Genomic DNA, 72,089 nt, shown 5'->3' with positions numbered 1-72,089 from the left:
AGAATCTTGTTCGAATGTACCAACAATATGGCTGAGTATGAAGCATGTATCTTTGGGATCGAGGAAGCAATTGACATGAGAATCAAACACCTCGACATCTATGGAGATTCCGCGCTCGTCATCAATCAGATAAAGGGTGAATGGGAGACACATCATGCTAAATTGATTCCTTATCGTGATTATGCGAGGCGTTTGCTGACATATTTTACAAAGGTTGAGCTGCACCATATTCCTCGTGATGAGAACCAAATGGCTGATGCTCTTGCTACTCTATCTTCCATGTTTCGAGTAAACCATTGGAATGATATGCCAATAATCAAAGTGCAACGCCTTGAAAGACCTTCGCATGTGTTTGCTATTGGGGATGTGATCGATCAGGCTGGTGAAAATGTGGTTGACTATAGACCCTGGTACTACGACATCAAACAGTTCTTGCTAAGCCGTGAGTATCCGCCGGGTGCTTCCAAACAAGACAAGAAGACCTTGAGAAGATTGGCCAGTAGATTCCTGTTAGATGGAGATATTCTGTACAAGAGAAACTATGACATGGTATTGTTAAGATGTGTTGATGAACACGAAGCAGAGCAGTTAATGCATGATGTACATGACGGTACCTTCGGGACCCATGCTACAGGGCATACTATGTCAAGGAAGTTGTTACGAGCAGGTTACTACTGGATGGCCATGGAGCATGATTGCTACCAGTACGCCAGAAAATGCCACAAATGTCAAATCTATGCTGATAAGATTCATGTGCCTCCGCACGCTCTCAATGTTATGTCATCCCCATGGCCGTTCTCAATGTGGGGCATCGACATGATTGGAAGAATTGAACCGAAGGCTTCAAATGGTCATCGTTTCATCTTAGTGGCAATTGACTACTTCACCAAGTGGGTTGAAGCAGCATCTTATACCAATGTGACCAAGCAAGTGGTAGCTAAGTTCATCAAGAACAACATCATCTGTCGATATGGTGTTCCCAGCAAGATTATTACCGACAATGGTACCAACCTGAACAACAATGTGGTGCAAGCTCTTTGTGAAGAATTCAAAATTGAGCATCATAACTCTTCTCCTTATAGACCTCAGATGAATGGTGCAGTTGAGGCCGCCAACAAGAATATCAAGAGAATTGTCCAGAAGATGGTAACCACTTACAAGGACTGGCACGAGATGTTACCCTATGCTCTGCATGGTTACCGTACTACAGTGCGCAGTTCAACCGGGGCAACCCCTTTCTCTCTTGTATATGGTATGGAAGCAGTTCTCCCTTTGGAAGTGGAGATCCCATCCCTCCGTGTGATCATGGAAGCAAAGTTATCTGAGGCTGAATGGTGCCAAAGCCGGTATGATCAGTTGAATTTGATTGAGGAAAAACGTATGGATGCCATGGCTCGCGGACAGTCATATCAAGCAAGAATGAAGACTGCTTTTGACAAGAAAGTCCATCCTCGAGAATTCAAGGTAGGGGAACTTGTATTGAAAAGGAGGATAAGCCAGCAACCCGACCCAAGGGGCAAGTGGACGCCTAACTATGAAGGTCCTTATGTTGTCAAGAAGGCCTTCTCCGGTGGTGCTTTAATCCTTACACACATGGATGGTGTGGAACTTCCAAATCCAGTGAATGCCGATATAGTCAAGAAATACTTCGCCTAGAAATGTGAAAAGAACAGCGTGGTAGGTCGAAAACCCGAAAGGGCGGCCTAGGCAAAAATGCGCTTCCCGGTGGATCGAAAACCCGAAAGGGCGGTCCAGGCAAAAATAAGGGACAAAAAAAACAAATATGAAAAGCTCGCTGAGATTGTACGCAACTCAGGCAAGAATGAGCGTCTCGATGAGCCGAAAACCCGGAAGGGCGGTTCATGCAAAAATGAGATTGAAACAAAAGGCAAGTAACTATATCTGGCCAACCACCGTTCCCCTTGAGGCATCTGCAGCTGTTAATGACCATCTTCATCTGAATCTTCTGTACTTGTGAATTCAAAGTTTTTTGGGAAATGTAATGATTACTGTGTTCAATGTACCACCAACCAATAAAATTACCATTTTCCAAGCTTTGTGAATCCGTGGAGTCACGCCTTCGGCTGACCACCACTCTTATACATCAAATTGAGCCTGTGCTTTCGTTTAAGACTCTATTTTTCTTCTACTTTCAAAGCTATATACAAAACATTTTCTTCCTATTTTGATAATGACAATGCTTGAAACAAACATTTTGAAAATTGAAAACTTTTTGTCTATTTTGAAAAGCAAACCTGAGCAACAGGGTACATTCAAATGAAACATGCATGAGTGAGAGTATGTTGATGTCTATTTCAATATGTGTTACAAGCAGGTTCTCCTCCAGGATAGTCTGTGGTCAATGGCAAGAATGAAAAAACAGAATGAAAATGCATGAAAATGAAAAGGCTCGCTAAGTCGAAAACCCGAAAGGGCGGCTTAGGCAAAAATGAGCACCCCGCTGGATTGACAACCCGAAAGGGCAGTTCAGGCAAAAATGGGGCATTGAAAAGAACTTATTTCCCCGGTGGATCGAAAACCCGAAAGGGCGATCCAGGCAAAAATGGGATGCAAAAAATAATGAATGAAAATTGAGAAAATAACATGCAAAAAGCATTGACCACAGATGCGATGTTTACAACTTACCCAGTACTGAAATGCCCAGCACAACGGCGTTTTCCCCAGTGGAGCCTCTCAAGATTCTATCTCCAGCAAGTTGCATATCTACCTGCCTTCAGCTATGGTTCCGACACGTCTCCCAACGACGTCATCTCCAAAGAGGATTTCCAAGAATGTGTAATATAGCACGAGCCACTACGTGCCCAATACTCTAAATGTCTTGTCTTCCCCGTAAAGTCGTGCCTACAAACTGCCAACAGTCATGCGTTACAAGCATTCATACATGCATAATCATGCATATTGCGTACCCATGCATTTAATGAAACTGTTATATCATCCATGCATATCGCATTTCCAATATCAATATCAGTCTCAATTCAAAACTCATGACAGGTCCTTTGTCAAAACCTTGTGAGCCAATAATATCGGTCAATTTCTACCTTTCAAATCAAATCGACGTCAAGTCAATCTCAATCTATATTTTGTCAAACAAACTAATCCCCAGTGAATATGTTTCTGTTTGGTCAAGTGGCTAGTTCAAGTCCAAGAACAGCTTGTACCTATCAATCTGCTTATGTTATCGGTCGAGTGCCCAGCTCAATCCAAGAGCAGCTTGTACCTGTCAGTATGTTTCCATTTGGTCAAGTGACTAGCTCAATCCAAGAGCAGCTTGTACCTATCTATCTGTTTGTCTCCGGTGGAGTAACCAGTTCGCATCCAAGAACAAGCTCGCACCTGTCTATTTACCATGTTTTCAGTCGGGTGACCAGTTCGAATCCATAAGAACAACTCGCACTTTCCAATATCCCCAAGTGAGTTACCAGTTCGAATCCATAAGAACAACTCATGTTTGTCCAGTAACCTCTATCCCCTGTGAGGTGACCAGTTCGAATCCATAAGAACAACTCGCATTTGTCTGTTTGTTTCATCCCCGGTCAAGTGGCTAGTTCGAATCCGAGAACAGCTTGTACCTGTCCAACTTGTTTCTAGTTTCCCGTTGCTCTGCTATTCACTATCTTTGTCAATGTCTACCAATCCCGCAATGGATACGACGTATTTTGTTAATTCCAATCCCCATGGGGTCTTGCATTCATAATCCAAATGATGCATGGCATGCATATCATTTGAAAATGGGTAGGCGTATTTTTACGTCCAAACACAGTGCAAATGCTAATATTTAAGTGTCTTCGTCCTGTCAAGCCAAAGACTCCGTCTCTTGACTCTCCAGACAAAGAAACTTAAATAGGGGCAGCTGTTATACCCTGTTTTTGGACCTAAAAATACTAGGGCCCAATTTCATTTCAAACTTTGTCAATTATCAAATTTCAACTGCACAGTTCAAATTGTCTCTGCCTCGCAGTATTTTCAATCATAATTTTACCTATGTTTTTCTTGCATAAAACCTTTTAAAATGTCTTTACTTGTCTTGTAAGTCATTTAAAAGTGTCTCTGAATCATTACATTGCTTTTTTCTACAGTTTATTTCAAAATTTGCAAAAAGTCATACAGAAGGGTATTTTGGTCATTTCCTGCAGTGGGACCCATTTTCATCCTTGTGACTGTCTCTGAGTCTTTTTCAAATTCATTTTTAACTTTCCATCAGTAAACCTTGCTAATTTCATTTCAAACTTGCATCTGAGTCAGTGTCGAGTCAATTTGGCTCTGTTTAGGTCATTTTTAGCCCTAGGGGCATTTTGGTCATTTCACATAAAATTTTGGCATGGGGAGGTTACTTTGAAGTACCTCATTTAAGCCATTGGTTCGTTTTAGTCCGTTTTGTCAGTTTTATTTTTTTGTTTCACTTTACGTTTGGTCAAATTTTGTTTTTTATTCAAATTTTATTTTTAATTGCATTTTGGTCCCTCAATTGAGGTCCCAAAATTGCATTTTTTGTCCAAAACTGTTGTTATTTATTTCATTTCGAGTTTTTTAATTTTGCAGTCCAGTCCTTGTCATTTTCACAATTTGCAGATTGGTCCTTAAAATAGCAAGCAGCGCCCAAGTGAGCAAATCCAGATGTCACAATTCTATTGGCTCAAGTGTACACATGTCAGCTATAAAAGCATTGAGTCAGAATCAGAAGCAATAACAACACGCCAACTCATAAACACATTCCCAATTTTCTCTTTCTCAAGTAGCTAGATCAAAACAGAAAAATTTCTCAGATTCATCAAGAACACCAAGAACAAAACCCTAACCGTTTTTCCAGAATCACTGAATCATCAACAAATTCATCAAATTCTCTGCAATTCTCAGAGATTCAATACTGAATCTTCATCATTGAATCACCTCCTTCACAATACGAGTGCGAGTCCATTACTGTTAGCAACGGACTCAAGCACGATCACGAAGAAGACGGTGAGAAGAAGAGGGAAAGAAAACGAAGAATCTGGACCGGTGAAGAAAAGGAAGAATCACTGATTTATTTTCAGTTTCAAAGCCGGAAATCAACACAGAAAGTACAGAATCTCCATCAAAAAATTTCAGGTAAAAACTCAGAACCTCTTTACAAAATAAAATCATAGTTTAAACCTGCAAAATCACGCAAGCAGCAAACTAAACAATTTTCCAGAATCGCCAAAAGAACCGTAACCGTAACCGTAACCATAAACGCGTGAATCTCGTTTTTCTCTTTTCAAAAAGCATCAACGCAAGCGAATCGTTACAGATCAAGAAGGATAAAAGAGGATTTGATCCAAGAAAGTTTCAAAGAAAAAAAAAAGAGTTTCAAAACCGTGACATAAAACCTCAGATCTACAACGATTCAGACCTTGCATGCAAAATCTAACGCCATATTCTTGTTTAGGACGAAAAAGGATGTCTTAATCTGTAAAAAATTTTGAAAACGGTGGAATTTCTCGCCTCCGGTGCGGCGGCGCCGCCCTGTTGGGCCGGCAAGCCACCACACCGGAGCGGTGAAGCTCACCGGAGAAGACAACCGGAGGAGAGGAGAGAGGCGAGAGCTTCTCTCACTAGGTTTAGGGTTAGAGAGAGAGAGGAGAAGGAAAAATGGACTGGACCGGTCCTGTAGTCCTTTTATAAGCAGCTGAACCGGACCGGTCCAGCTTTGGTTCGTTTCCCTCAATCTAGACCGTTGGATCTAGGGTTCCATCTCCTGGATCAATCCAACGGTCCCTGCGTTTTCCTGTGTTTTGGCTTTGGGCTTTGGGTTTGGGCTTAGTCTGTTTTCACGTTTTTTGTTTTTTTGCTACTTGCACCATACTTGCCTGCTGTTTGCACCCGTTGTTCATGCTAATTTTTACCAATAAATTCCAAGAAAATTACCATGTCATTTTGCTATTTTTCTTGATAATTTTCAGTGGTATTTTACTTGGAAAAGTTGGTAAAATTTTGGTGTTGATTTGTCAAGAGTTTTTACTATTTTAAGTCACTTTTCTCGCATTTTTACCCGTTACTTCGTGTGCATAATGTACGTATTCGTCATGTTTGATTTGCATACTATTTCATATGAATTTTGCTACTGTTTGCTATGCATATGTCACTGTTTTGATGTGTTGGGTTTTATTCTTGCATCATGCGCATTATTCACCACACGTTTCCGGCTTATTTTCATCGTCACTCTACCGTCTTATGCCATACTTTCTTCTATCGCTTTATGCCATATCCTTCTTTTACCATTTCCTACTAACATTTCCTTCCATGTTGATCACTTCATAGCACTTCATTATCTTCACTATTGCCTTCTTTAGTTTAGTTTTCTCTTTTACAAATTGTAATTCATTCGGTGATGTAATATTTTTCCATTGGTTTGTAGCTTGGCAAAGAGGCCATAGAATGTATTTAGGAAATATTGTAATATGGACTATGGACACTATGGAGCACCGACACGCACACACTCACCTTAGATGCATGCATAGGATTGTATGGTTAGATAAGCGCTTAGGTTTTAAACACTTAGAGAAAATCCATCTTTTCTTTCAAAAAAACAATTGAACTTCACTTCAAAAATTTTCGTAATAAGTATGAAGTCAACACTTCATTTTTTCCCTTTCTTTTTTCTTAAGAAAAATTCAATTCATCTTAATCATTTAGACTTTCTTTTTAAATCACTAATCAAACCTCACTTTTTTGCTAAATCTAATGCCCTTGAGGCCTCTCATCTCTATTCTTCCAAATCTTTTTTCAAAACTTAAAATCAAACAATTAAAACAAAAAACAAGTTTTTCTAGCAAGAACTACGAACGGTTTTGATCCCTTAAAAGGGTACGTAGGCAATGAGTCAAAACTCATCCAAGCCGAAATAAAATTAAATTCTACTTCTTCTCTCCCCCCATTCTTAACTAAATAAACCTCCCATTTTCAAAAGTAAGTAAAAATAAGCGTGAATATAGACTTAGGAAAACGGCTCCTATAGAGGACTATAGTTACTCCGGGTGCCTAACACCTTCCCGTAGTAAAACCGACCCCCGAACTTAGAATCTAAGGGTTTTTTCTCAATTTTTCCCTTCCCAAGAAAAAAGAGAGATATCAACGGTCAAAAGGTTCAAGTCCAATTAATGGCTTGGCACCCAAAAACCATGATAACATTTATCCTTCACTTGAATCAAATATTAGCTAGCATGTAATTTTTTTTTCAAACATAAACCTTTTGAATATGAACTTAACACATCGTGTGCCACAATTCAACATCCAATCTATTTTAATGGCATTTTTTTTTAAAACTAAAAATTCATGAGGTTAATGAGATTAACATCTCTAACAATGTCAAATGATAGAAACATGGTGTTAAACGGAACAACGAGGAAGAAGAAAAAAAAGTGGCTGGAAACAAGATGGTTTAGAGAAGAATGTGAATGAGATTGTTGAGAGAGAAGATAATAAATAGACTTAAAAGTAAGATATGGAATAATGAATGTGTATATTATGATTTCATTGAATAAATTCTAGCCTTTAGATTAAGAATAGTGAACGCTTGAGATTTGGTGTCAACGAATCCGTTGACACGTGTCAACTGATCCTGATTCATATATAAACTCTTGTAAGAATGACACTTACCAAACATATCTTTTTTAATCATACGAGCATATAATCTATAAGCTATAAATCATAAACTCAATTTTATGTCTTTTCAAACAGGTGCATGATCTTTTAGGACTCCATCATAAACACTATAACTTCCCCTTAAAAAAAAACACTATACCTTCCTCAGTTTCATTCCGCCTCATATAACTAACATATACATCCAAAAACAAAAGGGAAACAAACTTAAATAATTTGTCTTTTTAGGGATAAATTCGCCACATCATCCTAATTAGATTCAAGAATTCTAAAACCACAATTTGTTTAAACTGACTTTAAATTATCACAACGTTTAAAGTAAGAAACAATTTTCAAATTCATAATTTTAATTTGCTGATATCTAAAATACTTCATAAAATTTATTTATCTTTAAAAATTCTTTAAAATTATCATCCAAACAGTAAAATTTACATAGAAGAATTTAAATTACATAAAAAAATTTCTCATTCAAACACACTCCAATTAGTCAAAAAAGAGCATGCATGCACGCATTGAACAAATGACCACCGTTCACAAATAGAACTTCAAAGAAATAATTGAAATCAAACTTGCACTAGTAGGGCAGGAAATGGAAGAGGTGAGATCATTAAAGTTAATTTACCTCTATGATGGTATAAATAGGCCTTATCTCCACAAGAAAAACTGATAAGGTACATGCACTTGAAATCAAAAGTTTAGTGTTTGATTACACAAAATGTAAAAAATTCTTAATTTCGGAGCGAGTGCATCGTTTTATAAAATGTCTTGCACTTAGATGAACAAAGTTTTGGCTTAATGAACAAAGGTTTTATAGAAGACTAGTAGGTAACATATTGTTGATTCTTGGAGGTGGTATGCATGTGCATATGTTTTGGAAGAGATGTGTGCATATATTAGCAAAGAGAAATGGTTGGTTTAGGGTGAAAAACGCACTGGCTTACCCTAGATTCCAATGAATCGTCTATTTTGTACTTCCTATTAGGATTTAGGAGTTAGGGGTGCGATGTAATTGGTCATTCGATGCATTGATGGTGATTTTGTGGGGGTCAAATATGCATTCTTGATGTAGACTGCTTTGTAAAGCATATCTAAATGTTGGAGTTGTAAGATTGAACTGATTCCAAGTTTATTAATATGGATTAAATATCATCCAAGAATTAGGTGATAGTGGTTGGGTGGTAACAAAGAGTAAAAATCATGGTTTTTTCCATCTTCTTTATTAAATGCTTTTTTATCCATCCATACAAATAATGTGGTGATGTATAAGGTCAGATTCATAGATCAAACCAAACGGGGGAACTCCTCTAAAATAAAACGGGGGAACAGTTTTTTTTTTAATTTTTTTTAAATAATAAATATGATGACTCGATTAGCATAAAACACATTTGTGGGGAACCTAAGAGCGATTAGATGACATGACATGAGTCTCTTCTAGTTTAACCAAGGTTCTGAGTTCGAATTCAGCTTTACGCATGCAGCATTGATAAAACACTTAGGGAGAGTGCCGTCCATTTGGATCCTAGAAGACTCGAGAGATTAGTCTCTGCAGTTGCATACACGGAGGATACCCGATTTATAAACAAAAATTGTTAGGAGGGGGATAAAAAACTATAAGTTAAGTGTCTTCGTAAGCATATCTCAGTTTACAGGAACATGCATTATTATATGCAGGGGATGAGATTCGAACCCCAGACACCCCACTTATTCACCTTGAAAAAGGTGAATTCTATCCACTAAACTACTTGAAAAAAAAAACTATAAGTTAAGAAGCATCCAAGCGAAGACTAGTACCATAATCGGTCCAAAAGATTTAAGTTTGTGGGTATAACAATGGTTTACTATAATCTTTAACTGAGAAGGTGGTAGACCTAGTTGGTGATATTCATTGTGGATTCCGTGCAGTTGAAGTCCTACATAACATGACTGTTGATGATCATCATATGATCTGTTATCAACTTTTAAAAGAGCTTAACAATGAAGAATGTTAAGGTTATCACTGATTGATTGGGTCGAACAGTCTCTTTAACCAGGTTTTACACGCTCTCACTAGTGATGCTAATGGTTTTGCTCCACCGAATAAATGGATGATCATGTCAAATATGAGTTTCCTCACTGCACAGAGATACAAGCATGTGGTGGTTCTATTGTACATCAAACAAGGGTAATCATAAACCTTTTTCCCTATATGTGGTGCACCTTTGCTTATAAACTGAATGATGTGTTTACGACATGTGAGGACTACAATTTTATGATTGTATATATGAATGATGATTGTCCAATTCCTCCCAATTTCATGCTATGGAGACTTCATTGGAGAGAAGATGCAAAAAATTGGGGTGAATGATATGTCGGTAGGATGATTGCCTATAATGAACTAAGTCTGACATCAGGTTATGAGGTAGTAGAAGATGATGGATTGTACTTTGTTGAAAACCTTGATCCTGAAGAGAAGGTTGATGCTGACAAGAAGGTTGGAGATGGAGTCAAGATTGAAAAAGATGAAAACCTTGGACTTGATGATTGTAGCATAGACCTTTGGGCAAATTAGTTGAAATGTATATCATTAACAACTATATAATTACTTTTTTGATAAATTTATATTATGATTGCCTTTTATGTTATTTTAATTATATAAAAGAAAATTTGTTGAATCTATAGAGACATGAATCATTTCAAGCAGTTTTTTGAACTCTAAGAGAGTTCGGATTATATAATCTGAAACATGGTTCGAATTATATAATCCTAGCAAATGATATTTTAAAAGAAAAAAAATAGGGCGCGTGAGTAACCAATAGGGTGGAAAAGGTAGTAGCCATTTTGTAAAAACAAAAATTAGAACTTAAAAACATTACATGAAAGTGATGATATCCCAACTATATTAATGACACCAAATTATTTGACCATGATAAATATATTAAAAAAATATATAAAAGTATATTTTGAATGGACTAAACCGAAATAAACACATGAGTTTACACTAACCTACAAACTAAATGAAATTTTCGGACCAAATGAAATTTTATCTTCAATTTATCAAGAATGTAGTGATTGTTGCTTGGAATAAAGTTTGTACATGTCTAAAAATAATAGCTTATTTACTAAACAAATTAAGAAAAGCCTATAAATTTCTGAGTTTCTTTGGTGTCATTTAATAAATTATATTAAAAAAATCAGCACATTTAAATGTAATGCTATAAAATTATTTGTGGAACCTTTTAGCCATTTTTAAAAAATACTGTATTGGATGAATTGAGTTTTTTTTTTTTTTTTTTTTTTTTTCCTTTTTAGTTTTGGGATGAATTGAGTGTTTATTAGATATTATATCAACATTAAAACTCATATAAAAACAAAAAAGATATGTACATGTTCGGTTCCGTAAAGAGATTATCTTGAGGAAGATAGAGAACCTCACATTGATGACGGGTTGATGATGAAATTTCCTCCTTTGTGAAGAACTCGCCAGAATTCACGGAAGATGCCTCGTTGTCGATAATACGAAGGGAGTTGTACCTGCACACGCACTCCAACACCCAAGTCAGATGGGAAACAAGGAGGTTGAGAGGTTTGATGGATAGAATGAACTTACTTGAAATTGTAGTGGAGTCCCTTGTTATATGCATAAGGGAGAGTGTTGGGCTTGGAGCCTTCTTTGACCTTATCATGTAATTGAACCTTTGCTAATTGAAAATTGCTCTTCTCCCATCAATTTTGCTCATCCCATACAAAACGACTAAAATACCCCCAACGTGGCTTAAGTCATTCATGTGTTAAATGCAACGTGACTTGACTCACGTTGATTCTGTGTCCACAACCAGAACAGTTGTTTTGACATTTTTACCAAATTTCAATCATTCATTCATACTTCCATACATCCATTCATTCATTCATTTTTGTTCATGTTTTCATCCTTCATTCAATCATACATACATACATTCATTCAAAATTTAAATACACAAAATAAACCGTGAATTTACCAAAATGTCATAAAATAACGCAAACACGCAAATGTAAACATATTACATCCATATCCGCCAAAGTGTCATAAAAACATCTAAATATATACAAATGTCAGGAAAACACAAAAAAAGAACCTTAATCCTCATGCGGACTATGACTCATAATCCTCCTCCGCAGAACCGACACCTCCTGCAGAATGCTATACTTGGACCGGATGCCCTCTATAATGTCAGCAACGACAATATTTGAAAACACATCAGGATGCCCCCATTGCAGTCTCCATTATGGCTCTGATGTTACTGATGATTTGGAATGAGTTGGGAGGTTGTCTGGCCCACTGCTGCTCAACAATAACCTCTTTGTAGGGAGGGACATGAGCTGTGTAGTCAGCAACTGGCGCATGGACGATCATAATAGGATGAGATACATGGTAGAATCATTTGATGTACCCCACCTCATGCTTCCACATCTTGTCCTTCGGGACCGGATCGCCCCTCTCATGCTGGCTAAGGGCATGGACAGCAAAATCAATGATTTTTTTTTTCGTACGGACATTGTGTCTTTTCTAACTATTCAACAACAACAGTTAAATTTCGGCAGTGTCTTTCAATACGTAAACTACCACACTGCAGTCAAACATACTATATTCAACATTAACAAACCAATTTTTAACTAATTTCATCGTTAATAATTCAAAAAACAAATAAATTTTCATTGAGACATTTTATCAAACATCTAAAGTTCAACACAATTTCTAACAATTCCTAAACTCTAATCTAACTCTAACCTACGGTATTTCAATCAAACCTACTCTAATCAACTTCTAAACAACAATTTATAGCTTAATTCATAAAAACAAACTTACATACAAACCAAATTTATAAAAACTTAAAATTGAAAATTTCTCCAAAAATACCAAAATTTAAACAAAAAAAAGGAGATGCAAATATTTACTTGATCTTGTGGGAGAAATTGAGTTTGAATGGCGCAAGAATGATGAAAATCGCACTTGAAGAGGAAAAATCACATTTGGAAATTTTTTTAGATACTATGAGATAGAATGGTTATGTTTCTGACTTGTGTTGTGTTATAACAGCTCGTAGCGTGACTTAGTCACGCTGAGTTTATAACCTACGTGAGTTAACTCACGCTGAAAGTACCTAGTGTGACTTAAGTTACACAGAAGTACTTTCGTCAATTTAGATGGAAGTGTGTGTTTTTTGTTATGAGAAGAGCAATTTTCTTGCTAAATAGATTTGGTCTTTTAGCCGGTTTGGAAGAGTACATATGATACCAAGTTAAAGTAGGAAGCTATATTATGGAAGCTGTAAATATCGAATTAATGATGAAGGGATAATTAAGTGAATAATTGTAAAGTTAAAGACTGCATGCCTTTATTAAAGGGTTAAACAAAGTTAGCTAAGTACTATAAAACAAAAGAAGCCGATCGAGCCTAGCTTGTTTGATTAGATTTAGGAGGCTGTCAATAAACTAAAAAGTAGGCTAATTGAATGAAACGGAGGTGTTGGTATTGACTTCTAACTACTCAGACGCCTCCTTCCAACCACAAAATACAACTATCTCTTAACCTTTCCATTACGTGTGACACCAAATTGTCTCTCATTCTTTCATCATATCATATATATTTTTATTTAAATTTCATTCTAATTGTTATTGATGTTAGATAGATTGTATAGGTGGTTTTATCAACATATACAATATTAACCAAGAAAAATAGCAACAACCAAGTCTTTTTTTTTTTTTTTTTTTTTTTTTTTTTTTTATCAAGTAATTTAGCGGTTAGAGAAATTCATCTTAAAGGTGAATAAGTAGGGTGTCCCTTATCAAGGGAGCTAAGGATTGACTATATGGATCTAATAATATCATAATATTTTTAATCAACTTATATAGAAAATATACATGAATGAGATAAGTTTTTACATAATAATTATGGGTTAGATATGTTATTTATCCATATGAATTTTATTTTTTTTATTTCTAATCTCTATAAAAAAATTCCTCAAAATAAGTCGAGGCCTTATCGAAATGTTATCAAACTTTGTAAATATGGTATATTATGATAGAAACCTCTATGAAAAATGAACTTAAAAATAAATTTCTAAATCTATATTTTTGTTATTTTAATTTCTTGATGATTTGACTATGCTTAAAAAATTTATATTTAATTCATCGATTATTAAAAGAAATATATTTTTTAAAAAAGATGTTTGTATTGTTAGAAACATGTATTTTAAAAAATTATTTGAAAATTTAAAAAATATACCTGGGTTGACTTGAAATTAAAGACTAGAATTGCTAACGAAAATTATCGTGGGATGATAACGTTCATCCGAGACACTTTCGGTTAATCAAAATAATTTTTCTGTTGAACACGGCGAAGAACAGGATGATGATGATGACGTTGATTTTTTTTATTGATGAAGATGGTACTGCGACAGCTGCGCCCAAGAATACTACTACTTCCATCCCTCTAGTTTTGGCAGCAGTCCAAGTACCTGATCCTTTGGTGGCTGCCTCGACGATTGGCTCTCAGGATGATAACGCTTTATCCATTGCCGTCTCAGAGAAACACAAAAACGATAGAGTTCAACATGATATGGAACTTTGTGAAAAAGAGTATGATATGCAAGTTGAAGCTCTTTCTGGGTCACGCCCTTCCTTGGGGTCACCGGTTGTTGTAGAGAGGTCTCTTGAAGCTAGCGCTAGCATGACAATACCAGAAGTTCAAGAGGTTGTAGTTTTACAACAACAACATGTACATCCCAGCAAGAACATTCAACACTGCCTAGATCTATGGGACAGAGTTCGTGAATATGATGCAAGGTCAGCTACAGAAGACTTCACACCGGTCCTTACAAGGAAGCAGAAACAGAAAATTAAAGTGCAACAAGTCTTAGCTAAGAAGCCCCCTAAAACCCGTGCCTGGGGTGATAATCATCAGACTGATCAATGAATTTCCTCCATTGGAATGTTAGAGGTATCGGTAATTATGATACTCGGATTGCTTTAAAAATTTATATATGTCTCAAAAACCTGTTCTGATTTTTATTGAGGACCTAGCATGGGTCACTCAGTGCAAGGATTGGTTTGACTATCTTCTCTCCCTAATGAGTGATTTCTTTAGGGATAGATGTGGTTTACCCAACTACAGATTTCCATAATTTGTTTTTTGGTGTTTTTTGTTGTTTCCTTTATTCTTGCTTTATGTTTTTTCTTTGGAGGGTTTTGCTCTAGTCCCCCCTCCTTTGTATTTATTTTCCCCCTTTTTTTAATAAATTTTTTAGAGTTTGGCGGCATAGAATGAAGATTTCTCGGGCTACCAACCTAGTTGGGATGTCGATGTTGCCTCTTGATATCTGTCCATTCTCCTTGCTTATAAAAAAAATAAAAATAAATATTATGTGGGAATAAATGAATATTTTTTTTTCAAGAGGCTAAAGAATATTTAACCTATAATTATGTCAAAATATCACTAAATAATTAATGATGGTTTCTATATAAAGAGAACATTCATCTACCATATCATACAATACATTGTGATTGCTGTCCACACAATAAAACAAATGAACATGGAAAAATTAAAAACAAGCATGAATTTTAAGATATTTATGGACATTTTTGGTGAAGAATCAACAACTAAAACATTCAAAGGTACATATTGTATCTAAGTTTTGTTCTTTATTTAGTGTGAGATGATTAATATAAGTTTTGTTTTATAGTTTTATTAATTCACCCAAAAGAAATCAATTTAATATAAGATGAATTTGTTTTATATGTTTTCACTGCCTGTTCCTAGTCTTGTAATTAATATATGTTCTTAAAAGGAAATCCTACATATATTTTATATAAATATAGTTTTTAATATATATATATATTAAGGGTTAATTTTTTTTTGTGTGCAGAAATTTGTAGAAAATTATACAATGTATCCCCAAAAAAAGATTGTTTTAACAATTTGAAGAAAATTATACAATCTCCCAAAAAAAATAGATTGTTTTAACAAAACATGAATTAAATATGAATTAAAAAAAAACATAAAAATTTATGTTTAATTTACGTTTTACTAAAAAAAACTAATTTTCTACTTAAGAGAGGTTCTTAGAATATTATTAACACTCATTCAAATTTTCATAAAAAAATATGAAGTATACATATTAGTAGACTTAAAATGATGAATCAAAAATGGTGATGAAATTTTTTTAAAAGACTAAAAGTCAAAGGAAAGTTTTAATCAGACAAAAACGAAAGATTGATATTATTTATAGATATTAAAAGCATATCTATCCCTAAAATTAAAATTAATGACTATCAAGAATAATACAATCTACGAATAAAACGTAGCGTGTCGAACACAATTGACAGAAGAATTTATTAATAAACAGACATTTGAATATCGTAGGCCATGAATCGTACTATACATTTATTTATAGTTTACACTATACTATATTTATGTAGCACGTACCAGCTATCATTTTTATTCCAGAAAATTATTGCTTGCAACTATTCTTAATTTCTTCAACTGTATTCCATTTTCTAAAAGAAATTCATCAATGGATGTAGTGTATGTTTATTTGTTATTTTACCTTTATTAACAATGAATGAATTAGTGTAAGTAGTAAGAGATTTGAATCCCTTAAACAAGTGATCATCGATTTAATCTCTAACTCTTACGTAACGAAAATATTGGTCTGGAGAAGAAAATATATTGCGTCCTACAGATTTATATATGGTAGATGTTGGATAGCTCGACTGATTTAAATCAAATATTAAAAAGAGAAGAATAATACATTTGTCTAAAAAAAATTGAAGTTCAAGGCTTGCTTGGTATTTGATAATTTTAAAAAATTTGGGATTAATTTTTTTTTTTGAAGCTTATAGTCATGGTTTAAGGAACATATGGTGTGGTTTCCCACACCCTACCCCTCCTCCCCTATTTATTATAACTCATGCACAACAATTGGTCAACAACATCACCATTTTTCTCCCCCAACTCCTTTTAAAAACCCCTCCTTCTCCTTTTCTCCTCATAACACATTTCTAACCATTCTAAATACCTCATTCACTACACACCCATCTTCTCAACCTCACTCTACATTTCCTTATGGTCATGGGAGCATTTCACCATTTCAAACCAATTTCAAAGTACAACAATTCACAAGATAGATCAAACCAAACCATTGCATCTGACTTAGATGGCACACTTCTTGTATCTAGAGATGCTTTCCCTTACTACATGCTTATGGCTACCGAAGCCGGTAGTTTCTTAAGAGGAATCATCCTCTTAATCTCCGTTCCTTTCGTCTATTTTACGTACCTTTTTGTCTCAGAAACCATCGCCATCAAAATGTTGATCTTCATAACCTTCGCAGGTCTGAAGATCAATGACGTGGAGATGGTTTCTAGGTCAGTGTTGTCGAAATTCTACGCTGAGGATGTGCGTCCTGAGACGTGGAATGTGTTCAATTCTTTTGGAAAGCGTTACGTTGTCACGGCTAGTCCAAGGTTGATGGTGGAGCCATTTGTTAAGAATTTGTTGGGAGGTGATAGAGTGATTGGGACTGAACTTGAGGTGACCAAATCAGGAAGGGTAACTGGGTTTGTTAAGGAACCTGGTGTTCTTGTTGGGGAGCTCAAGAAAGATGCTGTTGTCAAAGAGTTTCAGTCTAATTTGCCTGATTTGGGACTGGGAGATAGTGAAAGTGATCATGACTTTATGTCACTTTGCAAGGTTAGTATTTATTTCAAAAAAAAAATTATTCTCCTATATATGTTTCTAACTTTTCTTCAAACATATTTAAGCATAGATTAATTTATGCTTGTGTTATTAGTGAGTGTAGATTACTCTTAATTACTGTCCAATATTTTCTTTAAGGGTTTTTAGGGTCCATCGAAGTTGTTGTATATGAGAAAGTCTTACATGATCATGACTAGTTAATCACACCATTTATGCACATATATTTGAAAAAAATAGAAAGAGAAAAGAATTTAAAAAATGTGTATTTTTAAAATAATTAAATGATATGTGTTTTATATGAAATATGTGTTTAACATAGTGTGTAAAGACCATATTTCTTAAAAAAAAAAAAAAAGAAGCTTAAGACCATATAAGTAGTTTCCCTTATATTTATACACATATAACTAAACATTTCAAAAGTCATTAATACATTTTGTCAAAAAAAAAAAAGTCATTAATACATAATAGACAAAAAATTTATGCTATATAAAATTATGTAATTTTAAATTTTGGTTGTGATAACAATATTCCTTAATACTTTAGGATATCACAAGCAAGTTATATAATTAGAATTAGAATTATGATTTAAATCTGACTGTAAAAACTTGTAAAATCTTAACGTAGTACGGTTGTGGACCATGGTTTTTAAGACCACAACGAATAATATAAATGGACATCATTATTCTATGATTAATAATATTGTTTTCAAATCTGTTCAACTTAATTTCTATTTTCGGAAGAAGGTGCCAATTATGACTCATGAGCATTTAGTGGACTGGTTCTTAACTCAATCCACCTATATTAGTTAATTTTCTTAAAAAAATATGAAAAGTTAGTATAGTTATTTTCTAAATTTAAATTGATGTTTGGTGAGAATATTAATGACTATGACATGTTGCTATTGGCCATAATGAGCCTCTCTTCCCCTTCCATATTTTGTTTCTATTCTCTCACGGCATATATATGTATACCCCTCTATTGTATTATTCTTTTTCAAATATTTATCACCATGCATGTGGTCCATCCATATTCTATACTCTTATTTATGGATACATTTTAATTTGAGCCTTTTATGTGCCACTCTGTATTTTAGTTGAGTAGTTAGTTCCTCTCTTTCTTATAAGTCATAACCCTTAACTACTTTCAAACACTAATTATTGTGACTTATATAAGTCATGCATGAACCAAATTTAATTTCCAAATTTAGGGTGGTATAGATCACACGAACTTTTCATGTCTAACCCACTTTGAACATAAAATCCAAGCCTTGTACTTTGTTGCTCATGTGAAAGATAGAAGGTGTAAAATTACAATCATTCTATGTTAAAAGTCTCGTGTTGAATGAGATTAAGTAGGACAATCTTTGTCTTATAAATTTGTTTTTGTAAGGATTGAATCTGACTCATGTAAGAGATATGTTGAGTTATAAAATTACAATCCCCACCATAGCTTATCATCGTATAACTTAATTGAAAGTCGTTTAATTGAAAGACCGTACAAATTTAAAGCTCAATAAATCAATGAATAAATCCAAACTATTGTAAACCATTGATCAAAATGAATGGTTGAGATCTTCCTATACTCAACCTAGGGGATCCATGTCCCAACTTATTCTATACAATTTTATAAATAGTTTTTATTTTTTGAGAGAATTTTATAAATAGATGTGCATGCTGTATTTTTATTTTCTAGTAAGAGAAACATTCATATGACTAATTTATTTTTTGGTACAATTCATATGACTAATTTTAGGAAAAGCTACTAATGAAATATTGTAATTAAAACAGAAAATATGCCAATAAGAAACTAGCTCAATTTTTTTCTTTTGAAGGATAGTAACTAGCTCAATTAACCATCATATTTTTCGAAGTTGAACCAACATTTATAAATTTAATTAAGGGTTACAACATTTAATTATGGTCAATAGTTATGAAATACTAATATAAAAATTAATATTGACACTTAAACGTAGACAACGATAATAATTTAATAAAAAACGTGATTGAATATAAAAATATAAGTCAATGTCGTGTCAATATCGAATATCGATATATGCATACATCTGACCAAGTCATTAACGTAAAATTAAAGGTTAAATGCATGAATTTGATGAAAAATGTCATTCATGATTACTATCCACATATGCATACATCTGACCAAGTCATTAACTACAATATTTTCCTCTGCAGGAAGGGTATATGGTTCCAAGAATTAAATGTGATCCACTACCAAGAACTAAACTTCTAAGTCCAATAATTTTTCATGAGGGTAGATTTGTTCAACGACCAACACCTATTGTTGCCTTATTATCATTCCTATGGCTACCAATTGGCATAATACTTTCCATCTTAAGGGTATACCTAAACATTCCCTTACCAGAAAAAATTGCTTGGTACAATTATAAACTATTAGGAATCAAAGTAATTGTTAAGGGTACCCCTCCACCAGCACCAAAAAAAGGTCAAAAAGGTGTACTATTTGTGTGTAACCATCGCACAATTTTAGACCCTGTGGTTACAGCAGTTGCATTAGGAAGAAAAATTAGTTGTGTCACATATAGTATTAGTAAATTCAGTGAAATAATTTCACCAATTAAAGCAGTGGCACTTTCAAGAGAAAGGGAAAAAGATGCAGCAAATATAAGGAAATTACTTGAAGAAGGTGACCTAGTGATTTGTCCGGAAGGAACGACTTGTAGGGAACCATTTCTTCTACGATTCAGCGCGCTTTTCGCTGAATTAACCGATAGGATTGTACCGGTTGCAATTAACACGAAACAAAGTGTGTTTTATGGTACAACGGTCCGTGGACACAAAGTATTGGACCCTTATTTTGTGTTCATGAATCCGGTGCCTACTTATGAGATCACATTCTTGAATCAACTTCCTAAAGAGCTTACAGTTAGTGGAGGGAAATCTGCTATTGAAGTTGCAAATTATATTCAAAGGGTTCTTGCTGGAACACTTGGATTTGAGTGTACTAATTTAACAAGGAAAGATAAGTATGCTATGCTTGCTGGTACAGATGGTAGGGTTCCATCTAAGAAGGAAAAAGCTTGAAGTAGAAAAGGGACAATGGTTTGATCCTTTTTGAATTCTATATAGTTACCAAATTAAATGTGTTTTTCTAATGTTTAGATTTTTATGATAGTAATAAATATTTATTGTGATGATGCTCATGAAATGGAACATTTTATGTATATTTTGATATTATGATTTATATACAAATTATTTTAGTTTCTATTGTTGTGTCAATTCATGAAATGCAGTACATTTTTTTGTACCTTAATAACCCATGCCATGACACAATATGACCAAGCATTTTCTTGTCAAAACACTGCTCATTAGAGACAAAGCTTGGTACGTACGAGTGAAATGAAGGACAACCATTATTTAATAACCCACAACTACTTGAAAATATGATTCAACATATATGCTTCTCAAGCCCTTGTATTGTCTTATTCTATCGTATGTTCTTAAATGAAGTGATGATAAAAAAATTTGTGGGGATATTTGATATGTTGAATCTCGGGATCAAATTAACAACACCTCTTATTAAAAGGAAAACATTATGAACAATTTGTTTCTATTATTCTCTCTCACACTCATTTTTTTATTAGAAAAATTTATATGATTACTCTCTTATTAAAAATTAAGTGATAGAGCTCACGCGATTAATTAATTTCAAATAAGGACCAATTGTTAGTATCCCAAGTTTGGAATCTAGCCAAATAATCATTTGTGAGACCTTCCCTATTTCTTGGCCGAATTTTGAATTATCTTGGACTACATCTTATTTAGCTAAGAACTAGAGAATTAAAATCCATCTTTTTTTTTCCGCATGGTGGTGGGGATTAGGTTAAAAACTAATTTGATTAAAATGCTCGATCTTCATCTTTTAAAATTTTATATTATGAAAAATTAATAAAAAGAAATATTTTTTTAAGATCTTGACGGCGGAATTTTATTTGAAGAATAAAAAGTCGTTATACATATTTTGATAGTTGACTCAAAATAAAGGTTATATATATATATATATATATATATATATATATATATATATATATTTATTTGTGTGAAAATTAAATGTGAATATATGGCAAACGGGTGATAAGTTGTCTCACCAAACCTTTTGGATGGCTAAATCAATATTCCTCGTAAACGCAATATTCATAGATTTAGGAGAGAGACATGACATTGGTATGCATGATCCTTTAAACTATATGTACAAAATTTACAGCTCTGGTGCTAGAAAGTCAAAAGTGTCAAACATAAACAATACAAAAACACTTTGATTGTCTAAACACCCTTTCTCATGTTTGACCACTTTACTTGAGATGGTTTTGAGGGCTTCCTGTCTCACTGTATAAGCCCCCGTCCCTAAACTCAAAAGTGGTGAAACCATTGTCCACACATGCATGTGTTCCTCCTATCCACCCGTACACTATAACACTCTAGTGGTTGTCATAATACTATCATTACATAAATTAATCAATGTTTAAATGTAATTGTTGGTGAAAGCTTAAATTAGCTGAGGTGGCTGAGTTTACACAATTGTGATTCTATTTGCTTCAAGCGATTAATGTTGAGGGAGGAACTTTGTCCATCGGTTGTGGGTTCACTAACTTCTCCGGTAAAGTGTCAGGTCTAGTTGTTTTTTTGTTTTTTGGATTTTTTGAGCTACACTAAGAAATGCATTAAAATAAAGATAATGATAAAAGGGATAAAAATGAGGAAAAAAAAAACAAAGCTTGTTTGATTGATTGGATGTGTTATTTACAATATATATATATATATATATATATATATATATATATATATATATATATATATATATATATATATATATATGTGGGTGTGGGTGTGTGTGTGTTTATAGAAAGAAAAATAAATAAATGCATGGTATCCAAACGACATGACCTACAGTGTCGAGCCTTTGCTCGACTAATTTTTGAGGTTGTGCGTGATAACTCTCTTGCTAGTGTGGCACCCTATGAGGATCATATCTTATCCCTCTTGCTAGTGACGAGCTTGTTTGGTTTTATTCTCTTTTCCTCAATGTGATCCATTGACAAGGTTCTTAGTACACAACTCCATAAGGACCATATCTTCTTCCTCATTCCTCAAAGTGGTTAACGGTGCTAAAAACAGGGAACATGAGTTTCTCGCATTATTTTTCAATCCCACTATGTTCTGACTCAGTTTTGTAGCTTTAAAGACTCGTGTTCTGAGTTAGTGGCCTCAAGAAAGAATCATCTTTATCGCTTGATTACTCTAGAATCGCCTAAGCTTCCCTCTGTTACGGGGTTTCCTCGTCTATTCGCCTATTTACCTAGACCGGCTAGCATAATGATTATTTGTAGGCTTAAGCAAATATCCCCTACGTTATATATATTATCAGTTTACCATTTAGAAATGATATGATGCAACACAATTTATCAGAAATATATAGAACAATGTCATTATTACACTGAAAAGAGTAGAAAACTAAACCGTCGCACTACTTCGGCCACCATAATAATCGTTACCATCTTTCACCGATTCAACTCCTCCACCGAGAAGTTAAAGGAGCATATTCCTAACATTTCTTTCTAACATGTGCTTCGAGTGGGAAACCATTGCGCATATTTTTTGACGAATCTCGGTCACTTTTCAAGATTATGTGTGACTTTTTGACAGACTCCTCCATCATAATTGAAGGCAGTGTTGAGACTTGATGCCCTCGGCTGAACCTATTTTTAAGGTTTTTTTTTCTTTCCTTCTTTTCTTTTGTCATTCTACCAAAAAAAAAAAAAAAAAAAACTCCTCCACCGAGAATCCTAGCCCGGAATGTTATTCCAAATCCAATGTGAGGCAATGAAATTTTCTAATTAAATTATAAGCTGAACCTAACTTGCTAAGGAGATATTTATAAATGAGCTTATGCGCTAACTAAATAATATTGTGGTCCTTTCCTTCTTCACTAAAATGCTGGAGGATTAGGGGACCATATGCCATAATAGTGAAATCAGCATTAGACATTATTTAATAAGCATGTGGAGGTGCCAGCTACGATCGATCTCTCAGTGGGAGTTATACTTTGCAGTGTACTGTAGTACTATATAGGTGCTATGCAAAAGATAGTCAAAATTAAATTATGAATAAACAATCGATTTTGTTCCTAGTTAAACTATCGTTTTTTCTTCAATTAATAATCTAATTTATTAATATTATAAGTATTTTTTAAATTATATAAAATCTATCGATTTTAATTAGTGTATGCTATTAAGAAGTTAGAAATGTGGATTAAATTTCATATAGTTTAAAGACTAAATTAAAATATTTATTATAATTTATGAACTAAAATGGAGAGGGTTTTATTTTTGTTAGTATGCTTACAGAGACATTATGAATCATAACTTGGAAGTTGTTCAACATCGAGTTTCGGGGAATTGGAATAACATTTGAAAGTTAACATTGTCGTCGAAGGTGAAGAAATTTTTGTGGAGAGCTTTGTCGTAATTGTTTGCCTAAGAGAGTTCGGCTACAAACAAAAGATGTTCAATGTCCAGATCAATGCGTGTTGTGTGAAAAGCTCGATTGTAGACAATGCTCATATTTTCCTTTTGTGTAGCAAAAGTGTGCTTTGTTGGCAACGCATTGACGTATGGAGTACTCTGATGACTCTTTTCAATCCTGATGCAAGTTTTTCATCAAATGTGTTCACTATTTTACAACATCTTGATCAATAGCAAAATCAATTATTTGGTGTAACCCTTTGGAGTATTTGGACGCATAGAAACAATAAGGTTTGAAATAATATTGTTGAATCAACTCAATCTATTTGCGAACGAGCATATTATCTCCTCACTAGTTGGATGAATGCCCAAACCATGCGAAAACTTGCTTTGAGACAATTTAACAGACACAATGAGATGCATTAGCAAAAACTAAGTCCTAGGAAGTATAAATGCAACGTAAATGCTTCCTTCTCTTGTGCGCTGAATAGAGTTGGGCTTGACATGTGTATTCATGATAAAGATGGTCGATTTATGCTGGCTAAAATAGAGTGGATGGCTTCACTCCATGACGTGAAACTGGGGGAGGTCTTAGGCTTGTTATCAGTACTCAGGTGGGTTCGTGACCTTCAGCTGAGTATCGTGGACTTTGAGCTTGATTCCAAAATTGTGGTGGGTACTATGGAAGTAAAAGTGGTGTTTCTAATTATAGTGTAGTGATTAAAGATTGTAGAAGCATGTTAGCCTATGATCTAGCAAGCTCTGTAGTCAGGTTCATTAGGAGACAAGTCAAAGTAGTTAGTCATAGTTTACCAAGGATGGCTACGTATCATGCTAGTTTTTGTATTCATATTCTCTGGAATTTTTTTTCGTATAATAGTATTGAATATAAAAATGATAAAGACCATTTTTTAGGTGAAAAATGATAAACACTTGTTAATATAATTTTATTTTATTTTGAGGGAATTTTTTTTATTTTTGTTATAAGTTCTCATTAATTTAGGTTAAATAAGCTAGTATGCTATTTATATTTAAAAAATACTCAACCAAAATTACAATTAAGAAGAAAAAAAATTGCCATTTGGCGTCGGGTCAATACACTCCAAAAGCTTTGATTGTCGTAGTTTTAAGTGTCACAAATAACAAATTGAAAAAGAAAAAAAAAATCATTTTGTTAACTTAAAAAGAAAAAATCATTTTGTTGGGGTTTTAAACGACAAGAAAATGCACTGTTTTTTTTTTTTAAAAGCGCTTTAAAACCGTCAATAATCACCTGGTTTTAAGAGAACAATATGAAATTACACAGATCTTTTTAAATTTAACCACAAAATAATGTTACTCTTGTAACGACACTTCCTTCATAAATACACCTCCAAAATGACATTTTGTTTTTTTAAGAAGCTAAAATGGAATATATTACTAAAAAATAGTCACTTTCCTAGTACAAGACGTACCAAGAAAAGAGCTTCTGAGTCTCAACAATATTTACAAGGAAACAGAGCAATAAAGAACATGAAAACAGAAATTACCATTAGCATATGCTCAGAATGGTGAACGGACTAAGCCACCAGCCATAAAAGTTAAAGAGAAAAGTTGAAAAAATCTCGTCTTCAACCATATAAAAGTGAGTGACTTAATCTTATCAACCACAAAATGACATAGTTTTTACTTGTGTGCATGTGTATTTCCGAACAAAAACACGACTTTTTCTTTGTTATAATGTTTATTTTCGAAAGCATGTGCAATTTTTTAAAATTATGAGGTTGCTCTCACGCTCTAAACACTATACCTTCCTTCACTGTCCCAATACAAAACAATGAAAAATGATAGAAAAAAAAAATGCAATTATATATCGAGCAAAACAACAAGTAAAAAAAGGTATGTGGTCCAATATGGTACTCATGTCACAATTGAATCCAATAAGATTTTGAAGGGAATGTTGAAGAATCAAATCTCATATCAAAATAACAACAGCATGGTGAGATGTACACAAACAAGAAAGGTTTGATTTCATTGGTTGGAACCTTTTAACCCTAACTATGCACATTACACACTCCTCACTAAGATATGTTGCACATGCATTATTATTTTGACTGTGTAAATAGTATCACAATTCCATTTCCAGCTTGCAGGAATCTAAGTAAGCATGATTCTGATGATCACTCAAATCCACTACCTAAAGTTCCTATAGGGTACACACATGCATTAACAAATGAAAATAATAGTTTATTGCATTATTGATCATGCCATGCACTGTTTATTCATAATGCCTTATGGAATTTTTGTTTTATCTCATTGATATGATTAGTGGACTAATAAATTATTAATTATTAACATACGTGTGAACTTTAAATATTCTTTTCTTCTTGTACGTACCATCATGCGAATATTTGCATATAACAATATCCCAAGCTTATAACTGTTACATGATTTTTCAAGGGTACGTTGATTCTTGATAGTGATGTTACTGATGATGCTTTAGTTAAATTCTTTCAACAAAAGTAATGTAAAACAAAAATAAAAGAAAGGGACAAAATAGATATGTTGTGTGATGAGGAAACAATCGTTGGGTCAATTCTTTTGTTCACTTTTTCATGGGGTTTGAAATCGAAGATATAATATGGTATCAAAGTGGGGATTGGATAAAATTAAGATGGCACATTAATAGAAATAGAAATGAGTTTCTAATTAGAGTTTACAGGTAGTGTATTTGGGAAAACTCAACTATATAAAGAGTGTCATTCACTTTACAAGTTAGATAAATCAATATAAAAATTTAATACGATAAAAAAAAACACATTATTACCTTTTTAAATGATTAAATAATAGTTTTGGTAATAGAGAAAGAGGGAGATAAATTTCAGATAAAAAAATAGAGATCATGGAAGATGCAATGATAATGTAAAACAATTTTACATTTGCATTCAATGAGCATCTTTGTATTCCGTCTAATTAAAGAGATGTTTTGAAATTTTTTTATAACATAGGTAGAGTATTACTGGTTTCTTATTGAATGACGGTGTAAAACTGTTTTACATTGTAAATGCATGTTATTTATCTATATCATCATCAGTATATAATGACAACTCCAAAGTTACCCTTAACAATTCATTAATTTCATAAATTTAAATTTAAGAATCATGTTACAATTGAATCCAATTAGGTATCATCAATTGTACATTTTTAGAACCATTTTTGTGTCTACCAAAATTAGGTATTGTAGAATAGGAAATTCAGGTAGCCTTTGTGATGCAATGGTCAAACAAAGGGGTTATTGTAAAGCTGATATCAATAAGGATATTCCCTGATTTGCAGGATACAGTTGACAGTAGCTTTTTAACTGTTGGACACAATAGAAGAGGCCTATAGATATCACGAGAGCAATTCATTCTTGTGGCACACATTTTTAAAAACATTTTCTTTTTTTAGTGTTAATCAAAATTCATGAGTTATATATTATATCAAGAATCTTCAGCAACTTTAGTAGCAAAATTTATCCTTAGGTTTTTTACAAATATTGCCGGGTTAAGTAGTTCAATTATGAAACATTATCAAATTAAGAATGCTTCATTTTGAAAATATCTTGAGGTAGCTAATTTCAAATTTGTTAGGCCATGATGGATGAATTATTACATTAGACTAAAAACAATCAACATCACATTTTTACCCAAAATCTTGATGCATTAATTTTATAGGTCCTTTGATTTATATTGAATGCAACCATGCAATATGCAAACTCAAACCATAAGATGAATTAAGCCATGTTGATATAGGAATCTCTACTCAAACGTCAAAGTAGCATAGTATAATGTGATGAATTTGTATGTCCCTCGCCTCAATTTATGAGATGAGGGACACCAAACGAGAACTGAGACTAGGAGGTCCACGTTTCGGACCCTAAAAACTTACTTAACGCACTAACATTTTCCTATCCATAAAGCAAAATTAATTAACACATTTTTCCTTACTCCTGAATTAAACATGTTAATTGAAATTAATAAAACTGAATCATACTCTTTTTCTCTTAAGATACATCTTAAAATATCAAGCAAGTAGCAACCTTATACAAAACTCAAGAGATTCAACTCAACTCAACTCAACTGAAACTTGGTCTCTCCCTAGATGAAGAAGAATGTAAGAACTCAATGCAATCTTCAACAGTTTCAGCTCGATGTGAATCGGTGAGGTCCGATACCGATCGCGACCTTACCAAAGTAGATGAAGAAGAAACCTTCCTAGAGGATCTTCTTTTCATAGAAACACTTCTTATGGAACTTGCCACTTTTGTTCCTAGCTGCACTAGGAATTTCAAAGGTGATGACAATCTTGTTTGTTCTTTGGTTAATTTGAAATTACCACTTCCAATTTCTCTCTTCTTGAGAAAAAATGTTGGTATGTCATTGACATTAGGACTAAAGCATACCCTTTTGCTTTTAATGGACATTTTCAAGAACTATAGGAGAATTCTAATTTTCTAATTTGGAAAAAAAAAAAAGTGTTATTTTAGTTTTTGTGTTTGGTTTGTGAAGGGAAAGAGAAACAGAATATGCAAAGGGGAGATAGGTTTGAAGAGGTAGAGTTGGAATGTTTGTTAGGGAGGATAGTTGGATGGCAAGAGTATATATAAGGACAAAAAGCTACAAAGTGAATATAGAAAAAGGATATACTAGAATTAAAATTGATTATCCAATGTCTTTTTTTTCCTCTTAAGTATGCTAGTGTGACAGTTTATATGAACTATTATATGTTTTCATTATTATTAATTAATAGATTAACACAATTGTTTGTGTTAAACAAAATTACATTTTGAGTTATTTCTGTCTTTCGCCTAGCATAGAATTTCTCTCTCTGAGAAATAAGTTTAGAACTTAATTTCTTCTCTCCCTCTTTTTTTTCTTTTCATTTTGCCTCGTTACATTATAACACTACAATAAAAAAAAGGTTCTTAGTGTAATCGCAACCACTAACACAGCCAGAATTTAAAATCATGATCCTAGTTGGTAAAATAAACACAAGGAGTGTTAGGTAGGATTAGTCTTGCTAGTGTTTATGGGATTTTAAACCAATCTAAAGCTTAACTTGACCCAAAATCAAGTCACTCTATCTAGTAAGGAGTAAGTCTCACTCACAAGACTAACACAAGTTTTAGGCGCATTCACATAAAAGTAAAATGTAGAATTAATATTTTTATTATTTCTTAAATAATTAAAAGATTAATCGGTAGAATTAACAACTTCTAAATAACTTATATGTGTTATTATGAGCTTAACTCAGTTAGTAGGAACAATGCATAATATATGCAAAATCTAAGGTTTAAATCCCGACCACTACCAAAAAAAGAACTTATACGTGGTCTTGTGACCAAGAATAATCCAACTAGTAAGACGTTCATGACATGTACATTAATGATGGTGAAGGTGGTTCAAATATTGTGACCATAGTCTAAACTGCAACTTAAAATATTAAATTCTGCAATTGAAACACAATGACAATAATTAATGCAACCGTTATTATCAAGGTAATTGTTGTAGACTTGAGACAAAGCATGAACAGAAAGAAAATTGTGTGAGAATTTCTCAGACACCAAGAAAGAAAAAATAAAGGGTTTGGTCAAAAGACAAAGTGGTAGATGAGTGAAGACTTGACAAAGGGACAAAGAGTGAAGCAGTTTTGTTTGTGAAAAAAGGTAGTAACATAACAGATAGACAAGTGAGTGAGAGAGGGTACTTGTAAATACTACGTTGCTTTTTAGGTGGAATTTTGCAGGGCCATGTCATGCTTTTGTTACCCATTACATTTGGTTCTGTTTCTGAAAATCAGAAATCGAGATATCAAGGACTGGCCCCTATTTGTTAGTATCTTGTGCAGCAAGAGAATATGTAAAGGAAATGAAGAGGGAATCGGTTTGAATGTTGAGTTGGCGTGTGAATATCATGTGCTAATTCGATTAGACCAATTTTATGGTACACAAGTGAGAAAAGTTTTGTATTATAGGTAATTTAGTTTTTATTATTAGATCAATAAATCTCTCCATTAAACTAAATGAGATATGATGTAATTTATTGATCAAATGGTAAAAAGTACTTGTGTATCGTGTAAGACAATTTTATTTGTGCATGTTAAACAAAGTAGTTCGTTTAACCATATTCTTTTCTAATTGGTCTGAAATTTTTGGATTTTACTCTTCTCACCTATGAAATTGCTCAAAAATGACACTTTTAAGACCAGTTCAATCATTTTTTTAAGTTGGTTTAACCGATTTTAAAAGTGTCTAACGATAATTAATTGCCGCTGAAATCGTCGAGTGATAGTTAACTGTCGTTGGTATAGGTTTTGAGCAATTTCATGAGTGAGAAGAACATTTTTCCAACTTTTTCATAGATTGCGAGTTATGGTTTCACAAATCAGAATTAACTTAGAAAATTGCTCTTCTCCCATTGAGTTTTGCTCACTCCCAACTGAAAAGTGAAAAGTACTCATGTGTGACTTAAGTCACGCTCAATAATTTCAACGTGAGTTAACTCATGCATATTGTAACTCATTGTGACTTAACTCATGTTGTGCGTTGTTACAGAACAACAACGTCATAATGATTGATTGAATGAATGAAAAATGGATGAAAATGAATGAATGAATGAGTGTGTGGAAGAATGAATGAGTGTGTGGAAGATAAGGAAAAACGCCCAATTATGATATTCTGCTATTGGATACAGGCAAGGCGTGACTTAAGTCACGTGGAAAGTATTTTCGCCAGTTTGTATGAGAGTGAGCAATTTTAAAAGGGAGATGAGAAATTTTCATTAACTTATTGGGCCTTCTCTTCTTTTGAGCCTTATTCTTGAATAGTGGGCTTTATTGGTTGCTGCATTCTCAAGAAGTTGAAAAGAATAACAAACAAATTGAAAAAAAAAAAAAAATAAAGAAAAATGTTAACAAATGTTCTAAGAGTACTCTTTAAAGATTTTAGAAAGTAAGTTTTTGTGTAAATTGTGCATACAATGTATTGAAAATTGAAGTATTAGACTTTTTTAATAAATAATTTTTTAATTGAGGAATCCTTAAAATATGCCGTTAGACACTCGCTAGCAAGACCTATAAATAAATAGCATTGAGACTTTTTTATAGAACTAAATATGTAATCAAAATTGAAGAACAAAATTGAAACTAAATGATTTAAACCATATATATACACACATAGCAAGTGTACAAGACCATATAAATCGTAGTTAATTAACATCATTAAAATCAAATATAATCTGTCATTATCAGACCTAATATTGCTTATGCAGTATTTTATTTTTTTCTAATGCAGGGTACCACAACTTTTTATATGTTTCTGGGAGATTCTCGAATTTCTCAGATAAACAAGAAACATGACAATTGTGATCTCATGCTCTTTTGCTAGCTAGTCACAGTATTGAAGCCTTGACCTCCTTTCTCTTTCTCCTCTTCTCCTTTCTATATGAATCTTCAGTTTTTTTTAGGGAATATGAATCTTCATATTGTTAACAACATTTAATAATGTTTTTTTTGTTACATAATAATGTATATGATGGCATGTGAATATGTTTACTTTCTAAAAAAAAAACAACTTATTTCAAACACAAACTTCTTTGTATCGATACAAATGAGTTTTTTTTTTCCTTCTAAAAGTTGGTTAATTATCGATACATTCATTATGTATTGATGAATAGAATATATTGAAATAAGGAACTCAACATTTCAACAATGAAATTGAGTGTCTGGCAACATCTACAATTACATGATTAGAGAAACTTATTCTAGAAGCAATAGTACTCTTAGTAAGATAAACTAATAAGATAATAATGCATCATGCACAAATTTATTTTCTATTATCAGATTAATAAATCTTATCATACCTCATTTGATTTAATGGTCAAAACTTATTGATCTAATGGTAGAAACTACTTTATTTATAGTATTTACCTTGTTTGTACATCATAGAACTAGCTTCTAAATCAAAGCAAAAACGTTTACAGATCAAAACTTGCTAAGTTAACCGTGTTTTCTTTCTTTTTTCGACACAATTAATTTAACAAGTTAAAAACATGTTTAACCTTTATGTTTTAACATATTGGTGATGCTATAATACAAGCAAAATGCTTCACATAAATCTATTTAACCATTTGAACACGGATTGCGCTTGTGTGAAGTGAGTAGATTGTGATTGCACTACGTTAAGATCAATTGTGTTGGCATGCAGTTAAATTACACCGAATCCATATCCTTCGAACACCATTTTGCATAAGGAATAAGATTATTACAGAAAAGAGTTTTTTTTGTTCAACCACGCCACTTTAGTCAAGTAGTCTAATGGACTACCTTTTTGAGCTGAATAAATTTTTGAGTAAACAATCAAACCGGTAATTGCCTTTGTACTAAATTTTCAATTTGGTCTTTGACTCTATTAATAACTTAAAATGGTCCTTGTTGTTGTTGTTAAATATTTATAAAAATAAAACAAAAACGCAATTTTTAGCTGCAATCAAGACTGATTTGGAGTTGGAGGACGCATGCCCGACTGATTCAATGTTGAAGGAAACTAACAGAGGGACTTAACTGAGAAGCGTTTGACAAAGATATAGACCATTTTGAGTTAAGATGTTCCTTTTATTTTTATTTTCTTGGTATAGTAGGCTAGAGCTCACACATGCATAAATTATGCAATGTCCCAACCAGATGAGCCTGACGGGAACGAAGAGTTAAAATATTCTAGGGGAAATTACACTAACCTCCCCTGAGGTTTGTTCAAACGACACAAACACCCCCTCTAGTTTAATAATAGACATTAACCTCCCTTAAATTATTTTAAAATAGGGTTAATAGGTTTTTACCCCCTGTAATATAGGTCATTTCTGGTTTTTCCCCTGTAAATTTTTTTTTGATTTACCCCCCTAATAGGTCAAACAAAAATGAAAATTTCTTTAAAAAAAAAAATTGGTTTTTGTTTGGCCTATTAGGGGGTAAATCAAAACAAAAATATTTTACAAGGGGTAAACCAAAAAAAATATTTTACAGGTGGAAAAATCAGAAATGACCTATATTACAGGAGGGTAAAGACCTATTAACCCTTTAAAATATATGTGTATCTCCCTTGGAAACTTAACACCGTTTGTTTAGGTTAACATTAACATCTTTTTCGTCAGACATATGACCAAACTCCAGTCTCAGCTAGAAGATTATGGCGGCGCATGTTGCCAACATTTGGATTGTCTAGCCTGGCCACGTCCCACCACCTTCATGTGAAGGTCTTTTGATTTCTTTGCCTCTGGTACGGTTATCGGCATCGAAATAACACTCATTTCAAGTAACTCATCAAGATTGTTAATTCCCGTCTCCGTTAGCTCTTCTTTCACTAGTGCCACCGTCGATTACGCAGTGATATTTCATTAATGTGTTTGTCACATCAAATTTGGTTGCTTCACAATCAACAAAGTATCTCCAATCATTCTACATCTTGTTCCCTCCCTCTCCACCTATCGTGAGCAAGAGAGTGGTTTATCTTAATTTTGTTTCTTTTCAATCTACTGCTACTTCCAATTGTATTTCATTTTAATTTTTTTTTTCATGTTTGTTTTATCTTCTTATGTCGATTATGTATGTCTCTTTTTCTGGAAGAATAGGTAGAGCTAGTTTAAACTTTGAAGATGTGTCTTCTTATATATTTAAAAGTCATATTCATCTCTTTATTTTCCCTTTTCGTATGTTTTAATTAGGGGCGATCCACTCTCACCCTATCTTTTTATTTTTTGTGGTGATGTTCTTTCAGGTTTACTTCACAAGGCAGCATCTTCGAAAGAGATACATGGCATCAAAGTGGCAAGAACTGCTCCACAACTTTCTCATATGTTTTTTGCCGACGACAGTTTGCTCTTCTCAAGGGCAACTCCACAAGAGGCGTCCAAGATTCTTAGCATCATGTCCACTTATCAACAAGTTTCTGGCCAAATGGTGAACCTTGACAAGTCTGAAGCCTCTTTTAGCCGAAACGTGCAGTCACAAGGAAAAAATATGATCTGTAATATGAAGGGAGCAAAGGCAGTAGAGGCTCAGTCTAGATACCTTGGGTTTCCGATTCCTTTTGGAAGATCTAAAAAGGTAGTCTTTTCAGTTGTCATGGACCGAGTTTGGTAGAAGATTAAAGGATGGAAGGAGCGGTTTTTATCTAGAGTCGGGAAAGAGACTCTCGTCAAAGCAGTAGCACAAGCCATTCCTAACTACATTTTGAGCTGCTATAAGATGCCTATTGGATGTTGTAAAGATATTGACTCAATGTTAGCTAAGTTTTGGTGGGGATCAAACACGGACCAAAAGAAGATTTACTAGATGAGTTGGGAGAAACGTGCAGTCACAAGGAAAAAATATGATCTGTAATAAGATGGGAGCAAAGGCAGTAGAGGCTCAGTCTAGATACCTTGGGTTTTCGATTCCTTTTGGAAGATCTAAAAAGGTAGCCTTTTCAGTTGTCATGGACCGAGTTTGGTAGAAAATTAAAGGATGGAAGGAGCGGTTCTTATCTAGAGTCGGGAAAGAGACTCTCGTCAAAGCAGTAGCAGAAGCCATTCCTAATTACATTTTGAGTTGCTATAAGATGCCTGTTGGATGTTGTAAAGATATTGACTCAATGTTAGCTAAGTTTTGGTGGGGATCAAACACGGACCAAAAGAAGATTCACTGGATGAGTTGGGAGAGACTATCCAAAGCTAAGGCGGATGGTGGCATGGGATTTAGAGGAATGAAAGAATTTAACAAAGCGTTACATGGAAAACATTGTTGGAGACTTGTGTCAGGGGAGTCTTCCCTTTTGGAAAAGGTCTTCAGGAGTAGATATTACCCGAAGGGAGACTTCCTTAATTCTACTAAAGGTTACCAACCAAGTTTCGCGTGGAAAAGCATCCTTAGTGCTCGGAGTACTAAAGAAGGATGTTTGGATTTCAGATTTGTAACTTATTGAAACAAGGGCTTCAACTCTTCCTTTACATGATGATGCTTGGTTTCAGAGCTTATTGATGAAGATACCAAACAGTGGGATAGGGAGATGATTTTCTCTAGTTTTGACAGAGATGTAGCTCAAAAAATCATAAATATTCCCCTCTCCATGAGGCTGCCAACGGATAAATTAGTGTGGAATTGGTAAAAAGATGGTGAGTACTCCGTCCGGTCAGCGTACCACCTCCTCTGTGATGCAAAAGCAAGACTCCAACCGGGACCTTCAAACCCGCAAAGAGATAAATTGTGGAAGGAAATTTGGCGTGCACCCATCCCAAACAAAATCAAAAACTTCATGTGGAGGCTTGCTAAGAATATTTTGCCCACTAGATCAAATCTCCACAAAAAAGGTATCCTCCTTGACCTCCAATGCCCTCTCTGTCATGATGAGCATGAATCCTCACACCATCTCTTTTTGAAGTGTAATTTGCTGAAGCTTTCTCATTTTGCTTCACACCTGGGCTCCCACATCCCAAATGATATTGAGTTACATGATTGGATTCTAAAATGACTAACTTGCCAAGACCCTTTGGGTGTTCAACTGTTTTGTACTTTGCTATGGAAATTTTGGGCAGCCAGAAATGCTGCAGTTTTCAAGGGTGTCACACTTAACCCAACTGTTCTGGCTAATGAGGCTATGACCTTTGTTTTTGAGTTCAACGAAGCTAATCCTAGAAGGAACACTAGGATTGTGAGCACTGTCCCTGCTACCCAGCCACTGCCTATGTTGTTTTCTGTATTTGTTGATGCTGGCTGCTGCGTTGGTGGCCCAACTGTTTGGGGGCTGACTATTCGAAATTAAATGGGAGAGGTGGTTCTTAGCAAGTGCAAGAAGGAGGACATTGATGTTGGTCCACTGTTGGCTGAGGCTTTGGGTGTGCGTTGGGCTGTCCAGGTGGTTATTGAGCAAGGAATTAATTCTGTTGCCATCCATTCAGATGCTGCTAATGTTGTCAATTGTATCAATAGGAAGTCAAGCTTTGCAACTATCAATATGGTAGTTCAAGACTATAGAGAACTTATGTCTAGTTTGTCAAATGTTTGTATTTTGTTTATCAGTAGAGACCAAAATTTTGATGCACACAGTTTGGCCTCTTTGGCAAAAGTGGTGGGTAATAGAACTTGGATAGGGGTACTTTCTAATAGCTCTTTTTCTTTTTCTGTTATGCATATCTCTGCAAATTGTAACCGCACTAGCTGTTTAACAGCCACTATCAATTGAAAGTTTGGTTCATTTCAAAAAAAAAAAAATTAGGGGCCTTATTGTTGTTGTTGTGGCTTCTACATCTACGTGAGTTTTGTTTTCTAGGCAATGATTTAATTACATTTGAGACCGTGGGTGCACAATAGATTGATTTATTGTGGAAATGGATGAAAATCAATTTTTTTTAATTGAAAATGAAACATTTGCATTTTTCTTAACGGAAGGTGGATGATGAGTAACGGTAGGGGGCAGGCGGAGGAGCTCATGGGCTGAGGTGGGCCATGGCCCACCTCCAAAAAAGCATTATTTATAGGTATATACTCATATTATAGAAAAGAATTATATTATATATATTAGTTTGTACAAGCAATTACCAATAGTTTTGTTCAGTTCAGCGGTTGGTGAGGCCTTTGTTGTGCCTTATGTTGTAGGATTGATTCTTGCTGAAGATAAGTCTTTTTGATTCTTCCTTATTTTTTTTTTTAGCAAAAAATATTATTAATTGGCAGTGATGAATTAATGAAGTCACTTTTATAGAGGATTTGACAAAACAATACATTTTATAGAGGAATTTATAAAACACAACTATTTTCAATTTAAAACAACTTTTTTTTTGAAAGAGTTTAAAACAACTTTATATGTGTAATATAATAAAACACATATAATATAATATAAATGTTAAAATATCCTTATATATTTAATTTTGTTCTTTAAAAAAAATAGTTAATTTTGTAAATACTTTTTTTTTTTGACAAAGTAAATACTATATTCTTTGTTAAATTAAAATATATTTCACTATTTTACTTTTTTTGGACAAATTTTACTATCTTACTTGATTATTAATATAATTTATCATGCAATGATTTTATTGATTTTAGTGTATGTTATGAGTTTTTTCTTCGATAAAAAATTAGACTTGGTCATCCAGTTCAATCCGATTTAATATATATATATATATATATATATATATATATATATATATATATATATATATATATATATATTTATAAAAGTTGAGTTATTGAGTTAAATTATGTGGTTTAATTGATAACTTAGTTGTTGGATCAATGACCTAGTACATTGATCGAGTTGAAAACTAGTCTCATTTTTAACGTACTAAACAAATTGGCCACAGACAAATTGCCTTCCCAAAAAATAAAATCTAGCTCCATCACTCTTAGCGGCTCAACCTAGTATTTTTTTCTCGCTCCGCCACTGGTAGGGGGTGTTGTTGCTATTTGAGAAAACAGAGGGGAGGTTGGATATATTTACATAAACCTCAGGGGAGGTTTGTGTAATTTCCCCAATATTCTAATATCACTCTGTCGTTCTTAGAATGGGCAATGCATGATTTCGTAATCTTAATCAACTACACCAAAAGGAATATGCCAAAACAATTCCCCCAATGAGAAGAAGTGTGTTTGTTTGTTTGTTTGTTATAATAAGAACAACAGAATAAACTCAAACACCTTCCATTCATTCTTTCACTCATTCACAGTACCTATTCCAACTTCATTGGATTCTTTCTCTATAATCGAATTCCTTCATTTTTCACGATTCTTATGAATATGAATGCTACTTCACTCTCTATAAACCTTTCTACTTCATCATCATACCCTTCAATTATTTCTCCTAGATTTCAACGTTTTTCACCGTTACAAGCAAAACCCATTAATATTTCTTGTAGAAAACCACGGTTCTGCTCTTTTCAAGGGTCGAAAACAGTGAATTGTAGAAAAAGTTTTGTGCTTGAAGCTACTAACATGGATAAAGCAGAAGTTGATTCGCATGATGAAGAAGATAAGGAAGAGGGTACTTCTTCTTCTTCTTCTTCTTCTTCTTCTACTTCGGTTGACTCTGAAAATGAGAGGAATTCAAGACCTCGTCGAATTGCTCTCTTTGTTGAGCCTTCTCCTTTTGCGTGAGTCCCATTTTCGTATTTTTTTTTATTTGATCTTTAGTTTGAATTGTATTAGCAAATGCTTTATTGAATTGGGGTGTGTGTATTTGATAATGAAATTTAAACTCCTATTGTGATTGTTTTGGCTTCTTGATTTGCTCTTTATTTTACATTGTTTCCAATGCTATCAAGTCAACACTATAACCAGTGGTGTAATGTCTAGGAAAGTGCAGTCCAATGGTATGAGTTGATTCAGGGAATGAGGTTCATGATTAGAAGGGTATGACTTCCGTCTGAGCAGAAGTAAGACATAGTATATGGAATGCAATTTTAACGCAAGACGGAATGTTTTGAGCTTAGAGGTGAAAGTTGAAGATCATATCATAAGTTACACGATTTAAATATCTTTAGTCCATATTACAAAACGACGGATTAATAGAAGGAGATGTAAATTGTTGAATTCAAGTTGGGTGGTTGAAATGGAGGAGGGTCTCACGTGTTTCATTTGATATGAAAATATGGCTCAAGCTAAAGGAATTTGTTTTTATCAAATAACTGTAAGACTGACAATGTTGTACATGACTGAGTGGTGGGATGTAAGGAACCAACACAAAAATAAATTATGCGTAGCAGAGATGAGGATGTTGTGTTGGATGTGTTGTAAGACTAGATAGAATATGATTAGAAATGATAACATTAGAGTGAGATCTATGGTATCACCTATAAAGATGATGGAAACTAGGCTTAGGTGGTTTGGGCATGTAGAGAGAAGACCCGTGGACTATTGTTAGGACTAAGGAGAGTAAGTCAGATGGAGGGGATTCAAATCACTAGAGGTAGAAGAAGACCTGAAAGAACTATAAGAGAAACTATTAAGAAAGATCTAGAGATTAATGAGTTGGATTGAAATATGGTATTTGATAGAATCTTATTGCGTCGTTTATCCATGTAGCAGATCCCACTTAGTAGGATTAGGCATGGTTGTTGTTGTTGCTCTTGTTGCATTTTTTGCAGCAATTGAACTTTCTTGTTGGCTAGGTTTAGCATTTAATTGGAACAGTTTGTTGAATTTACTGAGTTGGCATGTATTTTTCAGTCAAAAGTTTTAGGTGTATTTTTATTTCCTTTATTAAGTTGTCAAGTTTGATATTTGGTTCATCTGAAGTTTTGTTTGCTTAGCGGTGTTTGGATAACATGCTTTCCATGATTAGCTGTTTGAAAACCAGAAAAACTATTATTCAGTTTTGGTGTTTCTTAACATGGTTGCTATTCTACTGTAGAAATCACAAATTTGTAACCGGAAACGTATATGATATGATATGCACACAGATACGATCAATTTTAAAATTATAGGATGCGATGCTACAACGAGAAACATGAATATATAGTCAAATGACAGAATTGATGTTTGGAAAGTTAGAATAAATAGTTGTAAAGTGTACAGATTATGAGATATTAGAATTATCATTTTGGTCTTTGATAGTGGAAAATGTGTTGCTTTGGTCCTAAAGCTGTTAAGTATGCACATATTAATCTCCGAATGTTCAACTTCTTCACACAAGTTCATCTTTCTTGATTCCCAAGTTCATCCTTTTGTTAACTACTGTTTATATTTATGCAATGAAATTGCTGACATTGCTTGTTAACTACATAGTAGTAGAGCATTAAGTATCATGTGTTACCTACTTTCCTGAATGGTGGATTAACAAAGCCGAAGGATGGATTTGTGAAGTCGACACATTCGCGGACTAATTTGTACACATTCCAGTAATGAAAAGAACATAAGTTATCACTTATAGAAACTAAATTTTGTATATTACTCATGTCTCATTATAGTTACTGTCTGCATAGTAATCCAATTGAAGTCGAACTAAAATTGGCATAACTCATGTGTCATTCTTCGAAAGATGTTTTTATGTTAGGTGTGAGAAAAATGATATGTATATTCTTAACAGAAACTTTGTTCTTGGCGGTATCTATTTTACAGATATGTATCAGGATACAAAAACCGGTTTCAGAATTTTATCAAATGTCTTCGAGAAATGGGAGATGAGGTAACTTTTCTACTTGTTTTGCATCAGGGCATGCACATGTTGATTTTCCTTTAATTTTTGGCATTTTTTGTACAGTACCCCCAAATATTCAAAGAAAATCAGGAGTAGACAGCTTCTCCAGTGTGAATATGTTGATTCGACATTTATCATATATATTTTTTTTCTTTTTCATTGCATACTAACTACTTATGTTCATTTGTCTCTTATAGGTGCTGGTTGTGACAACGCATAAAGGAGTGCCCCAAGAATTTTATGGAGCCAAATTAATAGGATCTTGGAGGTTGCTAATACCGATCTCGATTAATTTCTTAGCGCATATCTCTTCGTTATATCTCTGCTCTACTTGTAATGTTATAAATTAATATTGTTTTTGAATCATAATAAACTGTGCTTTTTGATCATGATGAACTTCTTGTTTCATAATTATTTTGTTGAATATAATTGTTAACTGTCAATTCCTTACCACATCTTCTGCTAGCATATCTTGTGCATTTAATTTAAAATTTCACCAGTAAGTACTTATCACATTCCTATTATCATCATTTTATGATTTTTGATGTTCTGATTTCAATTTGTTTTTTTTTTTGAGGGAATTCTGATTTCAATTTATAATAAGTAGTTTGATATGCTCTTTAAAAGTATTGTTTGATACACTCTTCAAGAGTATGATTACTACCATAAAGACCAATAATGATGTCTGTGTGTTTGAATTACAAAATAGAGGCTAAATTGTGTAATAATTATAAGATTCCCTATTATCTTAATGGATTTAATTCATATACATCGTTATTGTAAAGATTTGTTACACTGTCAATAAATCATAATTGTCAAATGACTCATATAGCATCAAAAATGTTTGACTTCAATCATAACTACTTCTAAAATCACAGATATGATTGGTTGTGATTTATTGACAGTGTAAAACTTTTTACACTGACGGTGTATCAAATTCAAACTCTTTATTGCCATAATCACAAAATTTGGTTTGCCTTTTCATGTATTTTCGAACAACTATCAGTACCATATTTTGCACTAATACTTTACCTTTCCCAAACTCAAATTGGAAATTCAGCTTTCCCCTCCCTTGGTATCAGAACGTACCCCTCTCTTTGGCACTCAGTCCAAGAATAATTTCAGAGGTAGCTCGGTTCAAACCTGACATAATACATGCATCATCACCAGGCATAATGGTTGGTCTGCAATTCTTACATCTCCTTATTTATTAAATTTTGATTTTAATAAGCATAAGGTTGTTGTGAAGACTTATTTGTCACATTTCATGTCTGATACTACCTTATTTTCAGGTTTTTGGTGCTCTTATCATTGCAAAACTTTTGTCTGTTCCAATTGTCATGTCCTATCATACCCATGTACCAGTGTAAGTTTCAGTCAGATTTCACATTTTCTGAATATATTTACCATTTTAGATGACACAGCTCTTACATTTATGATTGTTCTAATACAACAATACGATGTTTGACCTGGTCTATATTAAGTTATGTACTACTTATGTTGGAAGTGTTTGACATGGACTGTAGTATTTAAACACAAGTTGTACTTTATAAACCCTAAGCTTGATTAATAGAAAGGTGATGCAGTCAGAGATATAGACACACTTGGCCGAACTCCGAGATCAAATATCATGTTTTCTCTATTTGCGTTTTTCGTATCTTTTTTACTTCTGAACCAGGTTGCTTTTCTAACAGCTTATTTTTAATCTTATTGTGTCTCCAGATACATTCCAAGATATACCTTTAGTTGGCTGGTGAAACCGATGTGGTTGGTCATAAGTATGTATACTTTCTTGCTTACTTTTTTTCTATATTGACTCAAAAATTTGCGAGCATAACATGAATTTTGATGTTTCATGTAGAATTTCTTCACAGAGCAGCTGACTTGACTCTGGTGCCATCTGTTGCCATTGGTAGGGATCTTCAAGCGGCTAGAGTAACAGCAGGTGAACTTAGAATCCCCTTATCTAGTCGGTTTATCTGTGCTTAGTTGAGAACATAGTTTAACTATACGCATTTCTCGGCATGCCATTGTCAATGCAGCAAAATTTGTAGACTAATTTCTTTCTTTTGTTGATATCCAGCTAACAAGATCCGTCTTTGGAACAAAGGTGTTGATTCTGAAAGTTTCCATCCACGATACCGTTCACATGAAATGCGATTAAGACTAAGGTTTGAACCTTTTGTCATGTTTTCGTTATTTAGAAGTTTTTGTAATGATCAGTTTTCATCTTATTCTTACAGCAATGGTGAACCTGAAAAACCCTTGATAGTTCATGTTGGACGGCTTGGAGTTGAAAAGAGTTTAGGTTTTATCAAAGGGTAGAGCAAACTTTATCTTGCAATTTGCTTAACTTTCTCTGATATTTCTTACCATGCAAAATAATACATCTTTCATAGGAGTTTGAATATTGGTACCCTTTGTTTGACACCTGAACCAAATGGTTTTGCAGGGTAATGGATAAGCTTCCTGAAGCTCGAGTTGCTTTCATCGGAGATGGACCGTACAGGTGACTTATTATGACATGTCCCTACTTTTATATCTGTTCCAGTTGTGTATGACAGCTTTTATCTAATGGATTTTTATGAGTGTACTTTTTTATTCTTTCCTCTTCCATCTCAAATCATATAATGGCTAACCGCCATCATGAAATGGATTTTCTCGTTTCATATTTATAACGCATTTGGATTGACTTATGAGCAGTTTATTTGGGTTTATTTATTAGCATAAACAATTATGAGTGTTTGGGTGAACGTAACTTATGATATGCTTATAAGTTCTTTTAAGCTAATTTCAATAAGGTCTGAACACAGATTATACTTTATAGGTTATCTGAGAACAGTTTGACTAGATTTTTTCTTTGATTATACTTTATAGGTTATACATACTTATATGATAAGTGTTTATCCAATAACCGCTTAATTAAGTTGTTTATCCAAGCATACACTTATTCTCTTTCATTTGAGGATTTGGAGGAGACTTTGCCTCTGTCTAGCGATTTCAGTCCACCTCTCATTCTCAATATTTTATATTTATATATCATCTTCATCCCTCTCTAGATAATACAAATTGTTAAATATGATCACTCTGGCAACTTTTAGTAATATGATGAGTTCTTTTAACTACCAGGGAGGAGCTAGAGAATATGTTTGAAGGTATGCCTGCAGTATTCACAGGAATGTTAGGAGGGGAAGTACTCTCTCAAGCATATGCTAGTGGAGATGTATTTATCATGCCTTCAGAGTCAGAAACACTTGGATTCGTTGTTTTGGAGGCCATGTCTTCGGGGATACCTGTGGTGGCAGCACGCGCTGGAGGCATTCCAGATATAATTCCTGCGGATCAAGAAGGTAAAACCGGCTATCTCTATAATCCAGGTGATCTTGAAGACTGCTTGAGTAAATTGAAACCCCTTTTGTTCGACAAAGAGTTGAGAGAAACCATAGGAAAAGCTGCACGTAATGAAATGGAAAAATTTGATTGGAAGGCAGCCACGCGAAAAGTTCGAAATGAACAATACAATGCTGCTATTTGGTTCTGGCGTAAGAAAAGGGCGATATTATTGAGACCCTTGCAATGGATCAGTAAACGTGTTTTCCCACCACCTCAAGTTAACTATAGATAATGTAAGTAAACGTTCCAAGCTTAGGATTGTTCCTTGCTTGGTTTGACTTAACATAAGAGTTGTATTTTTGAGATAATGCATTCATATTTTCTGAATATAATGCAGCTTATAATGTGATGAGGTGTTGTTGCAACTTATCATAATCTTGTATCGGTGTAAAGTTGATAAATATCAAAGCCTAAATCCTTCATGACCCTATTCTATCTATTTTGTATTTAATTTCCCTATTGACATTCTAAGGCATTAACACTATAGAAAGCACTGAATAAAAAAACCTAAATTGAATATTCAACGAAAGGTCACTCTATTGCACAAGTGAGATAAGTCTTGTATCATTTCAAATTAATGCCTTTTATTCTGTTGTGAGTTAGAGGTGCCTCAGTAGCATGTATTTCGAGTAAACCGAGTAAGAAGGTCAAGCCATATATCCCGAGCACTATTAATCCATATGATGGAAATGACAGTGGAATTTATGATCCAAGATTGGGACCATACTGTTACAACGGACCCAATGATAGAAATTTGCATTGTTAGGTTCAAGTTTAAGAAGGCTGCATCAATAAAACCAAGTTCGTTTTTGGCTTCAAGTGGCATGGTAATGGCTCGGCTTCAAATGGCATAGTTATTTCAATTAAAGAGGTTGTAGGCAGAGTCGATAACAAAAATAAATTCTACTCGAGAACATTCAAAAGAAGTTTGTTCTAACTTCTAAGGCATCATTGCAAAACAATATTGTTTTAAACACAGCCAATCAACTCACAAACTAACAAACCTTTGTGCCTCTGAGTCTGTCCCAGCTATGATGTTTAAGACTGAAATTTTTACAGCAGCATCTTTGTCAATATACATAAAGAAAGAACAAAGGAACCTCCAAATTCCAATGCACTTTGATTATTATAATGTTACATCACTCTAGACCTTAGATAATATGAATACAAGATGGAATAATACATTAAGTGCTAATGCTTAGTGGCAGAGATATGGAGCTCCATATAATCAACAAAGTCATCCAAATACTTTTGGTGCAGCTCCTTGTCTCCAAATATCTTGCTCATCTCTACAGCTTTATTTCTATAACTCTCTCCTTCCTCCTCTACCATTACTGATCTCAATGCCTTAGCCACTGAATCCCTTGTGAATTTTCCATCATTTCTTTGTACCATTACCCCCACCATTCTTTCTTCCATGAGTCTAGCAACTAAACTTTGCTCATTATGGAAAGGTAACATAATAAGTGGACATCCAACTTGAAGACTCTCTATCACTGTACTCCAACCACAATGAGTCAAAAATCTCCCAATAGACTCATGTGCTAAGATTCTCAACTGTGGTGCCCAATTACTCCAAATCAATCCTTTCTTATTTGATTGATTCTCAACAAGCCAATCATCTTTAACTTGGTTCTTCAGAATCCAAAGATAAGGAAAACTAGATAGTTCTAATCCTTTAGCTATCTCAGTGAATTCTTCATCACTTAATATTACTTCACTTCCAAATGCAACATAAACCACTGACCTTTTTTCATGTTTATCCAACCATTTAAGGATTGTATCCCAATTTTCATCATTTTTTTCTTCGCCGATCTGTAGCGACGGTGGCAATAATCCAACTGGAATCACTTTTTTCTTGCATAGATTTTCAATTAATTCTAGATATTTACCTTCAATCTCCATGCAACTTCTTGCAGCAATAAAATCAGCACCAAAAAGGATTTTTTTGACCCTAAACATATCTGTAACTCCAGATTCATTTTGTTCTAAGTAGACATCAGAAATAATATTCTCCTCATCATTTGACTTTCCAACTAAGAATTCCACTCCAAAAGACATACCAATTGCACTAAATATTGAGAAATAAATGCTTAAGATGCCAAACTTTGATAATACTGGTGGTAACCAATAAGGTGCAAAGTCATATATGACACAATCAGGGTTGGATTTTTCCAAAAATTCGACCAAAGGTTGTTGAAGACCATCAAAAGCTTTCTTGAGATATGAACCAATGTGTGATGGAATGTCCATAGTAGCTTCTGCATGTTCAGGTAGTTGGTCTATATGAGGTAGTGAGAGTTCTACAAAATTTACCAAAGGTTGTAAATTTGAAGGTAGTTTAGGGAGACGTTCAATGTTTCTAGGTGTGGAAATGAATGAAATTTTGTGACCCTTTTGAGCTATGAGTTTGGAAAGCTCAAAGAATGGACTTATGTGACCAAATGCAAGCCATGGAAAAACAGCAATGTGAAGTTTCTTAGGATCATCTTCCATTGTGGTATTGTATTGGTGTAATGGTGTTTAAGATATGATATGATATATAGTATAATTTTATTTTATAGACATTTGGTTGAGTCAATTGGTATTTGAGTATGCATGCTTCGGTTTTATCGAAGATAAAAATCCTAACCAATAAAAAAAAGTTTGATTTAATTTGATTTTCGTGATATTTTCTTATAATATTTGATCAATCTGAATTAGTGAAGAAAAAGTTGGTTAGGTATGATTGAGTGCCTGTTTGTTATACGTTTTTTTAAAAGATGATTTTTATACTATTTCATTTTTTGTTTTTATTTTACTAAAGACTTTTTTTAAGAAAGATTTAAATAAGAAATTGGTATAAACAGTTTATCATAAGAAGTCGTTTTAAGTATATATCATTTTGCTACTTTTTTTTTTATTATAAAATTTAAAAACAAAAAGCTTCAAATGAGAATCCATATTGAATAGTTTTTCTATTCATTTGTGACATCTCCCAAACCTTCAAGTTCCGATGCTTCCAAAGACTCCACAAAGTTGCAGCAAAAATTTGCCTTTGCTCAATAGTTAGTATTTCAACAAGTAAGAAAATATCCTTGATAGTAGAGGCAGTGGTACCAAGAGCATCATGAATCGTGTGCCAGAATCCTGTCATATTCCATACTCGGGTTGCAAAAGGACACTCAAAGATTAGGTGCGCAAGGTCCTCAATGTCAGAGGTGCAAGTGACACATTGTGTAGGGCATTGAACACCTTTGTCACGAAGGCGAACCCGAGTTGGCAAACTTATAAGAGATTTATAATGATGGAGCCTCATGGTTGAACTTCAAATTATCAACGTTTTTTTTCCTTCTTTAAAATTAGAGGCTCCCCTTTGAATTTAATTTCGTCACCAAACAATCTTAATTGTATCCGACCATTGATTTATTTGATTAATAGTCTTGTATGATCAAAAAGTCTATGTTGTTCTAAAATTATCAAACGATTAAAATGAAATAAATTAATAAAGTTTACGGTAAACTGCCTACAATATTGGTCCACCTTAAATATTTTTGGTTAAAATTAACCGTGATTGATCAAATTGACTGACGAAAGCATATTTAAGGGACCAAAATGTTGTTGAGGCAAAATCCCTAATTAATTTTAAAGATAATAAACTTTAATGATTAAGGATTAAATGGACTTTGATTAATTCCTTGGTATTTAACTTGTGCTCTTGAGTGTTTTCACTAAGACAGAAACAAGGTTTGAATCTTACCAAGATGCATAAAATCAAAGGACATTGAATCCATGAACTAACTCTGAAGTTCAGAAAGTTAGTTCAGAATGTTGATCAGAACGTTCTGATGAGAGTTCAGAAGGTCGTTCAGAAGCAACCCTGTTCAGAAGCAACTCAGTTCAGAAGCAACCCAGTTCAGAAGGTTGTTCAGAAGCAACCCAGATTTATCAAGAACATGAAGAGCATGCAAGTACACTTGACATGAATAAAAGGTCCAGAAAAGTACATCTGCATGGATCTATCAACAAATAAAGGCATGGACAAGGATCTATGTCAAAAGGATCTTTAATGTTCATCCAAGACTATGAACATTAAAGTACTAGGAATATTCCAAAGAGAATATTGTCCTAGATGATGCATTCACTGCACTTCAGTTGTATCTTACTATTAGGTTTGATTACATTAAAAGTTAAGTCTTATAAATCAACCTAAAGTAAGAACAAATGGAACATTATGAGATCAGAATGTTCACTTCTGCACATGCTTCCAGCCATGAACAGTGTAGTTGGTGGAAAGATGGAAAAGTTAGCAAAAGGAGATCTTGCATCAGAGATAACGTGTACTCTGAACAAAATCAAGCAAATCTCTTTGAAGCATGGGCCTGAAGATTGCAGATCCACTATCCTCTCTCTCCTGCACCAAATCCAAGACAGATTTGTTTCAACTTTATCCTACTTTTTCAAGCAACTTTTGATGCATATGGAGAAGTAACTTTTGAAGGATAAAACTTGAACATATCTCATGTCACGTATGGAATGGACCCAGAAACTCATCTGACATTCATCCTTGATGAACCCAGATGAAGAACATCATGAATATCAAACATTCTGATGAAGAACACAGCAACATTCTGATGTTCATCCGGGGAACTCAACAACATTCTGATGTTCAGAATGTTCACCCAGATTTTCAAGTAAAAGCTTGTGGGGCCCAAGACACGTGGCATAACACCATTGATCACCTTACAACGGCTATATGAGCCCAAAGACTCTATAAATAGAGATCAAAGGCTCAGCATTACTTGCACCATTGCAAAGCATACAAGAAAACAACAAAGATTGTTTGAAGCTCTTGCAAATTGAAATCGATCAATCTCTAAGGCTTTTGTTTCCTTAGTGCAAATCAATACTCTTTGTTATCTCGTGCAAAGATAACTTTCTTCCTCCTCCTCTGTTTGATTCTCAAACATTCAAACTCCACAACAAATTGCAAAGCATACAAGAAAACAACTTGATTGTTTGAAGCTCTTGCAAATTGAAATTGATCGATCTCTAAGGTTCTTGTTTCCTTAGTGCACATCAATACTCTTTGTTATCTCTTTAAAGATAACACTTCCTTCCTTCCTTCTCTTGTCTGATTTCAATCATTCAAGCTTCAAACATCTTGTAAAGTCTCATCTAGCTTTAGGGGTACTAAAGTGTTAGTTTGAGCTAAATGTGCAAAAGTCTAAGAGGGTAACTTAGCAAGAAGAAAAGAAAGTCTCATCTAGCTTTATGGGTACTAAAGTGTTAGTTTGAGCAGAAGGAGCAAAAGTCTAAGTGGGTAACTTAGCAAGAAGAAAAACAAATCTCATCTAGCTTTAGGGGTACTAAAGTGTTAGTTTGAGCTGAGTTTGTAAAAGTCTAAGTGGTTAACTTAGCAACAAGGTGCAAGCCTGCTGAGGCTTAGAGAATACAGATGTTGTAATTGTTCAGGTGAACAAGGATTGTAAGGTGCAGGATTTGAGAGGTTATCTCAAGCATCATAGTGGAAACTCTCACAAGATTGTGAGGAGTGGACTAACCCACATTGGGTGAACCACTATAAATTCTCTGTGTGTTGATTCTCTCTTCCCTATACTATTTACTTACTGCATACACAACACACACAAACACATTTACTTTATTAAACTGTTTTTTGTAATCAGACATCAGAACGTTCTGAAGTCTGTTTTAACTTAACCATTCCAAGTTTCAACTTGAGAATCAATTTTAAGTTACAGGTTTAATTTTTAAAGGGTCACAATTCAAACCCCCCCTTCCTTGTGACTATTTTATCTACTTCAAATGTAACTTTTATTAATTAAAGGACCAAAGCATAACATGTAAATTAATTAAGGGACCAAATGTTCAATTAAGACTATAATTTTCGAGAGTTATTACCCAATTGTTTTAAGAGAAATGCTAGCGACACTCTCTTTTGGACACTCTCTCTAACACTCACTCTTTTATTGGATAAAATCAATATATGTCCCACCACTTTATATGGATTCCATTTCCAAAATGTATGACCCACATTGATTTAACCCAATGAGAGAGTGAGTGTTAGAGAGAGTGTCCAAAAGAGAGTGTTGCTAGCACTACTCTTGTTTTAAACATAGATTTGGACCTTTCGACTTATCTAATGGTGACATGGTGGCAAGTAGAGATTTCATTGGTGCCCTTTATTCTTATCGGTGTCCAAAGTTGGTGGTTCAGAATATCCTGGGCTAATATGTCTCAGAATGAAGAGATCGATGATTTTGGCTGATCATCAATTTCAATTGGTGGTTTCAAGAAAATAGAAAAATTCTAAGTCGGTGACTAATGCTAGCAAAGGGTTCAAGGTTGGTTCTTCCAACCGAACGCCTCGTTAGTTTTTAAGAGATAGTGGTCCATCTTGCTTTTAGTTCGCTCTATCTCTTTTGGTCTATTTTTTTGCTTTTTCTTAGAGGGTTTCGGTTTATATCCCCCCCTCCCTTTTTTCATGTACTTTTATCTTTCTTTTAATAATTAGGGTGAAGCAGCAGGAAACCCTCTGCTCCCCATAATCTTTTGCTTAAAAAAGAAGATAATATTGGTGTCCAAAGATATTGTACCTCGCTCGAACATGTATTATGGATCTTACCCTTAATGGTATACGAAGACGTGCATCACATGGACAATCAGATTATTATGACATATATCGACCATCACTTGCTGCTCATTATTGACTCCACACCACACTACAGACCAGTCCATGGATATTTTTGTTGTACTTGCTGTTTTATTTTATTCATGTAGAAAGAAACAAGAGGAAATTAGGTAGAAACGTTAATATATGACTTTTTTTTTTTTTTTTTTTTGTACAGATTATAGGTCTTACTCTTAATCTGTGGTAACAATTTTAACATACAATTAAACCTTCAATGACCACAAACTAACATAAGATATTAGGGGGGTGAGATCAATGAAGAGAGTTAAAACATCGTGATTCTTAGTATAAAAATTATACTGAGAGAAAAGGTATGTACAAATAATTTACTTTAAATTATTTGAGGCATAATGTTATAATAAAGCTTAATTCTCAGACATGTCAACATGGTAAATTAGTTGATTTGATGAAAGAACTGATTGCAGAAGAATCAAAACTCGATCATATGAAATGTCAACAAACGAAAAATCAAAATTGATGAATCTGGATACAACATACAACAAAATTAGCAAAGAAACAGGAATCAGAACACACAAGATTAGTGTTTATAACAGAAAATTAAAGTGGAATCACATAGAAATGCAGATAGCACAAAATTAAAGTGGTCCTTCAAGCAATGGAGATGAATTATTTGGGAAAATTATAGGCTAGGATTGCATAAACTGTCTGCACAACAGTGAGAATAGAGAGAACCGTTGCAACGAAGTTGTAATTGCGGTTCATAAATCTAAACAGCCACCCATGATGACGGTATGTGAATGAACTCGACACTATTTTCCAGATTCGTTTAAGGAAAAATGTGTCAAAGTAATTGTTGATGTCATCAACCATTTGAATATAACCACTGGAATCAACTACTTCATGGTCAACTCCAAATGCTATTGCGCGGAAAAACTCCATCAGCTCTTGGTTGCTCATCTTCACATAATCCACAACAATTTTCTTGTCCTTAAGAAGTTGAACATCATCTTCCGAACAGATCAGACCGTTGAAAATCAAAGCAGCCAAAGTGAATTTGCAGCCGCCAGAGCCGCCTCTTGCTTTAGTTTGAAGATGTTCCCAAGCAATTAGATTGCACCACTTAGCTTTTGTTGTTTTTGTGATATGCAACTGTTCAATTTCAAGTTCCCCCTTTTCAAACTTGAATTTAAAGTCCATACCTTCCAATTTCACCTCTTCAGAAATATGATCCAAATCCAAATGCTTTCCATTCACACAAAGGATATTTCCAATAAAAAAAAAGATAGAACCACCAAACTTAGGGAGGTTTGGTTTTATGGCAACTCCTGCAGTTAGGAGTCTCAGAGCACATCGATTCAGTTTAAGTTGAGTCCGAGACTGAGTAGTATCAATAATGTCCAACACGACGTGATCTTCTTCCTTCTCAACACGGGTAGTACTCTCACCTTTCCCGTTGACGAATAAGTGGACAATATCAAGAAGGTTAATACCTTTAGTGGTCTGAACTGGACTGTCATGAGAGTAGCCTAAAACAGACGGGACAAGATTATTAATTTTGTTCTCCCACTCCGGATTCTGTTCATCAGAACTTCCAATTTAACGGAGCAAAATTAAAAACAGCCCGTGGATGACAAACATTGGTATCTGATTCTCCAACAAGGTGAGATCAGACAAGACATCTTCATCTCTTAGCACTTCTAGTGCTGGACTAGGACAGTTTAAATGACAAGGTAGTTCATCATATAATCCCTTCGATATCAGAAGCTCTAACAGAAATAAACTGTCCACTAACATAATTTTTGCTAGTTCAGTCTGGTTGATCTGGTTGATGTCAGCCACGTAGCTTCCTCGAATACTAAATTCCATTTCGTTGATATGATGGGAGCAATCTAACAATAAAATGGAAATATCTACAGATTTGATTTCTCTTGTTCGTAGAAATAGATGCTTCATGCACCGCATTTTGATGTCTTCCATGAGCAATAGGTCTTCTCTGCTTCCCTTGAATCGTGGTCCGATGGACACCACTCTTGGCACGTATGCATCTTCCTTCGATTTTTTAAGTCTTTCTGGAACAATGGAAACGCTGATTGATTGTTGACTTAAATCATCAAAATTCAGTGATTCTGAAACTGAATGACACCAGTAATTCATGGCTTGGGATGAATGAATTCTATTAGAGAAGCAGACAGGGTATGTATATTCCTTCTGTTTGAGTAAACTGGAGGACCGAATTCAATAAAAGAATAAAATCAAGTGTCATCTCGTTAAAAAGTTTAAATTAATAGTGTCTTTTTCCTCAGAAATAAACGGTTAACATAAAAGAAAAATCATTATCCTCAAGCTTCTTTTGTAAAAAAATAAATTCATTATTCATATAATTCAAATAAAGTAGATTTGGACGAGCTCATATCCTCTCCATTTCCTATAATAAATGGCAAAGTCCATCACTATAGTTTTGGTGTATAAATATTCAATTAATGTCACATATTATACATAAGAAAATCTCCGCCAAGAGTTGAAGGAATCAACACCGCAACTATAAACAACGCAACGAAAGCAAAAATCAACCCATGACAACGAAGCACATCCAGAGATGGAGCAGAGACGGACATGAGATCAAACTCAAATCAAACCTACTAAAAACCAATGCAAATCGAACCACATCTAAAAAGGAGCCGTGAACAATATACATGTTATACATTTTTTTTTAGGTATGATACACATACATCATCCTGTAGGTCGTATTTGTGTAAACTTTTATTTTTGAATAACAAAATTGCAAGAATAAAGGGCACCAATGGAAACTTTCCTAGCCCTGCTTTAATTTGAATTCATCATCCCCTGTTAGGAGCACTAGTCCCTTCTTATTCTATTTGACAAATATAATTTACAAAAATTTATAAGAAAAGAAAGAAAATATGTTTGCTTTAAATTATGATAAACTTTTAGACCAACATAATTCTATAAAACTTAACATTTATGACATATACAATGACAGAGCTAAAAAAAAGTTTGGGTGGACCACCAAAATAACTATAATACGTATCCACCAAATTTATGTTTTAATAAGCATTAAACACAAAGTTTACCATCAACGTAATTAAATTACATACGTTTAAAATTCAAAATAATTATCTACGTGTTTTAAGTGATTTGAAAGTGCGATAGTAACGCTTATTGAGATGGATAAGAGGGTGGGCCACAATGATGAGGAGGTTAAAAATGCGGATTGAGATTGTGCCAGTTACAAAAGCTTTGGCCCTAATAATATCAACTTTGGATTCATAAAGGACTTTTGGTCTAAGATTAAGGTAACATGTGATTTCTCTAATGAAACTGTAATCTTTGACACTATTGTCCTTTCTTTTAAGGTCGTCAGATTCTTCATGGGATCTTTATCTCTAATGAAGTGTGTTTGTTTTGTCGGTGAAAACAAAACCAAACACACATTTAACTCAATGCTACTATTTGTAGCTTCATTAAATTCACGGTAGAAATGCCTCAAAACGTGATTTTTAGATTCCAAACGCGTACCCAAACAGCCTAGAAGTGGTGGATAGAGGGCGTAAGAAAAAAAGGGAATTATTATTATTATTATTATTTAAAGTTGACTTTGAAAAGGATTTTGAGTTAGTTGACTCTAATTATTTAGATGCGGTAATTAGAAAGATGAACTTTCCAGTCTTTGGTATTCGTTGCTTAAGCGCTTCAAAAAAGGTTATCTGGGGGAAAAGTAGGAATTTGTCTTTGTGTGGTCTCTTGGTTCTTCGAAAATTTGTCATGTTCTCTTTACTAATCTATTTTATTTCCTTCTTCAAGGCTCTCGCATGTACTATCTCCTCTTTCGAATCTATTTTTAAATGTTTTTTTTAGGGGACAAAGTTCGTGAGGATGTTAGGAAAATAAATTGGATTAAATGGAATACTATTTGCTTCGAAAAAGATAATGAAGGTATGGTGGTGTGCATGATAAGGGTATTTAACTTGTTTCTTTTATGAAAATAGTGTTGGTGATTACATGTGAGCAAGATAGTCTTTGGTATAAGGTTTTTAGTGGGTAGATGTTAGCTTGGTGGAAGGATTTGATGAGTATTAGAAGAGGTTCAAGATTGTCGATGGGAAACGACTCATGTACTCTCTTTTGGTTAGATCCATGGTTGGAGGGTGGTCCTATATGTAGTAGATTCAGACGTCTGCTTAATTGAGATGAAAATAAAATGATTTCAGTTGCTTAGATGAGCTCTTTAGGTTGGTAGGTTGTAGAAGATGTTTGGAAGTGACATTGTAGGCTTTTATCTTTGGAAGAGGAACAGGTGGGGGAGTGTTGTGATTTGATGGCTAATATTTTTTTGCAGGATGGTGTGAAAGATTCTTGGGATTGGAACCATAACCCAAGAAAAGGATATACAGTCAGTGGTGTGTAAGAGTATATTACGAGCATGTGAAACATCATACAACAAGAGTATATCTATATTGTTGGCCTTCTAAATATATCATAATGAATGACAAATTAGTATGTCATCTGATCTCTATTATAAGAAAAAGAGAAATGTTACTTAACAACTATTTAATTGGCCACCGGAAAAGGAAGCTGCGGCATTGTGGCCTGTGGGTGAGGAAGAGGAAGAATCTTCTTGGAATGTAGATGAAGGAATAATGAACGCGTGAGAGGAGTGAGAGGAGAGGAGTGTGAGAGTTTGACGCATGTTAAGTTGTTTTAATCTTAACCCTTTGTTTTTAATCTGATAACTCACATTCATTCTCATCATTCTCACATATACATACCATTCTCATATGATATATCCTCTCTCTCTCTCTCTCTATATATATATATATATATATATATATATATATATATATATATATATATATATATAAGGTAAATGCTTTGTTGTTTTATGTTATTAATATGGATGTTATAAATTTGTTTGTAAACGTTTTTGTTTCTAACGATTTGAATTTGTATTATATTGATGTACTCTATCAATTTGATTGAATAAATATCTTTTATTTTTGTAAAAAAATTATATATGTGGGTCTCTTAATGGTATAGGAAGATGTGAAGCATGCATCACATGGACTAAATATTACCCAATTGAATAACAATGTTTAATGGTAGTTTACAGATAATGTTCTTTCAATTACTCTTGTGCACTAGAGAAAAGAAAGAATAATTTATTAGTATAATTTTCGGCAAAACTTTGACTCATAAAATGTGATTTTTGTATCTTTTTCCGCCTTCTTTTCTGCCTCCAAAGTCTCACTATTTATAGTAAAACTTACAACCCTTTGAAAGTGTTTGTTCATGAATGGTTACATTGCTACAATTGTTAAACATTACATATTTTCTCTAAAAAAATCTCTATTTAACCACCGCAACTTCCCAATATACTTTGCAAATTTCTCTCACAGATTTATAATGCAAATGTTTCAAACTTAGATTTGAACCTTTTGATTTATCTTTGTAAAAAAAAAAACTTTTGATCTATCCTAATGGTGACATGGCGGCAAGGAGAGTTTTCATCGGTGCCCTTTATTTTTATCGTATCTAAAAAAAAATGATATTTGAACAACTATTTTCTGATAATTTTTGTGACAATTTTTTCTCTCATACTCACATTATGTTTTTACTTTCTCTCTCTATTGCTTTGGTTTTTGTGTCATTACTCATATTTCTTTATATATTTAGATGGTCACACAAATCATGGGTAGCACTTGGGTAACATTGTGGTTGGTGACACTGTGACATTGATCAACCACAATGTCACAAGTGTCCTTCTTCTTTCTCTTTTATGATATTTTTTATTTTTTTATACACATGTGATGACATTGTGGTCCACCAATGTCGTCCAAGTATTATCCCACAAATCATCAACAATTGTTCAAGTAACACTCTTATTCTAAAAAAAGATAATGCACCTCGCTCCAACATGTATTATGGATCTTACTCTTGATGGTTATGACATGTATGGACCATCACCTGCTGCTCAATGACTCACACCATCACATGATGATTATGACATGTATGGACCATCACCTGCTGCTCAATGACTCCACACCACATGCCAGTTCATAGATATTTTGGTTGTACTTACCGCTAATAATACTCACTTTTCATATTTTTGTTATCAAGTGAAATTTACATATATAATTTATTTTGGATATGGGCAACATAAAATGGTGTGATCGGTTTTATCAAATTAAAGAGTGACCGTCTAAAGAAATGGATAGAATATGTGATGTTAGCATTAAATAAGAAACAATACTCAATATATTTATAATGAAATAGCTAAACCAATAATTAACCAGTTAAATTTTTTGATCTAAATGAATTAAATTAATTTGGATTTATTTTATATCGGAGTCGAAATTGAATCAAACCATAACAAAACCATTATTGATTTGAGTATCGATTTCATAGCATTCAAAATTGATCATTTAAAATTCGAATCAAAACATTATTTTTTATTTCATGCTTGAGTATAGCTTGTCTTATATTTTTCTATTTTAGTTTATGTATATGTTTTTTTTAAAGAAGATTAGGGTGAGAGCATGATGTCTCAATGTAAGATAAATAATACTTTAGGATTAAAGAGAACTCAAAAAAGGATATACATTTTCTTTTCTCCAAGGATACTAGCAAGCAAAACCTCGAATCCATAACCTCAAGATTCAATACAATTTTACCATTAAATTAAATCATTGAAGTTATAAGCATATGTTTTTATAGTAGAGCAAAGCAATTAAAAAACAATTTATTTTTCAAACTTTTTAAAAAAATATTTATATTTTAAAAATGTTGATCTAATTGAATCGACCGAACCAATATTTTCTTCATCAGTTTGATTTGATTCAAATTTTGTAAGAAAATACCATATTAACAACTAAATCAAACAAGCAAATTTAAATTCTAATTGGTTAGGACTTTTTCCTTAAAATGTAGAACAAAACATACCACTACACCCCTAAGAGCTTTACTTTTTTAACAACAATAACATGACATCAAATTAGGAAGTTGTCGCAACTCATTAATAATTAATTGAACACATGCAACCATAATTTTTGTTTTTAGTCAAGTAGTCTAGTGATCGGGGTTCACACATTTTAAATATGGGAAAATGGGGAGTCTATGATTCAAACTCTGATCCATGCATAATTTTATCCTTGCAGCTACTAACTGCCATGTGCTTACAAGACATATTATATCCATGATTTTGACTGACATAGATTACGATTTTCATGTGTTCAAATATAGATAAATCCATAATCATTTTCTTTTAAAGAATATTCATAATCATCTTAATCGTATTAAAATATACCCAACCCAAATGCCAATTGACTCATCTCATGTATGTATATAAACAAAATTATGCTACAAACCATACCTTAAACACCAATACAATACCACCATGGAAGATAACCCTAAGAAGTTTCACATTGCTGTTTTTCCATGGCTTGCTTTTGGTCACATAAGTCCATTCTTTGAGCTTTCTAAACTCATAGCTGAAAAGGGTCACAAAATATCATTCATTTCCACACCTAGAAACATCAAACGTCTCCCTAAGCTACCTCCAAATTTACAACCTTTGGTAAATTTTGTAGAACTCTCACTACCTCATATAGACCAACTACCTGAGCATGCCGAAGCTACTATGGACATTCCATCACACCTTGTTCCATATCTCAAGAAAGCTTTTGATGGTCTTCAACAACCTTTGATTGAATTTTTGGAAAAATCCAACCCTGATTGTGTCATATATGACTTTGCACCTTATTGGTTATCACCAATATTATCGAAGTTTGGCATCTTAAGCATTTTCTTCTCAATTTTTACTGCATTTGGCATGTGTTTTGGAGTGAAAGTCATGGTTGGAAAGTCAAATGATGAGGACAATATTATTTCTGCTGACTACTTAGAACAAAATGAATCTGGAGTTACAGATGTGTTCAGGGTCAAAGAAACTCTTTTTGGTGCTGATTTTATTGCTGCAAGAAGTTGCATGGAGATTGAAGGTAAATCTCTAGAATCAATTGAAAATCTATGCAAGAAAAAAGTGATTCCAGTTGGATTATTGCCACCGTCGCTACAGATCGGCGAAGAAAAAAATGATGAAAATTGGGATACAATCCTTAAATGGTTGGATAAACATGAAAAACGGTCAGTGGTTTATGTTGCATTTGGAAGTGAAGTAACATTAAGTGATGAAGAATTCACTGAGATAGCTAAAGGATTAGAACTATCTAGTTTTCCTTATCTTTGGATTCTGAAGAACCAAGTTAAAGATGATTGGCTTGTTGAGAATCAATCAAATAAGAAAGGATTGATTTGGAGTAATTGGGCACCACAGTTGAGAATCTTATCACATGAGTCTATTGGGGGATTTTTGACTCATTGTGGTTGGAGTTCAGTGATAGAGAGTCTTCAAGTTGGATGTCCACTTATTATGTTACCTTTCAATAGTGAGCAAGATTTAAATGCTATACCTTTGGAAGAAAAAATGGTGGGGGTAAAGGTTCAAAGAAATGATGAGAAATTCAATAGGGATTCAGTGGCTAAGGCAATGAGATCAGTGATGTTGAAGGATGAAGGAGAGAGTTATAGAAGTAAAGCAGAAGAGATGAGCAAGATAGTTGGAGACAAGGAGCTGCACCAAAAATATATAGATGACTTTGTTGATTATGTGGAGCTACATATTCTTACCTCTAAGCATTAGCACTAATTAGGTCTTTATTTCATCTTGTGTTTTCATATTATCTATGGTTTAGAGTGATTTAATGCAATAATCTTCAAAGTCCATTGGAATTTCGATGTTCATTTGCTATTTTATTTTTGCTATCATCTAGGATAGACTCAAAGTATTAGCACAAAGGTTTTTTTTTTTTTTTTTTTTTTAAGGGTATTAGCACAAAGGTTGTTTTGTTGTCATTGATGTAATGTCATCCTCGACAGATTTTATAGTAATTTTTGTGTTGGTCTTTTTATGTGATGCATTATTAAAATAGAAATTGATGTTTGTTACTTTGCTCCATGACTTGATTTGGTTGTGTTTGAAACAAGTATTGTATTGATAGGTCTGACATCTTCTTCCTTGATTCAAATCTATAATATTTATCACTTCGTTTAGAAAAAATTGAAAGCATTTTTCATTTTAATAAGGAATTTCATCTGCTCTTATGTGTGTCATTTTATATTTTGCACTATTTTTGTTTGTTGAACATTTCGATATCCTAGAGTTTTGCCATATATAAAGTATCTCCCTAGGAATATCAAGTAAAGTAATCTAGAAACTCCAAAGCATTAACTGTATTATCATATTTAGTATGAGCGAAATTGAAAGCCTTTGCCGGTAAGACCCACCTCAAGGAAATGCTGATAATGATAGGTGTTGGAACACTAGTTAAATCTAGTGAGAAAATTGGATAAGAAAAACATAATATAAGAACTAGTGTGAGTGTGTGACTTAAAAATATCCTACATTGGTGAGCCACACCAACTAGAAAGTGTTTATATAAGGGTAGAGTGACCTCCAAGGGTGTGCCTTTGGGGTACCCACTTTTATGAACGGATGAACGCTTGCAAAAACATATATATCACACGCGCGACGACGCCGCCGTCCGACCGGGTCGTGGGTGGAAAATAATATATATTTTTTTGTCACTTGAAAATGATAAATTAATTATTTAATTAATCTAATCATTATCCGAAAGCGCTACGCGTAACAAATGAGATTGTTACGATCCAAAACGAGTATCCAGAAGTTTCCGGATATATCCAATTAAGAAACAAAAATGCGTTTGCTTAAGGATTAAGCAGACTTAATCCCTAAGTAACTCGTTTTTTGTTACGAACTCCTCCTATAAAAGGAGAGCTCGCCCCCCTCTTTCTTTACACCGAATTCCACAGTCGATGATTCCTGTGCGATTCCTCTCTTCTCCCTTCGACTTGTGTTAACGAGTCATTCTTCTGCTTCTACTCCTTTCTGTCCCTTCCGGTTTCGAATAGAGCGGCTACGTACCGTATTGAATAGTTTTAATCAAACGATTAAACTATATTTCGAGGTGTATATCTACGAGCGATTGTATATTGTGCAGTATATAATCGTAACAGTGATCTGAGCTGTTTTATCCTGGAGACGGCGTGGTTGTTAGTCTACCTTGCACAACTTGGGTAATGCCGCAAAACGTCTTAAAGAGAGCGACCTGGTCGTGACTCAACCCGATAATTCCTTTGGCAGTACTAATTTCAAAAACAACAATAGGTTTGAGACCTTCTTTCTTGATTCAAATATATAGTCTCACAGTTGTGTCATTGAGTTTTTGTGGTATTTATCACTTCGTTTAGAAAAAATTAAAAGCATTTTTCATGTTACCACGAGACAGAAGGCAATATTTGGATGTTTGCAAGCATAATATGCTCAGGATTTTCTTCTAGCTATCATGATTGATGGGTTAGGACAACATATGTCACCAGTGGAGTATCATACTATCATTAGATATCGCCTTATGATTCCACTATTTCTTATTGTTGAGGGGTGCCCTGTTTGTCGTAAGGCGTACCTGGATACTTTTGGGGAGCATGCCGTTCATTGCAAGGAGCTTTTCGGCTTTAAGTACAGACATGACTTTGTGAGGGATGTACTTTTTGATATATTCAGACTGGCAGGAATATCAGTGAAGAAGGAGGCGACTATGAACTTCCTAACTGGCCCACTAGGTCGAAGATCAACACTCAGGTCTGCGAATGTCATGGTGTACGGATGGGATAGGTGGAAAACATGTTTGTGTAGACTTGACTAGGGTCTCATCATTTGTGGGATTAGGTGTCGGACCTTTTACCGTAGGACAGGCAGCCCTAAAAGCAGTGTCAAGTAAAGTGGGAAAACATGAGAAAACGTGTTCTGACAATCAACATGCTTTTATACCATTTGCTTTTGACACTTTCAGTTTCCTAGCACGAGAGGCGGTTGACCTTCTACATAGAGTTCAAAAGGTCATGCATAGCAATGTCATGTCTCCTTGGTCCATGAATGTTGTATTCACGAGGATTGGTTTTGTCATCCAAAAAGATCTAGCGGCGCAGCTTGTTACCCACTTAGCTTGCCTTTTATTCAAGTGTAAATAATGATTTATATATGTATTAATAGTAATCTAAAAATGTAGGATTTGATCTCCTCTTATGTGTGTGATTTTATATTTTGCATATTTTCATTTGGTGAACATTTCGATATCCTAGAGTTTTGTCATATATAGTATATGCCTTAGAATATCAAGTAAACTAGTCTAGAAACTCCAAGCAGTAATTGTATTATCATATTTATGTATGAGCGAAATTGAAAGCATTTGCCTGTAAGACCCACCAAAAAGAATTAAGCATTTTCTCTGTTTCTTCACCAATAGAAATTGGAAGGAGAAAAATGCACATAATAAGAGGGAATAGATTGGGCCTTCAACTTGAGACAACATTTTGCTACTGCAACTTGCGACGCGACTCAAATTCGACCCCATCCTTAGGCATTTAGTAACCTCTAAAAATTTTAGCAAAGTATTTCTCAGGGTTGTTTCGACATTTCTACTAAAAAATATTTCCTATTTCTGCATGTGAGAGATACATTTGTCAAGGACTTTTTGCAAACGATTTGCTAAAGTCTTTGCAAAAAATCTTAGAGGATATTATTGGCTCATACCATTGTCATATATTATTGGCTCATATCATTGTAATTTTCTATAAACAGAATTCACTTTGTAATACAAAAGATATCACAAAAGAATATTATAATACTCTTTCTTTTCTCTTCTTCATTTCTACTCTTGTTCTAATTAGGGTAGTTTTATAACAATAAGATTTATTTTATATATTATTGATATGACAAATTCTATGATGCACAGATAAAACAAGTCTTGCATTATACACATGCTACTCTTCACTATTAAATTAATAAATTCCCTCACTATTCGGTTTAGTACTATTAAATGAATATTGCAGTGGCTCAAATTCATGTGTTTGTCGTAAATAAAAAAAGTTCATATGGATGGTGCTTTGAGTTGTCGCTGATTGCTCATGTTTTTTCTCCAAGCATAGTATTGAAATGTGTCTCAAAATTGAAGTTGAAGTTTGGAAAAATCGTGGCACGTTTGCAGGGCAACGTGGCACGATTGGATGGTTCAGGTTTTGGGTTTGTCACTGGAAAAATCGTGGCACGATCCAGGAGGAACGTGGCATGATGGAAGAGGAACGTGGCACGATGTAGTCGGATAAGGTATAGTACTGTACTATCACCTGCTCCATCGTGGCATGATGGGATCGAAACGTGGCATGATGTTGCGTATTCCTGAACACTATTTAGAGCTTCATTCTTCAATTTTTGCGAGAGCTTCAAGAGAGAAAAACTAGGGAAATCAAAGGAGATAACTTTAGGGTTGAGGGTCTTTGATTATGGTTCTCTTAGGTTGGGAAACATTGTAAACACCTTGGGTGAGTGAAAATCATTGAGTGTCTTGTTCATTGGTGAAATTGGGAAAATGGGTAGAAATTAGGTTTTGTTCTTTGTGAGCTTGTCAAAGCTAATTTCTTGTAACTCATTTGCAGGCCCAGCCCTGAGGGGGTGCAAACAGCTCAACAGAGCTGGGCCTCCCTTAGTCATGGGCCTCAATTTTTTTTTTAATACCCACTAGTACTACTGCCCTCCAATTTTTTTTAATACCCCCAGCCATTTTCTGCCCCCTTGTTTTAGCCTTTTAGGCATATTAGAATTAGGTCCTCTTGCTTTTGGTGTTAGGTGGGGGTTCCTCATGTATACGGTAGTCATTTTCACTTTTGGGTGTACCGCATATACACGGCACCTTATATTTATCTTTTAAAAAATATAAATAGAACATTGTTTTTAAAAAAAAAAAAAATACGTTTTGATTTTATCACAGGCCTCTTTTCATTCCCAGAGCCGAGCCTCCGAATTCTTAGGGACGACCCTGCTCATTTGTATCTCTTTGTAAGAACTCATTGATAGTGGATTGGAGAGATCAATCTCTCCCCAAGATTAGGTCAAGTTGGACGGAACTGGGTCAATAATCTTTGGTGTGTTTGTTTCTCTTCTCTCTTTATCTTTTGCTTGTGGTTTTGAGCTTTTCACTTTGATTACTAAATTTGATCTAGGTGTTGTTATTATTGTTGTTGCTTGTTGTTTGCTTTGATATTGATTACTACTTTTCTTTGCTACACATATCATAGTTTGTATTGATGTGATTTTGAATTTGAATTCACAACACATAGGGTCCTTTGGAAGAAGAAAAATTGGTACACATGGACATGCTTGAGGGTATGGCCTTTCAGTTTCAATTTTTTAAACATTTTTCAAATTCACCTCTTCTTTTGGTGCTTGTTAAAAATTTAAAACTTTTTTCATTTCATTTTATGTTTGTGTATAACTAACTTCTTACAAACATCTAACTTGATTGAACGATGTATATGTCTGAAAGTACACTTAGAAAACATGTGATTTTTTAGAAATATGAGAAAGAGAAGATACAGGCCAAGTTTGGTAGTTGGTACAAAGGATTTGTCAAGGCCATGCAACAAAGACATAAAAGTAAAAATCCAAATCCCAAAGAGACAAGAAGAAACCAATGATAAGAAAATGCTTAGATTCTTATGGAGAGAACAAAGTGAAAAGTGGAGGAAGTGCAGCAGCATGAGATGCTCAATTTGTGGCCCTCAATTTCCTTTTTGGTCATGATTCCATGTCAAAATCAGTTTGGCCCTTGACTCTTATATATGGCATATATTCAGCACCAATAATACTTGATTCATTTATTCTTTACTATTTATTGAAGAGTTATAACTCTATTGGTAGTGTACTATTTATTAAAGAGGTTATTATCATATAGTATCAACAAAAATTAGTTTTGCACATTTGATATTTAATGAGAGTCATCCATTTTTTAATATCATACTATTTTAATTTAAGAAATGCAATTATAACAGAGAAGTGATATGAAAAATAATGAATTTTTTTATTGGATTTCAATGCAATACTAATTTACATTATTAGTGAAGTGAAGACATGTTTGGTTTTTAAGTAACTTCAAAAAATAATCTGAATTCTTTGCGCTGTCGGTTAGTGTTGAGGGACAATATCGTCGTATAGTATCCCTTTGCCATATGTTTTATAGTGTCTCATCTCAAAATTTTCTAACCTTCCTCGATCGATTAGCTCATGTGAACTACTTTGTCATCTTCTTCCTCTCTTTCCTTTTTCCTTCCCCTCCCTATTGTGTTACAAGTCTCTACTCAATTAAGTGTTTTGTCTAATTTTTTTAAATCTTCTCTTAATATTTCTTCTTCAATTTTTTCTCATCTTCACTATCCTCCCACCTTTGTCTTGATGGAAAGGAAGGATCCAATTATTTCTTTTCTTGAAAAATAGATATTAGAAAAAGATTTACTGAAAATCATATTAGTTCAACTCCATTCAAATTGATTCGAATTTAATATAACTTTGATAGATTGAGAATCTACTCCCAAAAATGAGTGAATATATAAAATGAATAAATAATATCATACTTACTTTTTGATTTTAATAAAAACTATGCCATAATTTTAATCAATTAAAAGTACTTTCATTTAATTTAAGAAACCAACTTCATTTTAAAGAGGAATCAAGGGAACCAAGTACTTTCATGTCACTTTTGAAGCAATGATGTGTGACTCAACAATTTAGAACCAAGCATCTGGTGACATGGCCTTAGTGCCCAAATCAACTACTTCCACTTGCCTTAAAAAGAAAGGGAGTGAATGATTCTTCACTTTGATCATTCATCATTCCACCCATTAAAGTTCCTCTTCTTCACTATTAATATTCTCCACATCAGATCCACATAACCAAATGTCGACTAACATAACATATATAGAATCAAAAGTACTTGGTGGACTTAATTAGGACAACACATAAAACAATGAGTTCTTCAACCATTGTGGACTTCCTCTTGTAGAATCTTTTTGTCCACCAGGTTGTGGTAAAACTAATGGTTTCACGACATTATGCTACAACTCATATGCTTCATGATAAGTTTATTTCTTATTAGTACATGAGAACCAAAAACTCTTCCCAACTTTGACCATATTTGGAAAGCTTTTTGATAAATAATAGTTAAGGTTGTAAACACTCCTAAGCAAAGTTTTAAATCGTTGCCTAGTCGCGATCCTTGATATTGTGAAAAGTCGAGGTCAAATGCAGGTTGAATCATGATTGTGTGTAGCCATGAGACATCTAAAATCTTTAGAGTATCTCTGATGCATCCTTCTTCAAATTTAACAACAATCAAATCTTATCTCATTAAGTAGAGTTGAATATATGAATAAAACGTTATAATATTTTATCAAAAATCATATCTTTCTCCAAATTCAATAACACAGATATTCTATAACATTGGAACACATTTAATTTTGTTCCACCTTAGAGACACCTTGTTTTTAATAATATAAACCCATCTTTGCCAACACTCATATGAAGAGAGAAATAATCAAAGGTAGTCATGAAAAGAGATTAAAATCTAGTAGGTGGGATCTACTTTAGGTTGTTATTTTTTAGCATTGGAGAAAAAAAGTTGTAAATGTTCTTATAGCTGAGTTGGCATAGCATGTCCTACAAAAATTAATTTAAGAACAAGATTTGAGTGATGGCACTTGAGAAGCTCTAAATCATGACTTTGATCAGAATCACATACCTTTCTCAAAACCCTGCCCTTAATATAGACTAAAAAAACAAGCACCCCAAATAAATTACACCACTAGTTCAAGTACATCAACAAGATTGATGCCTTTACATAGTTCCATGAGTGAATTGGAACTACATATTTATTTGAACCTTCTCATAAAAAGTTGAGAGATAACTACATATTCTTGAGCATTCTGCATATAATTCCACTCTATATAGGAAGATCCTCACAAATCTGCTAAAGTACAATCAAATTTTCAAACAAGTAATCAGAAAATCATATCACACATATCCAAACTTCACTTCTGTTTGACAAACTATTGCCCGAATTTTAATATCAGAAACAACACGAACTAATCTCTTCATAGATTCTAATTACTATGGACTAACTTAAGTCCTCCTCAGTTCATTGATGCTGCATGGATTGCATTTGCAAAATAGTATCAAAAGGTGAAAACTGGTATCCATGATGAGTGCTTCGGAGTACATTACGCCCCGGTGATTTCGATTCATGTGAAGAAATCCCGCACGACGGTGCCACAAACATGTTTCCTTTAGTTGAATTGAAAACAAATGACATGCCTTCATCTGGTAATTTCCAGTCAAATTCCTGCTTGACCATGCCGGACAAATTATTATTTTGCGGTTGATTTGGAACCTTGACCAAATGATCCGGCGAAGAAAGATTGTTACTTTCTGATGAAGGCGATTTCGTTTCTTGGAGATTGACCACTGTGATATCATGGATACTGGATCTCCTCTTATCCTTCCCTCCTGAAAGCTGCCTAATGAAATACTTCTGAGCATGACTTGCGACTTGAGTTGGTGTCCTTGTGGTCACGAAATTCCTAGAGATGTTTCTCCAATCTCCCTTGCCATACTTTTTCAGACCCAACAGAAATTGTCTGTGGTTGATTAACATAAAAAGGTTTAATTAATAAAAAAGCCAAAGGAGCAAAAACACTGTATTAGAGTCAGATATCAAATGCAAGGAACCAACAAGTAAAGCATTTATCAAGGCAAAACCATATAATAATCTATGTAAACCCGGACTTCAGAGTTTAGACTCAAGGCGTGTGTGTCTCGTCCAACGCCAACACAAAACCGAAACACGTAGTTACATTCAATCATTTCCATTTTCTAACATTATTAACGTTGTCTACATGTCAGCATCAATGCTTCATAGATAATAATTAAACACAACCTGATTTATAATCGCTCAAACAAACAAAACAAATTATTTTTCCATAATTTAAAAGCAAAAAAACTATACAGAAACATCTACAATGTTTCTTTAACATCTCAGCGTGCCAATGATTCTTCCTTCCTCGATTATTCAAATTATCGATAAATTGAGTGAATCACCGATTTAGACTACGGAATCACAAGAAAAAAGAACTTTGATCACTGAAATGAACGAAATTTCAAAATAATGTCTAAAATTAAAAACCTTCAATCATTCTAGTGCTTTAAGTACAATTTCAAAAACTAAATTGACTAAACCAAAGAACTCATACAATTGACGATTTTCAACTTCAGGAATCATTTCAAAATTCCATTCATTTCAAGCACAAAATTTTCTAACAACTATAATTTCACTGACTAAAATGATTATTCACAACATAAATCTCAACTTTAATCTAAATTAATGCACATCATACATACTAAACAAATTAAAAAAGAATTTATTTCTGATACGTAATTACCTATGCTCCTCTTCAGTCCATGGCACACCTTTCTTTCTTTCCTGCTCCGACGGCCGAGTCGAACCATTTCTTTTCCCACCAACACTACAAAACTGCTTGAACTCATCATACCCTTCACTGTTATCCCAATCCAATGTAAAAGAACTAGTTGTATAACCAGGAACTGGTATCAAACCAGCTTCAATAACACACACATCTTCTTCAAGCTCCCTATACTGTTTAATCACATCACCTACAGTTTTTCCAGGAATCATCTCAGCAACCCTTATCCATCTATCAGGAGTATCCTTATCATAATAAGCTAAAGCATTCTCAAAGAGCTTATTCTCTTCTGAAGTCCATTTTGAACCATTGTTTTCTTGAAACAACCAATTGGAATTTTGGATATAGGAAGCTGGTGATAGAACTTCAACTCCTCTATTCATTGTTCTAGATAAAATCATATAATCATATAAACTAACTCTTGATCTCTTTCTCTCTAAAAAAGAGCTTCAAAGAGAGAGAGATAAGCTACAAAAGTGGAAGTTCTTATGGCCAAAGAAGCATATTATCAAACAGCATTTGGGTGGAATCTATCTGCTGCTTATTTCAGCTACCCAAATAACTAAGGAATCTAAAAAAAGTGCTTTTTTCCAAAATCCAAGGAAAAAATCCAGAATTTATTAATAAGAACTTTTACAAAACTAATCAGATCTAAAAGACAAGAAAAAAATCACCAAAAGAGAAAGAAAAAAAATAAAAAAGTGATTTTTTTACAAAACCCACATCAAGTTTTAGAACATGAGGGTTTTTGAGTGAAATTAAGCAACTGGGTCAGTTTAAAAATGCATAAAAAGTGTAAATTTATATAAAAATGAGTTGAAGAATTTTAATGGAACAAAAAGAGTCAAGAGGGTAATTGAGAAAGTGAAAAAGTTGTGAAGTTTGAGATGAAAATAAGCATAAGTGGTGGTTGTGAAAGAAGAAGTGAAGTGGAACAGAAATGTGTATGATGATGTTACTTTGTTGTGTGATTTGAAAGACAGTGAGTGATCTATGAAACAGGAAATTGAAGAGTGAGAAAATGAAAGAAAGAGAAAGAGAGGTCAAAGGGGGTGAGTTGTGATTGGTGGAGATAATGTTTGTGGTGGCTGAGGAATAATTTATATTCTTTTTATATTATGAGTGAATTATATGAGCCACTTTGATTAACTTTTGTTTGAGACATGCATGTGATAATCTTTGTTTTACTCGATAAAAATTAGATTGATTAAAAATCATATAATTTTTTTTGTAAACTGGTTATCCTCTAAACAGAGGGAAAACTTTCTTTGAGAGGTTTAAGTTTAACACTATTGCATGTTTAAAAATAGATTTGAATTTAAAATTTTGTTTAAGTTATAAGAGAGATGTATTATCTTATCTAAGCGTCTTTATGTCAAATTTAAAATCATATATGAATTGGTCATGACTTAATTTTAAGTCACCAACAACTCAATTTAGTTTGATATGTTCAACTCAATAAATCGAATCAAATGAACAAAAAAATATCTTTTACTTTAATCACAAATATCAAATTAAAAAAAGATCAAGGTATTATAATTCTAAGTAAACACAATGATGGAAAATTAAGGGTATTACAATTCATAGATAACAAAATTTCTCATTACACGCATGGTAGTGTATTCTTTATATAGGTGAAAATGAGAGAATATTGAGGGTTATGTTAACCGGTGCCAAGGGCACTATTAAGAAAACCAAAAAAAGAAAATTTTAAGTTAAAAATAACACTTTTTAGATTTTTGAGAAGTTGATTGCACAAATTTCACTATCATATTATTATATTTTTGCTTCTTTAATCAGTGTCCTGAAGGCACAGGTTAATATTTCCCTATATTTTTTAATGTGGGATTTCAATAATTAAATTTAGGAGAGATTCTTAAATGTGATTTCTAAGTGTTAACATAACCAAATAGTCGGCTTAAGTAATGATATGACACTTAAAATAACTTTATATACTTACATGGTATTCTTAAGAATTATAGACATTATTTTTCTTTAGGTTTTGTATGTCTGCTTAAATATATTTATTTGGACTTGTGCCCAAGCAAGTATACCTCATATTTTACTATCCTAGATGTCAAATTTGATTTTGCCACAAAAAGTAGAGTTCTAGATATTTTTTGTTAGCTTTGAAATGGTATAAAGAACATCATATTTGAGCAAGTATAGTTTGTTGTCTGTTTTGCATACAACTTAACTAATTAAGGAATCATTTATTGTCAAGAAATATTAAAATTAGATCTTCATATATTCATGAGATTTACTGCTATGACTCTTAGCTTTTAAATGATCTTCTTTTTAAAATGACATTTGTAACTCAAAATGGTTTACATTGTGTTCAAAATCATTTTCAAGCATGTGAATACACATCATCCCATTTAGGACTCGGCCAAATTTTCGTGGTCTCCAAATTGATTATATGCCCCCACTAAAACTACCTCCTCAAGTTAAAAATATATTTTGGGCACATACAACAAATGGAGCTTTTTTTACACTCCATCTTCGACTCTTAGTCCCGTATGCCCTCTGTTGAAGACTTTAGACTAAAAGTTGAAGAAAATTTTTAGAGGGATTAAAACAAAAAGTTGATATATTTATAGGGATCAAAAACATATTTAACCTTATGATGATATGTGTATTTTTTTTTATCAAACCAAACTCTCCAAGAGTAAAGCCATGTCAAAACCGAACTAGCAAAAGAATTTGCCACTTGATTGGTTTCATGATGAGTATGTTAAACCTTGTAGCATGTCAACTGAAAAATATAAGACTTAAATTAGTCCCACACAATCCTCTCACAAGAACCAAGATTCTTCCACAAATCAATTGGAAGAAAAAATGGAAACTCCCATATAGAGAAAATTTCACCTACTAAAATCAAGGAATGAGAGAAAACAATAACATTTTGAGCCCGCAAAATGGTACTAAAAACTACCATGTCCACAAGTGATTCTCTAAGCTGATTCCTTTCTAGCACATGCTTCAAACCCTACATAATTTACATTCAACTCATACAACCAATTGTCAATCAAATCCAATCACAAATAAATAAAAAATAACAAAAATTCAATCAAGACAAATCCAACGAAAACTTGTATCATCTACCTTGATCATGTAACAGAGGAAGAGTTAGTCAACCAATTTTCATAATATACCAAAAAATTCCATAAGGAGAGAACCTTAGCTTGCAGAATATGGTAGCTTTGTGATTACATATGCATGAGAAACTTCAAAGTCAGTTAAAATGAAATAGAGTCCTAGATGCACACATTGCTAATATTTACATCAAATCACGTCCAAATTAAATTCAAGCATCATACAAGGCCAAAATACATCTAGTTGTAATTGTGCATCCCGCCCATGCTTACCACCACAGTTATCAACGCGTAAATTTTCAGTTGCATCAAGCTTCCTCCAAACGTCTCTCGTTGTTTGTTCTTCTGTTAAAGTACAAAGACCGCCTCACAAATAACAATATCATATATTATATCTAGTAAGGTCAACAATTTTACGGCAAGAAACCCTGACAGTGAAACAAATTTTGTTTCACTGTTGGAGTTTTCTTGCAGTAAAGTTTCTGACCTCAGACAACCAATCGTTGGAAAGATGTAGGTAACTTATCATTGGTACAAAGTTCAATATGATGGGCTCTATATTATGTGCACTTCGTGCGATTGGTATGGCCATCTTGGTCGTAACTGAGCTAGGATTGAGAATCAGACATGTACGGTCTAAACACTGGCCATCCAAACAAAACAAACAAGTCTAATTGGGAATGAATTTAAATTGAGAGTAAAGGATTAAGAATGTAATAAGTAAAGTGGGATTATATCTGATTTAAAAAGGTTGTGTAAAATTATTTGTTATTGGTCTTACCTATTTTTTTCTCCTATTAATTTGGCAGTGTAACCTGATTTTGATTTTGGAAATGAGAAAAGAGCGCTGATTTGAATAATTCATTAAAGAAATGGTAAATTGCTTTTATAGAAAAAATAATGGATGGTAGCTGATGTTTCCATTTAATACGATGAGTTGGTGGGTTTGAAGAATTTTTTAGTTTTATTTTATGGGTCATGCTAACGAGTGTCCTTAAGGCACTTGTTAAAGATTTAAAAATAAAAATTATTGATGAATTTTATATGGAAAAAATAACTTTTTGTTGTTGTGCAATTCTCAAGGTAAAATTTTTAATTTAAACTTCTTAACAAATACCTTAAGAGCACTTGTTAGCATTTTTCTTATTTTATATAATAGATTTTTGATGAGTTGGGTTTCAAAAATAGACTTATCATACCATATTAGATTTTGTAATTGATGAGAAAGTGTGAGAAAATGTGCACAAGAAAAAGAAAAATGAGAGAGGCTACTATAATTTAAGCTCATTGTTATACGAGTAATGTCACTGACACACATTTTAACACACTTTTTTCAACACTTTTTTTGATTGATTAAAATTCACATGGGATCCACTAAATTTAGATGGAATCCACATGATTTGGTGGGACCCATGTGAATTTTAACCAATCAAAGAAAGTATGTTGGAAAGAGTGTATTAATA

The 72,089-nt window shown here is 33.7% G+C and overlaps 5 protein-coding genes across 5 annotated transcripts; 3 read left to right on the top strand and 2 right to left on the bottom strand.

The window, feature by feature from the left end:
• Positions 1 to 16,572: 16,572 nt before the first annotated feature.
• Positions 16,573 to 20,562, top strand: LOC11410968 (glycerol-3-phosphate 2-O-acyltransferase 6). The gene is made up of 2 exons (XM_003623174.4): positions 16,573 to 17,344; positions 19,540 to 20,562. The coding sequence occupies exons 1-2, from the start codon at positions 16,718 to 16,720 to the stop codon at positions 20,407 to 20,409; spliced, it is 1,497 nt and encodes a 498-aa protein (XP_003623222.2). The 5' UTR covers positions 16,573 to 16,717; the 3' UTR covers positions 20,410 to 20,562.
• Positions 20,563 to 37,428: 16,866 nt separating this feature from the next.
• LOC11409443 (sulfoquinovosyl transferase SQD2) lies at positions 37,429 to 43,878 on the top strand. The gene is made up of 11 exons (XM_003623171.4): positions 37,429 to 37,981; positions 39,948 to 40,014; positions 40,224 to 40,294; positions 41,087 to 41,204; positions 41,319 to 41,392; positions 41,749 to 41,804; positions 41,888 to 41,971; positions 42,110 to 42,197; positions 42,270 to 42,347; positions 42,479 to 42,535; positions 43,156 to 43,878. The coding sequence occupies exons 1-11, from the start codon at positions 37,623 to 37,625 to the stop codon at positions 43,649 to 43,651; spliced, it is 1,548 nt and encodes a 515-aa protein (XP_003623219.2). The 5' UTR covers positions 37,429 to 37,622; the 3' UTR covers positions 43,652 to 43,878.
• Positions 43,879 to 44,415: 537 nt separating this feature from the next.
• LOC11416567 (putative UDP-rhamnose:rhamnosyltransferase 1) lies at positions 44,416 to 45,967 on the bottom strand. The gene has a single exon (XM_003623170.4). The coding sequence runs from the start codon at positions 45,913 to 45,915 to the stop codon at positions 44,611 to 44,613; it is 1,305 nt and encodes a 434-aa protein (XP_003623218.2). The 5' UTR covers positions 45,916 to 45,967; the 3' UTR covers positions 44,416 to 44,610.
• An 11,395-nt stretch (positions 45,968 to 57,362) lies between these two features.
• LOC25498735 (putative UDP-rhamnose:rhamnosyltransferase 1) lies at positions 57,363 to 59,055 on the top strand. The gene has a single exon (XM_013593669.3). The coding sequence runs from the start codon at positions 57,483 to 57,485 to the stop codon at positions 58,785 to 58,787; it is 1,305 nt and encodes a 434-aa protein (XP_013449123.2). The 5' UTR covers positions 57,363 to 57,482; the 3' UTR covers positions 58,788 to 59,055.
• A 6,763-nt stretch (positions 59,056 to 65,818) lies between these two features.
• On the bottom strand, positions 65,819 to 68,618 carry LOC25498733 (transcription factor DIVARICATA). Its single transcript, XM_013593667.3, has 2 exons — positions 67,490 to 68,618; positions 65,819 to 66,688 (listed from the first exon to the last, which is right to left on the bottom strand). Exons 1-2 carry the CDS (start codon positions 67,930 to 67,932, stop codon positions 66,190 to 66,192), a joined length of 942 nt encoding a protein of 313 aa, XP_013449121.1. The 5' UTR covers positions 67,933 to 68,618; the 3' UTR covers positions 65,819 to 66,189.
• Positions 68,619 to 72,089: the final 3,471 nt, after the last annotated feature.

This window comes from Medicago truncatula, chromosome 7 (assembly GCF_003473485.1).
Source record: "Medicago truncatula cultivar Jemalong A17 chromosome 7, MtrunA17r5.0-ANR, whole genome shotgun sequence".
NCBI lineage: Eukaryota > Viridiplantae > Streptophyta > Magnoliopsida > Fabales > Fabaceae > Medicago > Medicago truncatula.
Note: the sequence above shows the minus strand (reverse complement) of the source record. Positions and strands in the feature narration are given on the sequence as shown.

Excerpts from the sequence above, each read along its gene's own strand:
- LOC11410968 (XM_003623174.4), top strand. The coding sequence starts at position 16,718 with ATGGTCATGGGAGCATTTCACCATTTCAAACCAATTTCAAAGTACAAC. Across the intron at positions 17,345-19,539 it reads ACTTTATGTCACTTTGCAAG|GAAGGGTATATGGTTCCAAG; the intron begins GTTAGTATTTAT and ends TTTCCTCTGCAG.
- LOC11409443 (XM_003623171.4), top strand. The coding sequence starts at position 37,623 with ATGAATATGAATGCTACTTCACTCTCTATAAACCTTTCTACTTCATCA. Across the intron at positions 41,393-41,748 it reads TATCATACCCATGTACCAGT|ATACATTCCAAGATATACCT; the intron begins GTAAGTTTCAGT and ends TTGTGTCTCCAG. Across the intron at positions 42,536-43,155 it reads ATCGGAGATGGACCGTACAG|GGAGGAGCTAGAGAATATGT; the intron begins GTGACTTATTAT and ends TTTAACTACCAG.
- LOC25498735 (XM_013593669.3), top strand. The coding sequence starts at position 57,483 with ATGGAAGATAACCCTAAGAAGTTTCACATTGCTGTTTTTCCATGGCTT.
- LOC25498733 (XM_013593667.3), bottom strand. The coding sequence starts at position 67,932 with ATGATTTTATCTAGAACAATGAATAGAGGAGTTGAAGTTCTATCACCA. Across the intron at positions 66,689-67,489 it reads TGGACTGAAGAGGAGCATAG|ACAATTTCTGTTGGGTCTGA; the intron begins GTAATTACGTAT and ends AATCAACCACAG.
- LOC11416567 (XM_003623170.4), bottom strand. The coding sequence starts at position 45,915 with ATGGAAGATGATCCTAAGAAACTTCACATTGCTGTTTTTCCATGGCTT.